At 40.5% G+C, this 72,089-nt stretch overlaps 1 protein-coding gene and 1 pseudogene across 1 annotated transcript; one reads left to right on the top strand and one right to left on the bottom strand.

Annotated features, from left to right (window-relative positions):
• The first annotated feature begins 15,340 nt into the window (after positions 1-15,340).
• On the top strand, positions 15,341-31,716 carry DBX2 (developing brain homeobox 2). Its single transcript, XM_006086779.3, has 3 exons — positions 15,341-15,464; positions 29,877-30,064; positions 31,390-31,716. The coding sequence occupies exons 1-3, from the start codon at positions 15,341-15,343 to the stop codon at positions 31,714-31,716; spliced, it is 639 nt and encodes a 212-aa protein (XP_006086841.1).
• Positions 31,717-42,889: 11,173 nt separating this feature from the next.
• On the bottom strand, positions 42,890-43,302 carry LOC102429880 (annotated as a pseudogene).
• Between the last annotated feature and the right edge of the window lie 28,787 nt (positions 43,303-72,089).

Below are 72,089 nucleotides of genomic sequence, written 5' to 3' on the forward strand. Positions count from 1 at the left end.
CACATCGTGTAAAAACCTAAATTCTAGGAGGCCTTTTTGCACTCTGGGAGAGGAACAAGTACAGTTAAGGCAAAGTTTATAAGCCTTGGAAATTTGGGCCACTCTGTTCTTTTTGAAGTGGTAGGAAAATTAGAAGCATATAAAGCATGTTCAGGTAGACAAAGTCAGTAAATGTCTCATAAAAAGAACATTTTCACGAAAATGTAGTGATTGCATAACTTGGTGGTTTGGCATTATGTTCATAAAAGTTATTTTCCAAGGACCCTTATATTGCTCCTGATCATGATTTGCTACTCAGCAATGGAAAATTACTTAATTTTGACCTTTGTAGATTTTACAGATTAAATTTAAATAGACCAAATGCTAATCAAATGCAGGTATGTCAATAACTCTGAAAAATAATTTTATATACCTTTTTGTTTCATTCAAAATATTGCAATTTATTGGGAAAAGGGTTTCCTAGCTACATTCTTTTAATTTTCAAGAACATATTCACTCTTGTATGCTTTTTAAAGTGTCAAAATGCAAAAATAATTTTTGGAATAATTATGAGTATAAGAATTTATATTTTCCTTTGAAGTATTCTAATATAGTTTAAGCATATCTTTTTTCTAATATTTTATCTAATCCTCATTGAAGATTTTATGTTCTCTTAGTTAATTTTCATTTGGACGAGTAACCTTTTATTTCAAAAAATTATTCTTGTAAAAAGTGCATTTAATTTTTGAAACTAGAAAAAATATCTCAAGAAGAAAATTAAAGCCCTGTAAATGTGTGCCCACAAATATATTGCTTAAAGGGAGCATTTGTGTTCATTTATTTTCATAATTTGACAAAGGATGTAGTTTTTTGAACATTGCCCAGTTTTATTTAAATGACAGATTCTTGCCTTATCAAATATTATAGGAATTATTTTATACTGTGTGGAATTACGGAGTCCTAATGAGCACCGACAATATTACTTTTCACCTGAAAATTAGATGAGGATGAAAGTGATTATGTTCTATGGAGAGTAGAGAGCACATAGAAAAGCTACTGTTTTCAGAAAGAACAGTCTTTCTGCAAAGGCAGCGAACAACCAGTTATGATCTATTAGACACTAACTTGGGAGTGGATTGCAAATTGTGATTTTTAATCATTTCAGCCTATTGACTACTCATTTTTTTCTCAACCTTAATTTGTGGAGTGCACCCATATGAATATTGAGTAAGAAAACCACAGAATTCTTTTTAAATGCATTGGTGAAATGCAACACTGTTTACCTAGGGGATTCATTTCTGCTTCATTATTTTTGTTACCCACTATTAATTATACTATTAATTATATATTTCATTCATTCAGCAAATACTGTCTTCCATGTGTCAGGCTCCGTTCTAGGCCATTGGGATAATCAGTGAACAAAACAGGTAACTGCCTGCCCTGTGGAGCTTATACTCCATGTTCTTACTGCTTTATTCACCAAGCATTTTTTAAAATTGTTAGCTGCTTTAATCCTCGCAAGAAGCCAATTATTTTCTACAATGATTACTTCATTTCCTAGTATTGTTTTGGTCTGAAGTATCAATTTAAACATCTGTGAACATGTGAAAAGAAAAAAAAGAAATTGCACATTCCCTAGATTAGTCTTTCACTGAACATGAGAAACTAATGAGGGATAATGGGGTAAGCAATTACATGTATCACAATAATAAATCAGTTGTGATTTTGTATCTGAGCCTATAAAAGAAATGGGTTTAGGTTAAACAGTAAAGCTGATTTATTTACAGTCATGGACAGAGGTGTAGCTGTCAGTGCCTTGTTCCTAAAAATCTGCAAGTCTGAGTATTTAGTGCAAGAAAAGGAACACTCGATAGCTATATGTTGCCAAGTTGTTCATATAGAGTAGTTTAAAAACTTTACTTTAAAAATCAAAGGACAGTCCTCAGGGGTTGAGAAGGGCATATTTAGTACACTGGTAGGTAGTAAGAAGGCTCACCTCCAGGGGTTGGATCTGGGAAAAAAAAAAAAGTTTGGATCTGTTATAGTTCATCAGTGGACACCAGGAGGGTTTGCAAGTAAATCCTAATCGTCAGAGACCCTTCCCCAGAAATTTATTCATGTTATTATTTGGTGAATCTTGTGCTAGATGAAAATATTCATCTTTTTGTGTATAAAAGACAGTCTTGAAATGTAAAAAGCTGAAAGATTTAAATTTATGTTGGTTATGCCACCAGTTATCTTCAAAAGGGAACAAATGGCCTTGCTTTTTAATAACATTTGTTATTTTAAGCATTTTAGAAAATGTTTGACATAAAGATAATTCATTGAATATAATTTATTCTTTATTAAATCTACTCCTTATGCTGTATATAAAAAGAGTTAAAAAACAAATGTTTATTCTGGATAGGTGAACTGAATGGTTCTTTTTTTTTCTTCCCCCAAGCAACTTTGTTAAGTATATTGTACTGTATAGTACAGAAATGGAGCCAGGTGCCTAGTATTTTTTTCTGGCACCATTAGGATTGTTTCTTACCATTAGTACTTTATGTGCACTCTAGTTTTTTTTGTCCACCCCCCACGCTCAGTTACTATTTATTTATTAATCCTTGATTCTGTCTTAAACCTATGTTTTGTACTCCAATTGGTAGTTTTTCCACTTTCATTGAGATTCACTGAAAGTGTGAAATAAAATAGCTTCTCTTACATTTTAGGCACTTGGGAGAGGGAGAAGATGGACTTGTGCTCCAGGTGGGGATTCCAGTTCAAAGGAAGACTGATGATCTGATTATTTTAAGCCAGAGTATGTCACTTATTTTTTTGATAACACTGTTCTATAGATTTGTTTTGACAAATTAAAATCATAGCATCTTGAATGTTGATAATGCTGACCCAGGACAAAGAGAATGAGGAACCCAACTAATGATGGGACCCATTGGAGTGGTTCCTTGCTCAGGTTATCATCCCAACCATTTTTTGTTGGAATTTGTAGATAATATTGAACCATTACTTACTAAATCTGAATATTCTTATAATCTGGTTAACAGATATTTGGAGTTATAGTAACATATTAATCGTTTCTACATGGATCATGAAGTCAACTCCTTCAGGTTCAAGCAGGAGTTCTTGCAGTGAAGAGAATCAAGAGGGCTATAGTCCGTCTGTTTCTGGCACTGATTGAGTAAGCCACAGCCCTTACAGAATAGTGTCTGAGCTGAAACTACAACAGGGGAATTTATGAGCATTTAATTTGCCTCTGACTTTCCCAACCCCTAACCTATGCTTCTCTACTTCACCTGAACAACAAGGGATCTCAGTTTGTTAACATATATTGAAGCTATTGAGGTTTAATAATGAAACAGGAGTGAATCCAGAAGGCAAGTTTAAGAATGGTTTCAATGCCTAGAAAATTGCATATGGAATTATGCAGAAATAAACTTAGGATTCAGAGAGTTCAAGGTGATGTGCAGGAGGCCAAAGGGTGCCGCATGTTGTGGGCAGTTTAAAAGGCTATGTCAACAGTGATTTTATCTACATTTGTTTGCTATAAATGTAGCTCAGATGTTGGAAGCAGAGCTGTCTATTGGACTCTGTTAAATTCCTCTATGAGCATGTCACCTCCTTCCTGTTCTTATTCCCAAGAAAAAGTTCTCTTTTTTTGCTCCAAGAAGACATTTTATGGTTAGGTTTGCTGCTGAACAACGATAGAAATGGTAGCAACTTGAAAGTAAGAGGGTAACATAGATGTGTTCATATAATACTTTGAGATTCTTTGCTATGAAAGTTTTAATAGAGGTGAAGGTTATCTTTAAAATATATAAACAAATGTGTCCTTATGTTAGGGTGAGAAGGATGTAAATGTTCATTAACTCCCCACTCAACCTACTTTCCACCACCTGTTCCTGTTGTTGATATTGTCCATAATTTTGGAATCCTTCTTATTTTGTCTTTTGAGGGGACTTGATTTGTAGCTCTTAATATAGTGTTTGTCCACTTAATCTTGGATTAACAAAGACTCTCAAAGTTTTTTCTTAATTAATAGTGATTTTTTTTGGTAGTGAATGTACACAATTTTAAAATTAGTAAATAATATCAAGTTTTTATTCATATACACCTGGAGTTTGTCAGGAATAAAAATGCAACTTGTAAAAGAAACAATATTATTTTTATCTAGGACTACTTGTTAGCATCCCTATTTAAGACTTCATTAGATCATGCTTCTATTTTATACTCTCTTAGTGAAAAAATTGGATTTTTGCCTTAATGTATAATATGCTTACCAGACCCTTGTATATTTTATTCCAAAATATTTTATTTTACTATCAGTAATGTTTTCACTTTTAATGAAATCTCTCTCTTTCATTCTTTTTAGCCTCCAGTCACTACTTGATTTGGCAATGCTGAGCGGTTCATCACTTTACTGATTTTATATTTAATAGCATTATTCATTTTGTCAACCAGCTATTAGTTGGGAATATTTCAGGGGCACATTTTTTGTGAGTTACGTGAACAGTAAACTTACGGCATTAAAATTCTCTCTGAAGTCAAAGATCAAAAAGCTTCTATAAGTTTTTAGACTTTTGTTTCAGAAACAAAGCATCTATGAAAAGGAAAGAAAAAATATTCAAATCTTTTTCTGTATGTTGCTGAATATTGAATTGCCTTCTTGTTTATAAATATTCTAAAGATGAACTATATATTTCACTTTTCTTTTACATGTTCAGGCACTGTGCGATAGCAAAATTAATTTTGTTAAAGCTGGTTCTTTAAAACTTTAAATCTCAGACACTTTTTACAAAATCCTCATCTAAGGATATGCTTCTCTGAGAAGGAGAGAGAGAGACAAAAGAAACACATCAATTGGTTGCCTCCATACATGCCCTGACCAGGGATTGAACCCAAAACCAGGGTATGTGTCCTGACTGGGAATCAAACCCGTGACCCTTTGGTGCACAGGACAATGCTCCAACCAACTGAGCCATACCAGTCAGGGTTAATCTCTGACACTTTAGATACAGATATGTGAAGGAGCTAGTAAGCTATTCTTTGATAGGACTTATGTACATTAAAAGAGAATAAAGATCATGACTGCTGGCAAGATTTTTAATAGACTAACCTCAAGCTGGATTGAGTTTAGGTGTGTTGAACCAATTCTACAGTTACTGGTATATTGGGTGTGAAGCCAAAAGACAGTCTGATTCTTCAAAGCAGGAACAATAACTCCTATTTGCCTATATATTTTCTATAGGTGCTTTTGCACTACACATTGATCGTTGCAACAAACACTGTCTGGCCTGCAGAGCCTAATGTATTTGCTATCTGACCCTTTATGGTAAAAGTTTGCCAGTACTTTCTCCAAAGCATAAATGGCAAATTTCAATATACTATATATTTTCTTCTTTTTTAAAAACATTGTACAAGTATACTTTTTACTACATGGAGGTGGAATAATACATTTGTGTTTTTTCAAATATATTTTTATTGATTTCAGAGAGGAAGGAAGAGGGAGAGAGAGAAACATCCATGATGAGAGAGAATCATGGATCAGCTGCCTCCTGCAAGTACCCCACTGGGGATCGAGCTCATAACCCGGGTATATGCCCTTGACCGGAATCAAACCAGTTCATAGGCCGACGCTCTATCCACGGAGCCAAACCAGCTAGGGCTACTATACTATATTTTCTAAACCGGTTTTAGCAGCACTTCTTTAATTTTATAGCCTAGATTCACATCTAAGGTCTTTATATTACTGATTATGCAATCCCAAGCAATTCATGTAATCTCCTTGAACCTCTGCTTCTTCATTTCAAAATGAGAACCGATGTTAGGGTCAACATTTGACTTTCAAATACACATCTAAAAAAAATACACATAGCAAAAGCCCATATATAACATGCAGGGGAAGATGTGGAAGACTCCTTTCCATCATTTCACCATAAGTAAAACATTGGTAAAGGGGTATTGCTGTGTAAGAAACCATCTCCAAACTTAGAGGTTTAAAGGAACAATGTATCATTTTCTCTCTCATTTTTGTGGGTTGTGCTCAGCTGGATGGTTCTCCCTTTGATTCTCATTGCAGTTAGATGTCAGCTGGGGCTGCAGTCATCTGAAGGTTCAACTGGCTGGATGTCTGAGATGGCTACTCAGGTGGCTGACAGAGTTGCTGGCTGTTGACTGGGTGCTCACCTGGAGCTTTTCCAACACCCACACTTGGACTTTCCAAGTGTTTTGAGCTTCTTATAGCGTGGCACCTGGATTCTGAAAGGGAGATTTATAAGAGCACATTGCAAGAAACCCAGGCTGTAACTCAAGGCTTCTTATGACTGAGCCTTAGAAGTTGAATGTCACTTCTTTTATATCCTTTGGTCAAGCAAGGCAGCAAGACCACCTCAAATATAAGAGAATGGGAAATAGACCCCACCTCTCAGTGGGAGGAGTGCCAAATGATTAGTGGCCCTTTAAAACCTGCTACAGGGTGAAATCAGGATAACCACTTTCAAACATAATTCCTTCTGGGACTGGGATAGCTGGGAGCTCAAGGAGTCTTCATTAAGGCGTTTAGAGTTTTGAGAGCTACAGACACTATTCTGTTATGGCATTTTCTTCTGTGACATCAACTTTATAATAAAAAGAGCAAAGGAGCCCTAACTGGTTTGGCTCAGTGGATAGAGCGTCGGCCTGTGGACTGAAAGGTCCCAGGTTCAATTCCGGTCAAGGGCATGTACCTTGGTTGCGGGCACATCCCCAGTGGGGGGTGTGCAGGAGGCAGCTGATCGATGTTTCTCTCTCATCGGTGTTTCTAACTCTCTATCCCTCTCCCTTCCTCTCTGTAAAAAATCAATAAAATATATTTTTTTAAAAAGAGCAAAGGATTTTCTCAAATTTAGTTCATTTAAAAAATATGTTTTTATTGATCTTTAGAGAGAGAGGAAGTGAAAGGGATAGAGAGATGGAAACATCAATGGTAGAGAAACATCATCAATAGGCTGCCTCCTGCACTCCCCCTACTGGGGATCAAGCCCTCAACCCCAACATGTGCCCTGACCAGGAATCGAACCAGTGACTTCTTGGTTCATGGGTCATGCTCAACCACTGAGCCACACCAGCCTGGCTAGCTAATTTTTTCAAGAGGTCTCATGGGGATTCCTTGAAGGTAGTGACCATCTTGGATTACTGCAATGAGCTAGGGCTCCACAGGTTGAGGAGAAGCCAGACCCAGCCCACCTGTTGGTGTTATAAGGATATAGGAGAAGATGATAGTGGGTGTGTCATTGCCTATTGCTACAGCAAATTGTTAGGGCAGTAGGAGGGAAACTATCCTCCCATTTAGTTCCTCCTTATTCCACCACATCCCATTCACTACTGCCAGGTGAAATATTCTAAAATACAGCTTTCATCATATTACCAAGCTCCTCACAAAAACTTAACCATCCCCATCTAACTATCAGATCAAATAAAAATATTCAATCTGCTCTTTAAGACCTTAATTCCAACATCTGCATTTAGCTCCTCCAACCATATTGCTTAATGTTCACGCCTTTGAGGTCTCCTTAACCGGCCCCATGTGGCACCACCATCCTTGCCCTCTTTCCTCTTGTCCATGCCACCTTTCCTTCCTGGAATGCATTCTTTTTTTCTTTTGCTATTCTAAATACCTTCCAAATCAAGGTCCAGATTAAGATGTTTTTCCTGCCTAAAGCCTTCTTTGACAAAGCCTTCCTAAAAATATTCTTAAAAACAACAACAAAAAACAAAAAACTTGCTGCTGTATTTCAATGGAAGTCTGGACCATGCTGCTTTTTTTTTAAATATGTTCTCTCTCTCTTTTTTTTAAGAGTTGATCTCATATTATATAATAAGGAGTAAAGGCATTTTTTTCCCTGTGTTCTTTTCAGTGGTCTCATCCTGGCTATCCATTATAATCACTTGTGCAGCTTTTGAAAAAATGCTATGCTAGGGATCCACTCCTGGCCAGCTTGTTTAATCCAATTGGTCTGGGGTGTGGGCATCTGTGTCTCTGGAAAGTACTCCAGATAATTCTAATGTGTGTTAGGGTCGAAAACCACTGGTTAGGAAAGCACACAGTATGAATTTCACTCCTTGGGGAATGCCTCATAGTTGACAAAACAACATTAAATTTGGAGTATGGAGAAATGTAAATGTTATTTATTTGACCAGTGGATTTAAAATCTGCAAGTGAAAGAACATTAAACAATATAAATTCTTTCAGGGAGGGAAACTATCCTTCATCTTTTTAGTCCCAACACACAGTGAATTATGTGGCACTTGATAGATTTGCAATAAATATTATTTGCACGGAATTAAAAGTCCGAATCAAACAAGTAGACACTGCATGTGATTTAACTTCTCATGACCTTTGTTTTTCTATTTCTGTTGTTTTCTGATAAGCCGAAAGTCAAAGATGAATTTAATTAACTTGCTTTCCCTTGTGATTAAAGGCAAGTTTGCATGTTGATCACATAAATGAATTATTTACAGGTTGTGTGATAAAATAAATAACACATCATTGGATAACTGATATTTCTTAGGTCTTACTACTCAAGACAGATGGTTGCCGTTCATCAGTCTCAATTTTGGATTCATTTTACTCCAGATAGTTTGTTCAATTATGTATTATTTTTTAGGTCAGAAGTTTAGATTTTTTACTTCTAGTGCCCATGTACCCAGTACTTGAAGGAGATCATTAAAACCATCCTTTTGAAATTATTTAATTCCCTATTCCTTCCCAGAGGTATTTTTGACCCTTTGGTTGCCTTAGACATCTCAGGAATTTTGCTCATTTTTCCTCATCCTTTTTAAAATGTCTGCCCAAATGGCATAGCATTGCAGTGGGCTCCTGAAATTTATTTTAAGGTTTTGTTAGTGGTCTTTAGTATTTTTTCTTTGCAATGTCAGCTCAAGTCAGTACCACGGTTTGCTTTGACAATAAATGGTACCCCCATTTAGATACCTGTTGTTCCTCTTCATCAGAAAAGAAGAATGAAAATTACAAAAACAATTTATTGCTTTCTCGTCAACTGAATTTTGAAAATAATTTCTCTGTAGCTAGGATTGTAACCCGTCTTGGCTGTGGGATACTTAGATCACAGAACCATCTAGTTGGTTAAGTTAAAAAACAAACAGGCCAGTTTATCATTAAGTTGGCTCTAAGTTCCAATCCTAATTAAACATTCAAAATCATTGCTAGAGATTTGGATTCTTTGTCTTCAGAAAAGTCAGAACATCTGATTAAGAAGTGAAAAGTTCATGAAGTTTTCTGTGAATAAGTGGTTTAGTCACTTGGCTTTAGACAATTTAGTTCCAAAATTTTTAAGTCACTTGTCTGTAAGTAACAGTTTCCTACAGTTAGATTTGTTGGCAGTATCCTGAAAATGTGGAGTATCCTGAAGTGTTGTACTAAGAGAACCTGATACCATGCTGTAGAACCTGGCAGTGCACATCGTTTCCATAGGAAAAGCCATGTGTTTTTCTCCTATGGCAAGCTTGGGAGATGTGTCCATTTTCTGGGCTCCAGCTCTTATTGAGTAACTGGCAGTCTCTGTGTATGAAATCGTTACCCCTCATGGCTAGTAGCTAACTATTATGCTAAAATATGGATGTTTCTATCATACTTAAAAATTTTTGCTGAGAACAGTCAGCATTACATTCCAGATGCAGGTCCATTTGAGGTTGAATATTAATGAATACATGAGATAGAATGTGTTAAATTCATAGCCAGTTCAGTGCCTAGTGAATGGTAGGTACTTCTTAAATATTATTATCATAAATATTGTTCAGTAAGCCGATGATAAATTTTCCTAACATGATAAATGATACAGTGACTGCATCTAGAATGCATTGATGGGCTTCGAAATGCATATCATCCAGGATGAAATTGCCTTGTTTTCTGCCCATTTCAGAGCATCTTCAAAGCAGTTCCTCATGGCTTACAAAAGTTTTAACACATCTGTCAACTTGTCACTTGGTTTTTATCACACTGAGTTTCCTTTTTTTGCTCATTGCTTTAAAAAATATGTGGCTTGCGACTATTTTAAATTATAATATGTATTTTCCAATGCATTGCATTGCTTTAAATGGTTATTTCCTAACACCATTCAACACGCCTGCAATGACATGCTCTGCTGGATTGGCAATGTCAAAGTAGGAGCATGTAAAAAAAATGGAGCACTTAATTGGAATTTCACAGCGATTTCCGAATAAACCAGCTTAAACAAGGTGTATTGATGTATAGAAACCAGGAATTGACTAATCTCCTGTGTAAACATATGTGTTAAAGAGGTGATTTAAAATGGTGAAGAAATTCTACACAATAGGACTTTAAGCCTGGTCACGTCACAGGTGGTTCTTAAGCCACTAGAGTTGTTACTGTAGATAGCATGTCATGCTGATTACAGCTTTACTAGTACTTTACAAAGAGGGTAATATACCGCAATATAACAAACTGCTCAATTACAACTTTATTCCTGGCTAAATTTAACACTAAGAAATAGATCTTAGAATCTCATTGATCACAAATGAATTTAATTGATCATTTGTCTAAAATGAACCATTCATTTTTTTTACCCTTTATTTTTTTCATTTTTAGGGCTCTAGGGTTAGCCTGAGAAAGGTGTTGGCTAGAGTAGTAAAATTTGTAATTTGTACATATCCCACGTCATTATTTCAATGGTATCAGTAGTACTTTATATTGAGCAAGAATATTTTTATGTATTTCTAGCTGTCATGATAAATGTTAATTATATATATATATATATATATATATATATATATATATATATATATGTAAGTGCAACATTACTGAGTCTTTTTCTTTCATCTCAGTTTTTAAAATGGCAAATAACACAATAGCCATAACTTAATTATCTATAGAATGTTTACTTTGGAGATGGAATAACTTAGCTAACAGATTAAATAACTTAGCTAACAGAAATGCTTGGGAATAAACACGATGAGGCAAGTTTTATGCACAGAATATATTTCTATTTTTCTAAGTACTTCATATATTCATAGAAATAATGGAAAATGTAACTCTGCCTAAATAATGTCATGCTCTTGTAATATAATTTAAGATGTTAAATTTAAATAAAATGACATCATTACTATGATGGTGTTATAATCAATATTAGAACAACTTTTTTTGTTTTGTTTTGTTGTGTTTTTTTTGTTTTGTTAATTCTCACATGAAGACATTTTTTCCATTCCTTTTTAGAAGTAGTTGGAGGGAAAGAGGGAGGGAGGAAGGGGGAGGAGAAAGAGAAAAAAACATTGATGTGAGAGAGACACATTGACTGGTTGCCTCTTGCACGTGACCCCGACTGGGGACGGGGAACGGACCAGCAACCCAGGTACGTGCACTTAACTGGGAATTGAACCTGAGACCCTGTGGTGTGAAGACACTCTAACCACTGAGTGCACTGGCCAGGGCTGAACAACTTTTGATAATAATGAAATTTAAAGATGCTTTCTGGTGTGGCTCAGTAAGCATGTCCTCAAGTGAGGATTACAAAAAAAATTTTTAAAGTTTCATTGAACTTTTTGCACACGCAAAATAGGTACTTTTCTTAGCTGCCATATTTTCAAATATGCATTAAGATATTTTCTTATTTGAAAATCCAGATATTGAAAAAATAAAAATATTAATATTGACTGATTTCCATTATATTATTAAAAATACCTGAATTTGTGATTAAGTTGCAAGTTGAAGGCATTAAGGAACCTGAGACTAAAATTCTTACTGGGAAAGAGACTTATTCTGATACTAGTGGCCCGGAAATTAATTAGAAGAAATATTTTAATATCGCTATTCACCCTTTCTCTATAATAGAAGTGTCAACCAAATTCATGATCGACAATGACAGATCAAAACATATGCGTGTGATTGGTGCCAGAGAGAACTTTATATGTATCATGCATGCGCAAGTCAACTTAGTTTTTGATATTTATATACAGAATAAACTTGCTTAATTAGACCTGCTTTCTGATTTAGCTAAACTTTTTCCAGCCCAGTGAAGCACCCCAACTTCTCTTTCAGGTAATTGTCAGCAACACAGCAGTAAATATCAACACGAAGCAGATTATTATTGTAGATCACACAGGGAGAACAAAGGGTAAAATATTTAACTGCAGCAGTGTTTGACTATATTCTGCACAGTGAGAAAGCCTGAAGTCATTTTCAAGGGGCACCATTTCTTACTTCTTTTCAGTCGGGTCAAGTTTCTAAGCTTTCAAAATCTCCGTTTTCTGGCTAATGAAAAGAAAATAGGATTCCATCGAGTCTCCTATCTACCTACTCTAGGGCTTCTGTGAGGATCAAATGAGGTAAGGCATGGGAAAATGCTTCACAGACATTTGGTTAAACTGTGAAATGTTTGTACCTGGCTATAAAGCAAGTCATGTTCCTGGGCTGAAGAAACTCCAAGGAGGCTAGTTGCTAGGGAGAGGAAGCTGGGCGTTGCTATATGATGTCATTACCCGGCACCCACAGCAACAGTTTCTGGACTGGGCTGGGTTGTGGGCTGCATTTTGCACCATGGGGTCTTGGCAGTGTTGGCTGCGATTTGGTGGGCTGTTGCTTTGTTGGTGCCAGGTCCATGGGGCTGTTTCTCTATAAATGGCCAGTGTGCGTCACGGCAGCTCCTGCATTGAGCGTCTGCCCCCTGGTGGTCAGTGCACATCATAGTGACCGGTTGGATGGTCGGACACTTAGCATATTAGCCTTTTATATATATATATATAGATATCCTTCAAATGCATTGGTGAAAATAAACACATACTCATCAATTGATTAAAATACAAGTCTGAAATTACTGTGTTCTTAAAAGAAGGTATGTATTTGTATCAAAATAATTTTTACTATAATTGAGAAAAGAGGTGCCTGTGGAGAGCAGCTACAGTGTTTGGACAGGTTCAAGCCTCGGACTAATGAGAGGGCATGGTCTTCTCGCGGCAAAGCCATGTGCAGGTCCCAGCTCGGAGGACAAAGCCCTCCCAGCACAATTCTAGCCAAAGGCTATGGCTGTAGGCTTGACCTTATGGTCCAAACCTGTGGTTCCAGGTGGCTGAGTTATGTGGGCTGTGGGAGGTGCAGCAAATGCTGCCAAAACAAAGGTTGATAGAGTTCTCAGGTGCATGTAATTAAGTAGATTCGGAACTCGGGAGAACATTGTAAACATCTTGACCACACCCTTGCTTTGCCTCGTGGGATCTGACTATAAAATAAAGACTTGGCTTACAGGCTGGGGCACTGTCTCCCCATCTGAGAACATTTCCAGTGTCCCAGCTGGCCCCAACTGTATTCTTTTGTCTGTCTTCTTTAATCCTTCACCGCCCCTCCTCAGGTTCACCCCTGGCCGTGCTGGATGCGGTTCAGGTGCCATTGGGTATGAAGGGAAAGTAATAAAAACATTTATTTTGAAGTCATGTGTTAGATTTCAAGGTCATCTGTTATAGAAAATACTGTATTTCAGGTAGTGTCAGGGGAACAGGGATGGGGTCAATTCCTGATCCTCTTTTTTTAAGGCCCCAACACCCCAGTGTCCATGTCCATTGGTTATGCTAATATGCATGCATACAAGTCCTTTGGTTGATCTGTTACATCTCCTCCCCCACCCTCCCCTGCCTTCTCTCTGAGGTTTGACAGTCCATTCAGTGCTTCTCTGTCTCTGGATCCATTTTTGTTCATCAGTCTATGTTGTTCATCATATTCCACAAACGAGTGAGATCATGTGATATTTATCTTTCTCCAACTGGCTTATTTCACTTAACATAATGCTCTCCAGGTCCATCCATGCTGTTGCAAATAGTAAGAGAGTTCTTTCTATTTTACAACAGCATAGTATTCCATTGTGTAGATGTACCACAGTTTTTTAATCCACTCATCTGCTGATGGGCACTTAGGCTATTTCCAAATCTTAGCTATGGTAAACTGTGCTGCTAGGAACATAGGGGTGCATCTGATCCTCATTCTTTATGTAAGACGATAGGAAGTTTCCAATTTCTTAGATTTGCAGATCATTTATTCAGTTAATGAAAATGTATTGACTCTTTAGAGTGTGCCAGGTATTCTGCTGGGTGTGCCCTAGTAAAAGGAAATTTCCCACCTTCAGGAAATCCCATCCATATTTATATTTAAGGTACTTAACCAAAAGCTGGCATATAGTAAGTGCTCACCAAAAAAGAGCTATTAATGTTCTATGACATCCTCTATAGGTATTTTTCATCTACTGAGAAACAGAATTTAAAATTTCTTTATTTATAAGTATAATGACAACTAGCCCATGTATATGTATTGAATATATTAGGAACAGCACAGTTTAATAAAATGAGCAGAACAGAATTATATGGCAACTCCCTATACTATAAACATGAATGCTTTCAAGTTAACTAGATTTCTCTTGTGATAAAATGTTATTATTCTTCTCAAACACTTTTAAACACGAAAAAGCGATCAGAAAAAAAACATTTTTTGTTGTGGAATTGCTCAGATTCTGTAATTTATTATTTATAAATTAACTATTATAAAGTTTGGAATCCAACTACGTATTTCATAGAACCTTCTGAAAGTAGGTTAAAGTAGTATAATCTCTTTTAGAAATTAAACTCAACATTCAGATTGTTTCTTGGCAAGTATTATATCTAGAGTTGTGCTACTCAATATGATAGCCCTTAGACGAGGCTACTTAAACCTAACATGATTTAGTGAAGAATTCCCAGGCATACTAGCTACATTTCCAGTGCTCAGTAGCCCTCTGTGGCAAGTGCATATTGGACAGTGATGCTATAGAACATTTCCATCACCACAGATAGTTCTCTTGGATAGTGTTGCTCTAGGACAGTGATGGCGAACCTTTTGAGCTCGGCGTGTCAGCATTTTGAAAAACCCTAACTTAACTCTGGTGCCGTGTCACATATAGAAATTTTTTGATATTTGCAACCATAGTAAAACAAAGACTTATATTTTTGATATTCATTTTATATATTTAAATGCCATTTAACAAAGAAAAATCAACCAAAAAAATGAGTTCGCGTGTCACCTCTGACACGTGTGTCATAGGTTCGCCATCACTGCTCTAGGATCATTTAAGTAAGGGAATATTTGCTGCCTGATATATACTACTTACAATTAGGACTACATGGAAATAAACTGTTACATTTGGTTTTGCTCATTCCAGTCTTTTCACCACATCTTCCAAATCTTGATTAAATTATTTGGCAAGGACTTTGACAGATAAGGGCTACTTTCAATTCATTAAAAGGAATAACTAAAGGCTCGGGAAATGAAGGGCTTTTACTCAGTGACTTTTGGGAAACTGGGATTTTGAATATTGTCTAAAAGAAATGGCTAATGAGTGCTATCAATGCTTTCTCTGCAGCGCCTTCCAAGCCTTTTTTCCTGACTGCTCCGCCATTCTACTCAGCCTGCTGCGGTGGGTCCTGTCGGCGCCCCGCATCCCCCACTGTTTTTCCAAGTAAGTTTTTATGCCTCATCAGCAATGCCTCAGTTATTCTGTAAACCGAAGCAGCAGGATTTAATGTGCTCTGGAAAACCAATTGGTAATGCAATGGCAAGGAGCTAATTCCTCACTAAAAATCACAGCGATCCTATTCAGGAGGCTCCCAGAGATTTATCAAACCTCAGCACACTGAGCAATTGTGAGCAGTTTCTAATGGCATTGAAACCCAGGGCCGACACTCCAAGGAAAGGGACTTGTTTTCCATTGGATATAAAAGATCTCAGAGGAACCACTTTGGCTCATTCTGAAATGTGTAGCAATACCCATTTAAAGAAGAAAAAAAGGAAGGCTAAGAAATTGTGCTGTGCAAAATTTCCATTCAGCTTAAAATGTGACACAGAAAGCCACTAGGTGTCCATAGAAAAGAATTTAAAATCGTTAAGATTGTACAAAGAAAGAAATTCCTCCTCTTCGTAATCTTGAAGAAAACCAACCAGCCTCATAGGACATATTTGCAAGAGAACTTGTCCTCAAACATTACAAAATTTCAATCAATTTCAGGGGTGGAGCGAGAATGACAGCTTCCAAAAACTTAAAGAGTGTGTACACACACGCAAAGGAAAAATGGCTCCCTGAAAGTCAATCGAGTTCACCTTGGTCTTAGATTTCTAAACTAGATAGGAATCTGGAGGCAGAGAATTCGAGTTTATGATAAAGAAGTCCAGGGGAGGAGTGCGTTTATTGCAGCTGCCCAAGGTAAACATTTATGCAGGTTCACCACTCTGTCGGGTGAAAAGTGAAATAAGAGTTGAGTCGGGCCAAAGTCAGAGCTCCATCATGGCTGAATTCAGATCCCTGCCGCCTCTCTGCGTGTGTTTTATGAATGTTTCAGCAGAGCCGTTGCTCAACAGAATGATTCCTGACAAGTGAGGCAGCAAATGCTGGCCGTTTAATGAGCTGCAAGCTTCTGAGCAGCTCTTTAGGGGGCCGACACTTTCCCACAGAGCCCTCCACAGGGCTGGGACCCAGCCACAATGGGCGACAGACCCGTGACCAATCGTCACTTTCACTTGACTCATCCACACGCGACCTCACCACGATTTTTCACTGTGCGGATGAACTTTAGGAACCATTTCACACGGAAAAGGCTTGGGCAAGGGTCAGTTGCCCTTTTGTATGGTCATAAAGCCAGGCTCTGTGTGCCAGTCTTTTCTCCTGTCTCACATTCCAAGTGAATTTCTGGACACCATTTAAGGCACTTGACTGAAAAAATAAAGCAGTGAATGAAACTGACTTTTATAGACTCATTCTAGCTCATCTTCCCATATAACCCTGTCCACCTGAAAGGGGATTTAGTGGATGAGCTGAGTGCATGCAGGACTTGCTGAATACATAGGGCCCATTATCAACTGTGGGGATTGTTTATTAACCAGGACTGATGCACTACTATTTTGAAAGTGACCTATTAATTGTCCATTTAACTAGAGTGTATTGATTCAAATAGAAAAATAGAAACCATGACTAAACCTTTTACTCGCTCCTTCAAGGTGGTCTCCCATGAGGGCAATTGAAAACTGTTGTGCAAATTAAGGAGACATTTATCACCATATATTTGAGTATCAGGAAAAGACCAGTGGAGCAGAGACTAAAAACCCAAATACCTGATACCCTAGCACAGTGGCATCTCCGTGGAATTAAATCTTTGGTGTTGCATTCCAGGGGTGGAGATTAAAAAAGGTCCCATGCCTAGTTTCAGTTACTTCACCTTGATGGAACACTGGTCTTCTGCTTTAGAAAACCTCTGTCAAAGGAGTTTAACTAAGTGGAAATGGACCAAAAAATTCTGTGCAACAGGTGGACATTCGTGTATGTGTCAGTGGATGTTTGTATTCATTCTCTAGGAGTGTTTTATTAATAAGAGTCTTTATTTTTTAAAAATATATTTTATTGATTTTTTACAGAGAGGAAGGGAGAGGGATAGAGAGTTAGAAACATCGATGAGAGAGAAACATTGATCAGCTGCCTCCTGCACACCCCCTACTGGGGACATGCCCGCAACCAAGGTACATGCCCTTGACCGGAATCAAACCTGGGACCTTTCAGTCTGCAGGCCGACGCTCTATCCACTGAGCCAAACCGGTGAGCGCTAATAAGAGTCTTTAAATCATGAAAGTACTCTAGTGCCCAGGCCTGTTTAATAAAAAGAGCACATAGAAACTGTTCTAAAGACAGTTCCTAGATAACTTCATCTTCTCAATGGCTTGAACATTTACTTCAAGCAAGTTTGATTTTCTTCCATCTGCTTCTCAGTTCTCCCCACTTTATGCTTTCGGTGTCACTGTTGTAAATTGTGTTGATCTCTGGGGGCTTATAAGTCTCTTGTTTATCTTTTTTTTATTTAATAAAGCAGCTGAGATTGAGGATAGAGAATGCTGCACTGGGTTTGTTTTTATTTCTAAAGTTGCATTTTAAAGCAGTTTAGAGATGCCACAACTGTTTTTAAATAACCTTTGGTGTCTCATTAGTTATAAATCTGAAATGAATTCCTTATTTTCTTGCTTATAATGTTCATTGTATTGGCAGCAAATAATAATGAAATGGTGGATTTATGTTGTCAATAAAGACTTTTACATAAATAACCATGATGCCAAGGAGCAGTTAATAAGGCTTATGTCTGCACAGTAATCATTTTTATTTAAGGCATTTACTAGATCCCCCCGATTTTTTTCTCTTTTTAATAATAAGAACGCTTTTTATGCCCAAGCATTTAAATTTTTCCATTGTACAAAAGGAGGAAAATGAACTGTCCAAATAATCTCATATTGTGTTTCAGGTTGGACAGCCAAATTTAAGGTTTATACTAAAATGTTTAGTAAGCGATGAAATCAACAGCCCTCATTATTGTTTCACAGTATTAACTTCACTATTTCCCAAAGTGTAGGATCAGATCAACACACCCATAACTAGCAAGTGAAATATCATTTTGACTCTTTTAACATGACTCGGTTGTTTATAGTTGATTTAGTTTTTCTTGTTAACTTTTAGATTTATGATCGACTCGTAGCAATGTGGAAACAATCATTCATCCAGCGCCCTTCCCACATATAATAAATAGTTTAATAGGCTATTTAAGCACAACCCTTACAGTGGGGGAAAATTAAAAGGCAGCAGTAAAAGTTCTCCCCTCCCTCAAAGCAGTGTAAGGAAAATCTTTGATATTACATCCATAAGGTTCTTTTAAAAAATAACACATTTCTCAGCTAAAAGGAAATGGAAAGTTTTGGAAATTATGCAGAGAATGACCTTCAGAAAAACTACCTGAAAAAAGTTCAGGGAGTCTTAATTATGTAGGATAGCTAATTGAATTCATCAGATAATTATTTCGTTTTGTCTTTGAGTACCCAACTTGAACTTGACCTTTTTAGAATTTTTTGCATTAGAAGACAAAGTTTAAATGTGGAGCAGCAGTGTAAAAATATGCGCAGGGAAAAATATTCTGGGACAAGCTGCTCTGCCTTTCTTATTGGGAGATGACCTTCATTGTCTCTCTTTGAGATCATTTTACTCCCTTCCCTTCTTTGTTAAAACTTAAAAGAACATAATACACTCTCCAAGTTTGAATTTAGGACTTTGTGGAAGGCAGCAGGGAAGGGACATTGCTGTTATTGTGCATGTAGCTTGGTCCTGTGAGTGCTGCTGTCAATGAGGGTTAATGCTCTGGTTAGTATTCTTTAATTTTTAAATCCTCATCTGAGGATATGTTTTTTATTGATTTTAGAGAGAGGCAGGGAGAGAGAGAGAGAGAGAGAGAGAGAGAAAGAGAAACATTGATGTGAGAGAGAAACATCCATAAGCTGCCTCCCTTATTCACTCTGACCGGGGATCCAACCCACAACCTAGGTATGTACCCAGACTGGGAATCGAACCACAAGCTTTTGGTGTATGAGACCACGCTTCAGCCAATTGAGCCACCTGGCCAGGCTCTGGTTAGTATCCTTGCCACCTGACTTGGCTGTGCTCAAAGCTGGAGTGGCTGCAGAAACCGACAAGGCCTGTGGAAGTCCATTCAAGGCTGCATAAAAATTTCTTTTGTAAAGATTTCTCTTTAGCACTCTGATATCTTCAGAGGGATGCAGCATTGTGTTCAAATAGGGAAGGAAGCCTAATTATTTTGTTGAGAACATAATTGAGTTTGTGCAATAAGTTGAATGTAGGTTTTGACTTCTTGGTAGTGACGGGACGGGTGCTCCATGGATAAATGACACTCGGTCAACCAGGAGGAATGTTTAAAGGAGACAGAGACTCAAAGACAATAGATTTTCCAAGTTGATGGCTCTATTCAGCGTTTCTACAGAGGCAGTGAAAGCATATGAGTAATGTTCCTGAAATGGAGTTCTCTTCTCCCTAAATGTTCATAAGTATTGGGGGGGGGGTATGTGGGAGGGGAACTAGTTAGTAGTATAGTATGCTTGTTCTTGACCTTGTCTATAGCCCTTGCCTGAACATAAAATCTAACAGGGCAGTGAATAAAAGTCCCGATTTTAGATTTCCCCAACTAATGCACAAATACAGAACAGGGGAGCGAGATAATTGGGCGGATAGAACAAAGTAGGGGAGGGTTGTACTTATAGCTAGGTGTGTGTCTACAGAATGATGTGGGGATGTTGGATTGTGCTTTTGGAAGTAGACTATCCAGAACAAAGGGAGATAATAGTCCTGTTGGACTCCGTAATGGTCAGATTGCTTACATCTATTCAGTTCTGCAGGTCCACGTTAAAAGGCACATGGAACAGATTTGCATATAAAAACCAGGTCAGGAGGTAGTCAGCAACTAAAATGGTGAAAGAGCTATATGCCTGGTCAGGAATTTTTTAAAGCAATTGAATATGTTTGGCCTGGAGAAGAGAAATAATAGAATATGAAGTTATCTTTAAGTTAGATATATTGTATTTATTACAGATATCAAGGAAAGCTTTGGGACTGAGTAGAATTTAATGGAAATTGAATTTGGGCTGAATATAAGGGAACATTTTTTAGAAAATCAAACTGTGTGATAATGAAATATTATTATACTAGAGGCCCGGTGCACAAAAATTTGTGCACTCGGGGGGGGGGGGTCCCCCCAGCCTGGCCTGTGCCCTCTCGCAGTCTGGGACCCCTCAGGAGATAATGACCTGCTGGCTAAGGCCTGCTCCCGGGTGGCAGAGGGCAGGCCCAATCCCTAGGTGCAGCCCCTGGTCAGGCTCAGAGCAGGGCCAATTGGGGAGTTGGGGCGCCGCCCTGTCATGCACAGAGCAGGGAGGATCGGGAGGTTGTGATGCCACCCTCAGTCACGCTCAGGGTAGAGCCGATTGGGGGGTTGGGGCACTGCCCCCTGTCACACTCAAGGCAGGGTCGATGGGGAGGTTGCGGCGCCACCCCCTGTCACTCACAGAGCAGGGCCCATCAGGGGGGTTGGTGCGCCGCACCCTGTCAAACACAGAACCACAGGGCAATCAGGGGATTGGGGAGCTCCCCCCTATCAGGCACAGAGCAGGGCTGATCAGGGGGTTTGGGCACTGCCCCCTGTCATGCTGATCCCGGTGCCGGGAGCCTCGCTGCTCCGCTGATCCCGGTGCCAGGAGGCATATTACCCTTTTACTATATAGGATGAGAGGCCTGGTGCATGGGTGGGGGCCGGCTGGTTTGCCCTGAAGGGTGTCCTGGATCAGGGTGGGGGTCCCCACTGGGATGCCTGGCCAGTCTGGCTGAGGGGCTGAGGGCTGTTTTCCGAAAGCGGGTGACTGAAGCTCCCAACCGCTCCTTTTTTTCTTTTTTCTTTTTTTTTATTCTGGGCCAGCTTTAGCTCTGAGGCCTCGCTGCTGAAAACATCGATACAATGTTGCGGCTGGCTGGCTGAACCTGGCTGACTGACAGACGGTTTCTGGGGTTTTGTTTAGCTTCTTATTTGCCACATAGTACATAATTGCTTAGAGTTGCCCCTGAGAGGCCGGCAGCGGCAGGTGGGGAACGCTGGAGTCCGCAGTCACTGGAGAAAGCAAGCCTCCCTGCTCGCTTCAGTGCATGGCTGCCAGATGCCATCTTGGCTGACAGTTAATTTGCATAAGGATATGCTGATTAGCCAATGGGAAGGGTAGCGGTCGTATGCTAATTACCATGTTTCTCTTTTATTAGTGTAGATAGTATTCCCAAATACTAGGTATATAGAGATTGGAAGATAACTTCCAGTTTAAATAGAGTGGGCTAGGAAAATGCTGTATCTTTTCTCTCTAGACCTCAAATCCATGAGATTTACATAAAATGCACATGCATACTCCACAGTTGAAAATAAGAAGGGCCAGGAAGCTCTTCACGGGAGAGAAAATGAGGAAACCCTGACAGGCAGGTGAACGGGACTACAACTGTTCAAGTGTTGCAGAAAAAGATGAGTCCACAGAGAAGCACCACTCTATGTTGGAGTTGGAGGAAAGCAACTCTAGGAAGGAGACATGCAGACTCATGGTTCAAAATAACTTACGTTTGAAGAAATAGTCATTGGGCCATTGGCATCCTAGCTGCCCTGGTGGAGAGGCCTGCATTAAACAAATGGTCTGTCTCTTTGAGCTCTGAGAAGCTACTATTGAATCTGTATAGAAGGATGAAGGGATGTGCTTCTGAAACGTTGGTTGGTAATCTCTGATGAGCTATCCTGAAATAATCATCATCATCACCACCATCATGACACACACACACATTTAATCCTCACTGGAGGATATTTTTTCCATTGATTTTTAGAGAGAGTGGAAGGGAGGAAGGAAGGGGGGGGGGGAGAGAGAGAGAGAGAGAGAGAGAGAGAGAGAGAGAGAGAGAGAGAGAAACATTGACATGAGAATCAAACCCACGACCCCTTGATCCGCAGGCTGATGCTCTTAATCACTGAGGCAAACAGGCCAGGGTTTTTATATTTTTTTTTACTAAAAGCCTCAAGTGATGTAGATTCATTGTTGCTTCATAGATGTGTGCTATAACTTTCCTTAAAGTCACAAGGATATTGGGTCATCACTGAGTCTTTAATACAAAAAGCCTGTGTAAACTCAGAAAGAAAACCTGAAACAGTATAGCTTACGAGGAGTGGCCATCATACAGCACTTTTTGGGTTGTTGTGATCCCAAGGTAGCTCAGACTGGGGGTAGAGGAGAACAGGAAACAAGGCCAGTGCCATGGCAGGGCCCAGGTACTTAGAATGGAGCAAAGACATGAACGGTCCAAAACCCTTCACGGGGCTTCCGGAAGCAATAAGGTGAAAGGATATAGGACAAAGGAAGTTGCCCCACATGGGATCAATAATCCAGAGATGCCAGTGAGTCAAGTAAGTCTAAACAGCACACGAAGTCCTGGAACTCTGTTCCTGGGAGGGGCTCTGTTAGGTTGCAGGGGTAAGAGCCAGGGCAGAGCTACACTTCTGTGCCCTTGGGCTGATGTCTAGAAAGCAACCTACCGGGTGCCCTCTTGTTCCCTAAGCTTGTTGGCTGTTATAAATAGCAATGCCTGACTTCAGAGTTCAGACATGTTTTTTGGAGGTTAAAGCAAAGGGAGAGGCAGAGGTTTCCACTAGTTTATCTAATGCTGTGTCTCTCTATTGCTCTCCTTCCCCCCACTCCACCCCCAAACAATATCACTCACCACAGTGCACCTCCATTTGCAGTGCCCTTCACTAGGCACATTACACACGGGGGTTCCGGGGGATGATGTTGTGTGGAGGTCATCTCAGGATCTAGGGAATCATGTCTTTTTAAAAAATATATATATTTTATTAATTTTTTACAGAGAGGAAGGGAGAGGGATAGAGTGTTAGAAACATCGATGAGAGAGAAACATCGATCAGCTGCCTCCTGCACACCCCCTGCTGGGGATGTGCCTGCAACTAAGGTACATGCCCTTGACCGGAATCGAACCTGGGACCTTTCAGACCACAGGCCGACGCTCTATCCACTGAGCCAAACCCGTTAGGGCAGGGAATCATGTCTTTGAAAACTTTTCCAACAGGTCATTCTGCCATTTTAATTTGACTCTTCCCCACCTCCTGACTTCCTTCCATGCCCACCCATAATGTCCACAGTCTTCGGTATAATTTTAAGGAGCAATGATTGGCCTCACTCTGCCTTGATGTGTGACCTCAATTGCCCGAGTTTTTTCCTGTGGAAAATGGGTGATAATATATAACCCTGGTGATTGTTGTAAAGATTACATGACATGCTGCGTGTAGTTAGCACATATATTAGCACATGTTGAGCCCCAGATATATATGGAAGCTGCATTAGAATATAATCATCATAATGATATCCCAGAGTCTGTATGTAGCACCTTGAATTGGTGGCCCTGGTTTTTAATGCCTCTTTTCTACTCCATGCCTTAAACTCTGCATTTGTTTATTTTTATACGAGAGGCCTGGTGCACGAAATTCGTGCACAGGAGGGGGGGTGTCTCTCAGCCCGGCCTGCACCCTCTCCAATCTGGGACCCCTGCAGGATCAGGCCTAAACCAGCAGTCGGACATCCCTCTCACAATCTGGGACTGCTGGCTTCTAACTGCTTGCCTGCCTTTCTGCCTGATTGCCCCTAACTGCTTCTGCCTGCCAGCCTGATTGCCCCCTAACCGCTCCCCTGCCGGCCTGATTGATACCTAACTGCTCCCCTGCCGGCCTGATCGCCCTCAACTGCCCTCTCCTTCTGGCCTGATCACCCACAACTGCCCTCTCCTGCTGGCCTGATCGCCCCCAACTGCCTCCCCCTGCCATGACCTGCCTCCTTCACCAGGACCTGCCTCCTCCGTGTAAGGTGGTGGAGACGCTGGGACCGGCCTCCTCCATGCAGCGTGGAGCCATGGGACTCCCAGGCCTCACCACGTGGAGTGGCCGCTGGGCCCCACCTTCGCTGTGTGCACAGCCATCTTGTGATGGCCATCTTGTGACGGCCATCTTGTGAAGACGTTAGGGCATGATGCGTGAGGGCATGACACCACCTAGGCTATTTTTAGTATAGATTATTCATTTGTATATTTATTTTTTGTCACCTGGAAGTTTCCATACCAGTCAGACATTTGTCATGAACTCAGGAATAGTCGGAGGTATTTGTTGCTTGTAAGTTTTCAGTAGCTTCTGAGAGATTTTTGAGTCACCAAGTTCTTGAAGCCCATGTTTGTTTTGCACGAATAAATGTGAGCACATATTCATAGTTTTAGAAAGTTTGAAAACACTGTAGGTGCATCAGTGTGGTCAATGCTTAGATCCAGAGAGAGCTGTTAAAATCCTCATGGGTCCATCAGGGGAAGGAGCATTGGTGGTAGTGCAGCTTCTTGTGGGACCCGAGGCACATCGCTGTGTGAACACAGGCATGATGTGTGCATTAAGCAGGCAACTAGCAATGAAAGGAAGAATGTGATATTCTTTATCTTTACCATAGTTTTTGCGTGTTCATTGGCTGTATTCGTGTTTGTTATGGACACTGAAAGCTAAGGGCTGGACCCAGGAGTTAGCCCTTTGGCCCTCAAACCACTCCAGGTCTTTTTTTCCAGAGAATGAGGTCTGGTTTGGGTCCATGACCCCCAAAATGTTAGTACGTGTAACTTATTTGTAGATTCCCTTGATGGGGATTTCCTTTCTCTTGGCTTAAAAGTAATTCATTAAGAAAAACCTATGGGTTTCTATTTTAGGGGCATTTAAATGTGTTACTCCATTATTTTATTTAAACAGATAGATCTTGGTGAAGAAGGGGCTAAATGAGTAGAATAATGACTTCTACTTATAAAAACCTCTACTTAGAAAAATATATATAGATTTTTTAAAAAACTAGCCATATAGGTCCATACATTTGTTTTGCATTTCTACATAGATATAAAAAGTTTTATAAACTCAGAAAATATTGGCCTTTTTAAAATGCTAAATTGGTCAGGTCCTCCTTGAAAGGCTCTCCCTGTGTAAGTTATAACCTGGCCCTAAGCTACCTTCCCAGTTTATCCCCTGTGTCTCCCCAATCATACCCTGCAATCTGGAGACACCGGGCTGGGCGAGCTTCCTAGATCCACCATGTTTCACACTTGTCCTCGCCCCACTCACGTGTCTGCGCTGCCTGCTTTGTCTAGATGGCCAGCAAGGGGAGGTGCTGTTCTGGCTGCTCTTCTCACAGGACTTACTCCATTGGCCTCCGAGACTCAGTGGCTTCTTATCTGGCGGTCTGAATGCTGTCGCTGCTGTGGTCTGTGGGTGTTTATCTCGAGGTGCTGTGGCTGCCTGTGTTCTCCTTGGACCTCTTCTTATCAACTGTGAGCACCCGAAGGATGGATTGGATTCATCTTCAGTTGCCACTCAGCAGCAACTCAACCACTCTGCCAGATTATTCCCCCGAAGATTGCTTGATCATTTGCTGTTTTCTTTAGAAAATATAACCAGACTTCAAATGTAGAGTGGAGATGAATTATTTGTCCACAACTCTCCAACCGTAGCCTGTCTTAGTGTTTATTTTTGCCTTTTCAGTATTTTTCCTCTGCGTTTTGCTTAGTTGTAAGCATAGTATATATCTTTGCTGCTGTCTGATCTTCAAAGTCCTCATCTTTAATGATTCTTTAACATTTCACCGAGTGGATATAGCATAATGTACTTTCCCTTTGAATATTTCGGTTTCTGTCTCTAAGTTTTAATATATACGGCTCTCATAATGATAGATTGGATATATTTACAAGCTAAGAATGCCAGAATCAAAAATCACGTGAGCAGGGCGCACAGTGAGCAGGCTGCACAGGACATGCCCTGTAGTCAGGCTCGCAGTCCGATCATCAGGACAGGGTGCAGGGCCTGTGGCCACAGACAGGAGCGCTGGCTGTGTTTACACATGTTCCTTCCAAGTTTTGACCCATCACTCCTGAGGAGAGAAGCTCTGTGGGCAGAGGAAGGATCCGAGCATTGGGATTCTGAAAACCTTGTTACCAGCTGAGCTCTGTGTCCTCTGGGCAGCATTGCACCTTAACTGCTCTGAACACTTCATCTGTACAGAGGATGTCTGTGGCATGTGATTCTTATAAAAATAAAAATATATCCAACAAGGGGAACAAATAGATTTGTGGGATTTTTGCTGTGGGGTTGGCACTGAAATTTTCTTGTGCTGTTTCATCAAATCCTTAGAGCAACCCTATAAGAGGAGCTGAAAGAGACTAACTTGCTCCAAATCACACTGCTAAGTGCTGAGATCCAAACCCAGTTTGGAGTTCAGACCTCCCAAGTCCTTTGTCCTGAGGCTTCCTAGAGAGACATCTTCCCACCAGATACCTGTGTGCTCTGAAATCATGCACAAGGGCCAACCCCAAGGTCTCTGTACCGAGGCAAGTTCAGGGAAGAAAAGCACTTAGAAAAAGATGGACATACTGAGCTGTTTAGAATATTTTTTATTATTGACCAATATTTTGTAAAACTCATTAAATCTCTGATAAATAGTGAATACAGTTGTTAAAACCTGGCTTCAAGATGTGACATTGGCATGAGACAGGCCAAAATAGGTGGTTCTATAAATGGAGAGTTGACTAAGACCCTATGAGAGGATGCATGGATGGGGTGGGTATCAATAAAAGGAGACTTTGTAAGGAATTGGGTGTGTTCTATCCCAGGGCTGTGGCATTCCTAAGGAGATGTGAATGTTACAGAACTCGAAGGAAAGAGGGAGAGGCCAGTGGTTCTTCTGGCAACATGAGGATGAACCAGAATGAGGGGTAACCCAGGACTGAGGGACTTGCTGGGAGATGTTTGCAGCCTTTTAGACAAATAGGAAAGGAAGCTATCTTATTACAGATGTAGAATTAACCAGATTTATTTATTTATTGGCATTCTCTTTCTAAAATATATGTCAGAATGTGTGAGTATCGTGTAGGGTTAGGGGCCTTTGTTTTGGAATTGGTCTTTCTGGGTTTGAAGCCCCAGCCCATGTGATCTCGGATAAAGTTACTTAAGTTACCTAAACTTCATTTTATTTATCTATAAAATGGGGAGAATGATAGTAGCATTCATAGCATTGATTGGTTGGGAGGTATCCTATATAATAAAAGGCTAATATGCAAATTGTCCCCTTGGGAGTTCGACCGACCGGGAGTTCGACTGCTCGCTGTGATGTGCGCTGACCACCGGGGGGCGGCGTGGAACTAAGGAAGGTCTCAGCCAGCAGCTGGAAGGCCCCGATGGTCCCTGATGGCCGGCCAGGCCTAGGGACCCTACCCATGCACCAGGGCTCTAGTAAATGAAATAATGCATGTCAGTGGCTTCAAACAGAGTAAGTATTAGATCTTCACTGCCTATTGGATAATGTCCCAGACTCTTGTAGTCCTCTATGATCTGGCCCAATTCCACTCCATAATCCCTATGCCAGAGGTCCAAATGCCTTCCAGAGCCTGGCAGGTAAAATGCAAGCTAGGTGAGGCTATGGCAAACCGAGGGCCTTTAGATGGAGCACCTGCTGCTCACTCTGGCAGCCATTAGCTTTGTGGGAGAGAAAGCCCAGTGTGGCCCTTTGAAGGGATGCTGGAAACCTGGAATTTACATGAAACCTCCCGGTTATTACATGTGGACAATTAAATCAGAAACCTTAACACTGTAACACCAAGCAACGCCCACCTGCAGGCTGGATATGGTTGTCAGCTTGCACTCCCTGCTTCAGGCCCCTCCCCAGCCTTGCAGCCTGCTTCCTCGTCCTTGGACAGACTTGATTCCCTTGGGCATAGTGCTTTTAGATGTGCCAGCCACTCTGCCTGGATTGGCCTTGGTGCTTTCTCTTTTGAACTGGTTTGTTCTTTTAGACTTGGCTCAACCTAACTATTTTCTCTGAACTCGCCATTTCCTCCTTTGTGATGCCATAGCTCTTACAGATCATTCTATTCTAGTACTTAAGTCTATATGCAGTGTCTACTCATTCGCTTGTTTATTTAGAAAAAAATAATTATGAAGCACCAAAATGTGTACCAGCTACAGCTGAAAACTAGAGTCCTCCTTCCCTGGTGCCTGTTTCTGGAGTGATGGTCATGTGTCAGTCCTCCCTCAAGAGGGTGAGTGAGCTCCTTGAGGGTTGAGACCATGTGGTAGTTGTCTGGTTTCCTTAGCAATTAGCCCAGGGAGTCTGATACCCAGTGTATTAGTAGTGTCTTCTTGCTACTGTAACACATTTTCACAAACCTAGCATCTTAAAGCAATACAAACATATTACCTTACAGGTTTGGAAGTTTGGAGCCTGAAATGGTCTCACTGGACTAAAATCACGGGGCTGGCAGGACGACATTCCTCCTGGAGGCTCTAGGGGAGAAAGAACCTGTTCCCTTGCCTTTCCCAGTTCCCAGCGGCTGCCTGCATTTCTTGGCCGCATCCTCCTCCATCTTCAAAGCAAGAAGTGTAGCACCTTCAAATCTGTCTCTATTTTTTTTTTTTGCCTTCCTCTTCTTGTAATTATCTTGGGATCACCTGGATATTCCAGGATACTCTCCCAATCTCAAGGTCATCTGATTAGCAACTTACATAATTCTATCTGTAACATTCATTTCCCCTTGCCATGTCATGTGACATATTCACAAGTTATGGGGATTAGAACATGGGCACTTTGGGGGAGACCATTATTCTGCCTACCACAGCTGGGAAGATGAATGAATGAATGAATGAATGAATGAATGAATGATGAATGAGACTCTTATAGGGTGGGAACTAGTGTTATGCTAGCCACAGGAAGGCAGAAAAGGTAGTAAAAGTCTCAGACCTGAAGGAGTTGGTGATCAACTGAATTGCAGCTTGTGGTGGTGGCTGTGATTGGGGGTTTTCCAAACCTCCCTTCTCAGATGAACCGTTCTCTGACTTTTACAATCTTTCTCTGACATCCCGGAGTAAGATCAGACCCCTTGTTTTGTGCTCTTAAGGTACCCTCCTTCCGCGTATTTTATACTTGTGCTGCTAGTTCAATCAATGCCTTTCACTAGATTTCACAGGTAATGAGTGGGATAAGACATATCTGTCTTCTCTCTCAGGGTATAGCATTGAACAGAGTGCCTGGCATATGGTCGGTGTTGAAAAGTTTCTGGAAAGAATAAATGAATGAGTGAATGAAGAAGTAGAGAAGCATGAAGTGTTTAAACCACCTGCTTCTTGTTCTGCATGGGGGCTTTGTTACCTGGGACCGGGGACTTTCTGACGTGGCACACAAAGTCGGGAGGGAAAGCATAGGTTCTTTTTCCCCAGAGGCGGGCAAAGAGCCTTGATCAGAGTCTCAACAGAGTCCATGACCAACACTTGGGAAGGAGCTCTGCTCTAAGCGTGCAGAGCGCAGAGACAAGGGAACCTGGCCACCGTACTGACAAGGAGCACAGTGACTGGGAAAGACGCAGGCTTCTCTGATAACGCTAACTGGGCTTTGCATCTTTTTCCATCTCCAGATGAGGAGAGTGTGCTGCCTCTCCTGGCACAGGACTCGAACTCCAAAGCTCGGAGGGGCATTTTAAGAAGAGCCGTCTTTTCTGAGGACCAGAGAAAGGCTCTGGAGAAAATGTTTCAGAAGCAGAAATATATCAGCAAAATAGACCGGAAGAAACTTGCCATCAACTTGGGACTAAAGGAATCACAGGTACTGAGGAGCAGGAAGATGGCCACCGCTCCTGATTTCTGAGTGAATATGATGGGAGCCATCCATTTGGCAAATACTTGTGGTACCAGGCTGGACCCTGAAGCATTATTAAAATGATTTTCATAAGTTTTTTAGTGGGTGCAGATATAGGTCACAATTCCTATTTGGAAATGGGTCCATTTGCCGAGAGGTCTAGGTTTTTGCCTCATTAATTCTTGTAAATGTAATGTAAATGCTAAGGATGTGGCATTTACTTCATTAAACTGTTTGCTCTGCTTTTATTTTAGAAAAGCAGGCTACTTAATTCCCTACAAAAACAGGAACCAAGTTTCCTGTCTTTTTCTTAATTTTTAATCCAAAACCAAGGTTTGAATGAGTGAGTCATAAGTAACTCTTAATAGATTTCATTATTTTGTACTTTGGGTTTATGTCAAGTATAGCTATAGTTTATACCTCTTATTCCCCTTCACCATCTTCACTTATTCCCCAATCTTGATCTTTTTTGCTCAGGCACAGTTGGCTACCCTATAGGTAAAGAGGGAGGTTCATAGAAAAAAGAGACTCCCATAGGGTGGTGGGAAGGTATGGCTCAAATTAGAAACCACTCATAAGTACTTTGGGGTTAATTACAATCAATTGTTATCTATTGAGCCTAATTATTCCAGTTTGATAAATTCTGGGAGTAATCAAATTTGGAAACTGTATAACACCTGAAGTTTATCAAAACATTGTAAAATATATTCTTAATTTAGTCTCCAAAAGTTCCTGTTGAGATCCAAATGCTTATGAGTCTGGGCACTAGAACGGGACAGTCGTGTATTCTAGTCTAAGCACCGTGCGACCTGGAACTATTTATCGCTCTGAGCCTCAGTGTTCTTGCATGCTAATGAGGACTTCTTGAAGACATTCTGAGGATCAAATTCCGTAACCCATGTAGAGTGCATGGCCTGACCCTGGTACAAAATAAACACTCAGATGCTATTACCAGTAGATAACATTTCCTTTGAATAAATAATGTAGCACAAACTAAATGATTTAAAATATTGAAGAGAGTTAAATCAGTCTTGGAAGGTATTGGACTCATATGATGTAACCGATTTACCACAGTTGTCTTGGTTTTTAAGTATATGTGGGGATATTGTACTAAAGTACTTTCTCAGTTATTTTTGGAGAAGCCCAAGTCAAAAGCCACAAGGATTTTGCTAGGCTGGCTGTCATGATAAGGTAGTCTGTAGAAGGCCCAATAGGAGAAATGAATAGTGTCAAATGCTGAAGCGAATGAATGTCGAATAAGTGAACATTTTATTCAATTATCTTATCAATAGGTGAAAATTTGGTTTCAGAACAGAAGGATGAAGTGGCGGAATTCCAAAGAAAAGGAAGTGCTTTCCAACAGGTGTGCCCAAGAAGTAGGCCTTCAGGAGGACGCCCTCTCGCGCTCCGCTCTGGGCTTCGCTTCTCCGTGTCCTTCCCTCTGGGACAGCTCCCAACAGCACTCGAGTCCCAGGTGGAGGGAGAATTTCCCAGAACCTCCAGAAAGACTAATCCAGGAGAGTTCGGGGGCACAGCCCCCAGAAGCCAATTCACTGCGAGGTGCCTTATATTTGTGTTCTGAAGAAGAAGCTGGAGACAAGGGCGTACTTACCGTCTGAATGGAAGCGTTCCTTCACGTTAATTTAAAAGAACACTTAACTCATAATGTTTGGACTCTAAAGCCAACTAGCTTGTGCCTCATCAGTGCCTAAAACCTAACACCGTTGGAGTGATGCAGGAATTAATGCTTTAGGAAACTTTTTCCAGTGTTCTGTTATTTGGGTCTTAAGACTCAGACTTAATTTGTAAGTGGAATAGAATCTCCCAGAAAGTATGATGGAAGTGAAAAATGAGAGTGGTAGTTGGCTCAGTCTAAATATGTGTATATATATGATGTGTCTCTATGTGTATATGTATATAAATAGTCATTAAAATATATTAGTAGAAACACCAGTTCCTTTTTAAATACCGCATTGAGCAAATTCATCTCCTTTTACATGAAGAAAAACCAACCATTGACCAAATGCTATTAATTTTTTAAAAATACTATAAAAGTTGGATTTTAGTCCAAATTTGTATATCATCAGAACATGTTTTTAAAATTTTTCTATTTTCTGGTTTCATTCAGGAACCAGCTGTAAATGAGTTTTAACAACTCAGCACTCCCAATCAAATGAGCCACTGCTGGATACATACATTGAAAGTGTATGTTTAAAATTAATCCAACAAGCAAACTAGAAGAACTTCTGAATGTACCTATTAGTATTCTTAATTTCCAAGTCTCTGGATTTTATCAGGCCATCAGTGAGGGAGGTACCCATTTAACCAATGATTATCTTTTGAGCTCTTTTCTCTAAGGATGGGCCTTAATCAGGGTTTGCAAAGTAAAATGCCTCTCAGGGCCTGTCAGATTAAAAAAAAGGGGGGGTCATGACCCACCTAAAGATATTTGAGTTTTTTAAAAAAGTGTGTTGGCAAACAAACCATCTGTGCCAAGCTATTTGTGACCTCCAGCCAAGACTTCGAGAAGTGTCACAGTTTTTTAAATGTTCCAATTGGACTTCAGAACACAATATTGAAGGAATCTATAGTGATTTCTCTTTGCACTTCTACGTATAGACTTGATTTTTCCACTTAGGTGGTATAGACTATATATATTAGGTTATTTTTATGTATTAACAAACACCATACAGATGTTTTATGTTTCTGAAGTACCCTGAAATAGTATTATTATAAAATTGCCTTTCTGGTAACGATTTGCTTAGTTAATCTAGAATTTTTATTCCAGGTCCAAGAAAAAATTATGTTTTACTTTGAAGGAAATGAGGCAGAGAAAAGGAAATGATATGGTTTGAACTAGGTTATTATTAATCTGCAGACAAGAAACAGTATTAGAAGTTCGTGATGTGGCATCTTGTTAGTGAGAAAGCTGCATAAAGAGAGTGGCTTCTAATTTGCTTACGTTTTTAACTATAGACTTGGAAGGTTTAGAAAAGAGTATTTCACTATGCTGTACACCTGAAACTAATATAATGTTGAATACAGCTGTAATTGAAAAATAAAACAGTACAAGAAAAGAAAAGGTAATATTTCAGAAGATAATAGCTTTAGTCAGCATCAGGAAATTATTTTCTATGAATGGAATTTGAATTGGTGTATGCTAGCTTGTGTCTTTATCACAAGATCTTTTATTTAAAACTCATCTCAGAAGAAGCTTCTCAGTGCCTCTTTGCGGGAAGTAGAGGCAGCGATCTTCTGACAACAAAGTACATTTTTAAATTAAAATGCTCTTCATTTTTAAGTTATTAGTTTCAGGTGTACAACATAGTGATCAGACATTTATATAACTTATGAAGCAATCACCCTGAAAATGATTTATAGTGTGGTTTCTTTTCTTTATTTGATGTTAACCTCATTTACATTTAATGGGTCCTTTCTATGTGCTATGCCTTTAGGGTGGGTTAACTCATGACAATAACCGTATGAGTAGGCACTGTTACTATCAGGATTCCTATTACCCAGACAGAGGCCTGAGGCAATGTGGTTAGGGTGATTGCCCATGGTCATGAGGTTAATAATTGAAATTTGGACCCTGAAGTTTCAAATCTTGAAATCTTACCAACTACGTGGGGGTGCATACCACTGTGGGATGCATTGTAAGACGTAACATTTTGAGGATTGTAGTGAAATTTATTTTAAAAATTCAGAACCACATTGTACTTTACAAGCTCTTATTTGAGGAATGGTTTTCCTTCAGTATTCTCTTCTCTATTCATTTTAAAGCAGTGGTTCTCAACCTTCCTAATGCTGCGACCCTTTAATACAGTTCCTCATGTTGTGGTGACCCCCAATTTCATTGTTACAAATTGAACATAATTAAAGCATAGTGATTAATCACAAAAACAATATGCAATTATATATGTGTTTTCCGATGGTCTTAGGCGACCCCTGTGAAAGGGTCGTTCGACCCCCAAAGGGGTCGCGACCCACAGGTTGAGAACCACTGCTCTATAGAGATTAACTCCATAGGAGCATAAAATGGAAATTTTTTAAATCACTCATTGCTAATAAGTACTTACCTACAGTCCATTTCTATTGAGAATACTGGGAAAATCAAGTGAGAGAAACTGTCATGGCCATTGATTACCCATATTTTAGAAGGAGGCTAATGGTACTTAAGTGATCTTCCCCCAGGTTTTACCCCATGCTCAGACTCAGCAGAGGTTTCTTTTTGTAAGATTGGCTTGATATTTGAATATACAAATAAATCTTCTAATTGGTTTCCACTTTGGAATGTGTTAGGCTTAGGAAAAGTACTCTTTGGATGTATATATTAGGAATACCTAGGAAACACAAGCACATACACACGGTACACATACATATGCCCACTATACCTTTAACTTGGCCTTCACTTACCTGAGTTGTGGGAAAGAACTTCAGAGCTTGATATTCTAATTGACAAGGGTCTCCCTTCTCTCTTACCTTGTGCTCTGCTAGCCCTCCATTCGCCTACAGTGTACTTACAGGTGTATTTTCCTCTCTTATCTACATACTGTCCTTTTCTCCATGTGATCACACATTAGTGTATTTGTTGCTTCCCAGACAAATACTGCTCTAGTGAGCACCAGGACCATAGAAGCCTGGAGGCAAAAGTATTTAAAATTTTTTTAAGGAAATTGTCAAATGGATCTTAAGCAGATGAGAAGGACAAAATGGTGAGCACCATCCTCTAGCATCTATCAAGGTGACTACTTTATAAAGCTAAATATAAAGGGCTGGAAGTCTGTAAGCAGGTACGGAATGAACACTGGATGTGAAGACAGAGAACACCACAATTACTGATGTTTAAAAGGCAATTCTTTTCTCAGTAATGAGGTGGTTTGAGTGGGGAACCTAGTTATTTAGGCCAATGATTCTTAAACTTTAAAAATCCAGACGCATGAACAGGCCACACCTTCCAATCAATTTTGAGTATGTGCTCAGATTTGGACATATATTTCATACGTACTCTTCAACATCCATACCTCCCTCTCTACCCCTGAGGATCATTATGCATATAATTTTTTTCCACTTTTAAAATATAAAATCACAACTAAATATGCTTGTCCAAACCATACATGTTCCTTCTGGCTCCCCTCATTCCCCATTCTGATGCATCCTTTGATTTTCTTTTTAAATTAAATTTATTAGGGATAATATTGGCTAATAACACTATAAAAGTTTTAGGTATACAATTCTGTAATACATCATGTGTATGTTGATGCATTCTTTTAAACTGTATATACTTTCCAGAGTGCTCCACCACTCATCCCTGATGAGCAGTGATTTTATCAAGGTCTGCTAGCCTTTTTTTTCTTTTTTATTGAATTTATTGGAGTGACATTGGTTAATAACATATAGGTTTCAGGTATTCAATTCTATAATACATCATCTGTATCTTCTGGCCTTTTAATGCAACAAAGCTCATTACATTTTGTTCATAAGCTTTGTGTTAGATATTGCCTCTGCAGTCATCTGAAATCCACAAATATATTTTTTCTTTCTGGACTTCAACACTTACTGGGCATTGTCCTAGGCTCTCTGTAACCAAATGAGGGACAGCATGGTTCTTCCACTCAAGAAACTTATAATCTAGTCTTCTTGTCAAACAACATTTGAACTGTTCCATTCCACGGGTGACTGGAACCAGTAAATTTGGGGCAAAATATAATATAACATCCTCCAAAACACCCATTTCTTCATTTACAGTGGTGGTGGTGGTCGTGATAGGGTTAAGTACTCCACTATTCAGAAAAATACAAGCTACTTTGCATTGCTGGAGTTCTATGCTATCCCTCCTCCATTCAGCTACATTGGTCAAAAGAGGAGTCAGGAAGAGTCTGAGGGAAGAATTCAATAACTTTGTTTGTTCATAGTGCACTCTACTGTCTATTTCTTTCTCTCTTCTCAGCCTCAGATCAACCTGTACTCGTGGTGGGTGGGAAGAGTGAAGTAAAGGTAAATAACACAAGTAGGGGGATATAAGGATGATGAGTATTCTTGAATATACAGGGAAATTTCTGCAGAATTAATTTATATATTTTATAAACCATTTCTGAAATAAACAACCTTGTTTAAGACCACAGTTAACTACCTTAAGGACATAGCACTAGCCCCACAAAGATGGTTGTTAGCTTCCAGGGTTAGTTGGGTTCCATTACATTATTATTTTGGTTATAAAAATTATACATGCCCATTATAAAGAAACACACCTGAACATAGCTAACAAAGAAAAATGTATGTGTAATTCTGCCATTTGGAGATAATCAATTTAGCGCTATTGTGAAAAATTTTCACTTTTGAATGTATGCATATGTAAATATGTGTGTCTAAACAAATTGTCCTGCTTTTTTAAACTTAACTTTATAAAGAGAACATTTTCCCATGCCATTAAAAATTCTTTGAAACTGTTTATAATGGTTGCGTAATATTCCATTGTTACTCCTTTACTTCTTGAGGTGGATGAGGGGATGAGGTCAGGAAGTGGGAGGTCATGGAAAGAATGATCATGGGCTCCTGTACCATAAAATGTACTGAAGAATAACAATCCAATGCTTATTATTTCTTTTAACTCAATAAAATCTCAGCAAACATAAAACTATGAAAATTGAGGGAACTTGGGCTTATACCAGGGGTGGGCAAACTTTTTGACTCGAGGGCCACAATGGGTTCTTAAACTGGACCGGAGGGCCGGAACAAAAGCATGGATGGAGTGTTTGTGTGAACTAATATAAATTCAAAGTCAACATCGTTACATAAAAGGGTATGGTCTTTTTTTTTTTTTTTTTTTAGTTTTATTCATTTCAAATGGGCCGGATCCGGCCTGCGGGCCATAGTTTGCCCACGGCTGGCTTATACTCTCAGTGGCGTTGAATATCAAGGAGTACCAAAAATACCAAATGGAGAGCCTCTTCCAAAAGATCACTGTAAAGTTGATCAAAACAGCCCATTAATTCAAAATCCAAGGGAGCGGACACACTTGGATTTCAGTACATAGCCAGCAGCAAACATACTAATGTAGGGTAATATTCTACCTCTCTTTAATTGTGCTTTACAGTCATTTTTAAAAATTTATCTTTATTGTTGACCCCATTCACCAGGCTCCCACTCTCCACCCCCCCACGCCTTCACTGCACTTTAGTCTGTGTCCATGGATGATGCATGTCCTATATAATAAAGAACTAATATGCAAATGGTCATCACGCCCTCGTGCCCTTGTGCCAGAACTGCTCAGACACTCAACACTGGGGAGAGAGGAATGGGGAGCAGCCAGGCTGTGGCCTGGGAGAGGGATAAGCCGCCTGCCCCACGGTCCTGGGCGCCAGTGGCTGCACTTGCACCTGTGGCCCGGGAGAGGGACAAGCCGCCCGCCTCTCAGTCCTGGGCACCTGCGGCTGCAGTCCGGGCGAAGCCACCTGCCCACAGTCCCATGTGTCTGCGGTCGGCCCAGGCGAAGTTGGCCTGGATCCTGGGTGCCTGTGGCTGGCCAGAGGGAGGGAATCATGGGTCCTGGGTGTGGGGCGAGGCATAGGCAGTTAGGGGCAATCAGGCTAGCAGGGGAGCAGTTAGGGGCGATCAGGCAGGCAGGCAGAGGGGTTAGGGGTGATCAGGCAGGCAGGCAGGTAAGCAGTTAGGAGCCAGCGGTCCCAGATTATGAGAGGCAGTTGGACATCCTCCGAGGGGTCCCAGATTGAAGAGGGTGCAGGCTGGGCTGAGGGACCCCCCCTGCACAAATTTAGTGCACCAGGCCTCTAGTATGTATATAAGTGCTTTGATTATTCTCTGCCTGCCCCCTTGATTTAGCTTTTCCAAGTATGTATTCTTGTCCACAACATGTACAGAAGTCAAGCAAACTAATGGGCATGCCACCGTTTGAAGATGGAGATGGTATGGCTGCTTTGCCTTTTTAGTCTAGACTCCCTCAGATGTCACATCTCTATGGATATTCTCTCAAAGTTGCTTGAACAACTTTTGAAATTATAGGGAGAGTTTTGGGGATCAGAACATTCCAACATTAAAAGGGGCCTTTAATGTTATTTAAACACAAAGCAGAACCAACAAGTGCTTGATTCTAATCAAAAGCAGAAAAATCAGCCATGTCAAAGTCTAATAAAACATAGTGATATAATTAATTCATGATATATATCTAATTCTATTAGTATGAGTTTTCATTGTAGTTTCCTAGGGCTGACATAACAGATTACCACAAACTGTGTGGCTGAAAACGACAGAAATGTATTTTTTCATATTTGTGGAGGTCAAAAGTCCAAATTCAAAATATTAGCCCAGCCATGGCCCCTCTGCAGACTTTAAGAAAGTGCCTCTTCCAGGTTTTGGTGGCTCTACAAGTTCTTTGGCTTGGGCTGTGTGACTCCAATCTCTACCTTTGACTTTATATGGTCTTCTTTCCTATGTATCTTGTCACAAATTTCCCTTTGCCTTTCTCTAAGATCACCTGTCATTGGATTTAAAGCTGACTCTAAGTCCAGGATGATCACACTCAAAATCCTTAACTTACTTGCATCTGCAAAGGCCCTTTTTTTCAAATAAGGTCACAATCAGAGGTTCTGGGAGTTAGGATATGCACATACTTTTTTGGGAACTACTATTCAACCCACTATAACTGTATTCTACAATATCATAGCAAAACATCTAGAATAAACAAAAACAAAACACTTCTGTTTGCATTCCCTGTAATGGAATTTGACTTATATTGCTTCGGCTTAAGCTTTTGAACAACCAAGCGATGTACTACTTGCAAGACTATTTGGAGCAGAGGAAGTTTTGTAAAAACTGCCTACTTTTAGGATTTCTTTCTACACCGGGAAAATTTAAGAAAATAAAGGACTAATTTTTTAAAGCTTTCACATGGATTCCAGATGTTGAACATTTAATCCAAGAAGGTGTTTCCTTATTATACAAATGTGGTGCACATCAAGAAATTGGCATTGTTTAATTTATGACTCACACGTGAGCCATTGTTTTTTGTGATATAGTTATTTTAACTGATTCATAAACTAAACAATGTCAATATTTTGGACACATACCATATTTGTATAATGAGGAAACACCTTCTTACATCAAATGGTCGACATCTGGGATCCATGTGGGAATTTCTTTGAAATTTTAAATAAAGACAAATTAGCATGGTATACATTTTCTCAGAGATGCAGTTAGTTGGTAATCAAAAGACCCAATGGACTTGGTACTACATTGTGGTTAAGCAAATAGGGATGTTGTTGATAGAAACATTTAATAATGCTTTTACAGCACGATTTTGGGGATGGGGTAAATGGAGGTGTGTAGTGAAACACAATATGAGCAATTTTGAATCAGGGATAAAAAATAACTCAATTAATTGGAGTGTAAGTTATCAAAAACTTTCTGGAGGAAAATTGATAGCACACACAAGGTGGTAAATGAGCCTACTCCTTAACCAGACAATTCTGTTTACTGGAATTACCTTAAGGAAATAGAAATGTGCCAATAGTTTTATATAATAGGATGGTCATCATAACCTATTAGGCTTTACTTTTTTAAAGCAGTTTTAGGTTCACAGCAAAATTTATATGCTCTCTGCTCCACATACACACAGCCTCCCCCTCTAGCAACATCCAGCACCAAAGTTATATCTTTGTTAGAATTGAAGAACTTACATGGATACATCATTGTCACCTAAAGTTCATAGTTTACATTAGGGTTCACTTTTGCTGTTGTACATTCTATGGACTTTGAAAAATGTATAATGGCATGTATCCACCATTATAGTATCAGACAGAGTAATTTCACTGCCCTAAAAGATCTCTCATAATTTGTTTTTGATAACAAGAGGAGATTGGTTAAATCAATTTTAGTAAATTTATATAATGAAGTCTTATGCAGCTATTGAAAATAATTTTGTAGGTGAATGGTGAACTATAAAAATGGCCATGATTCATTGTTAAAGGTAAAATTAGATGATTAAACAATATGTTAATAGCCAAAAATTGTGTATTTGTGTGTGTGTGTGTGTGTGTGTGTGTGTGTGTACAGGTTTAGAGGCAAGGCTATACACCCCTATATTAACTGTAGCTGTCTTTGAGTTGGGGTTAAAGATGATGTTTGCTTTCTTTTCCTTGTTCTTTATTTTGCAAATAATCTGTAAATCATATTACTTTTAAAATTAAAAGCCAGACATTTTGACATGGCTGTCTCATAGGCATCTCAGATTCAAATGAGCTCTTCTGTCTTTTTTTTTCTTTTCCCCCCAGGCTTATAAATATCACCTCAGAATACAATAACTGTGCTTGGTGGCCTTTTATGTAGCCTCTTAACAACTTGGTTCCTCATATGTGGTATGATTTTTGTTAGATTACTCCTATGATACCTTTCAGAATAAATTCTTAATTATAATGGTGAACTCTCCTAGAGCTTAGTCAGAACAGCTATTCCTATTTCTAGACCACAGGGCCGTTAGAGCTTAACTCCTTAGATGAGCAATTGTGTAGAAGGGGAAGAATGCCTTAACCCCTGGAGCCATTTTGCCTAGAATCTAGGACCATGTGGTTCCAAGACCCATTGCAGGTAGGTGGGACTCGTGTTTAAATCGCTATCAGTTTAGGTATTGTTTTTCTTGATGCCAATTCACACTGTATTTTGAATTCTTCCTGAATTTATTATGTCTGTTCTTCCTTTTTAATGTACACTTCAAATCCCTTCCATTTTTCTGTTTTCCTTTTAATAAACAGTTCATATACAACACAATATTCAGATGCTGTATTATAGAATTGTACAACTGAAACCTGTATAATTGTATTAACGAATGTTACCCTAATAAATTCAATAAAAATTTTGCATTAGAAATTGGGTGCAAGAAGTTAAGTATGAGCTCTTCTTTCACCTCAAATATTCTCAAGTAGTTCCTTCTTTCAATAAATAGCAAAATAAGACAACCAGTTGCAGCAACGTGGGAGTCAGCTGGACACTTTCCTCCTCGCTCCCCTCTTGTATAATTACAGCAGGTCCTTGAATAACTCATTTCATTCAATATCCTTTGTGTTGTAACATTGAAAAGAAAAAAAAATGCTTCCTGGACAGTCCCAGGGCCACTGTTTGTGTGGAATTTACAGGTTCCCCCACATCTGTGGGTTTCCTCCGGGGACTCCAGGTTCCTCCCACATCCCCAAAATGCGCTCGATTAGGTGAATTGAGGTGTCTACACTGTCCCATTCTGAGTGCGTGGGGGCAATGAAGGGGTCATGAAGATTCTGAGACTCCTGGGTTAAGCAATAAGATGAACAATGAAGGCATCACTAACATGGTGAAGTGTGAGGAAGGAGTTTGAATTAGAAATATAATTTTGGACTCGTTAAACTGATCAGTCACTCAGCTGCACGTTGGTGAAAAATGGGTAAGGGTATCTGGGCTTGAGAGAAGACATCCATATTGAAGGTATTGATTTGGGAGTCACCTCAAACTATTTTAAAATTATTGAGCTGGATTGAATAATAAAAAGTGTAGAGAGGAAAGAGGAGAAGAGGGCCCTGGGGTGACTCTGAGGAACACCAACAAACTGAGTTTGCAAAAGAGAGTGGGAAGCATTTCAGGTGGTGGGGACAGGAAGTGCAAGGATTCTAAGTGGGAAGACAGACTACAGAGACAGAGATGCTGGTAACTGGGAGCTTGTGTGCTATGTTCAAAGGACAGCAAGGAGGAAGTGGGACTGGAGGGGTGCAGACAACAAAGAAAATAATAAGAGGTGAAGTCAGATAGTAAGAGGTGCACTTCATTATAAGGTTTTTGGCTTTTACTTTGAATGAGATGAGAGTGGGAACAGGGAAGTGACATGATGTGATTTACATTTTCAAAGGGTTACTGTGGCTGTGGGTTGAGAACACACTAAAAGGGAAAAGATAGGAACAGGAAAGTCAGAAGACTAGTATAACAATCCTCAGGGGAAGTAATGATGGCTTGGACAATGGTAGTGGTATGGTAGTGCAGAGAAGTGATTGAATTCTGGATATAGTTTGAAGATAGAGCCAAATTAATTTTTTGACAGAATAAAAGTGGTAAGAGACAGAGGGGATAAAGACAACTCCACGTTTTTAGGCCTGGGCTCATAAAGGAATGAAATTAAGAAAGGGAAGTCTGTGGGTAAGTTAGGTTCTTGGGAGGGAGATCAGAAATCTTAAACATATTGAGTTTGTAGGGTTTTTTTAAATTAAAACATTATTTATTTCTGTTTTTTCCATATACCTTATTGTTTAGAAAACAGTGTTACATACATATCTGAAATAATACACAGTTACACTCTGCTTAAAGGCAAAGCAGCACAGGTAAAGCTGATCAGCTGTCCAGAGTTCTCAACCTTTGGGATCTTGGTTTTTAATTTTACATCAATTCTTAAAAGTCAGGAATGTCATCTCCAAAAAATGTTAAGCGGTTTGCAAATAATAATCACTCTGTTAAGTATTATATTTGTATAAATGGAATCTATTTTCTTTAATACATGAAAAACTGAGAAGAGAATGCCATTTAACATCATTGGTATGACAGTATAGGACCAGGAAAAAATACTGTGATAAGCTTGTCTCTATGATACCAAGAAGATATTCTAGTCTGAGCTTAATATGCTTCCCATGTTTTCTACTAGATGCTTCTTTTCTGCTACTTTTCATCCTTTTACATATTTTATATCAGAGGTTTGGTATAACTTTTAAAACTTTATTAACAGGTGCAAATCTAGTATCCACAGATTTCTTCTCAAAAGGCACTCTAATTCATCAGATAGCCCAGCAGTTTCATTCTCATGAACATTCTAGCCATGAGAAGACATAATAGGGCACAGATGAATCCAGTGAATAGAAGAAGAAATCTACTGAGTTTTGGAATGTTTAGTGCATTGGATCAGTCTAGGATTATGAAACCTAAACTCCCATTGTGAACAGAAAGTTGGATGTGAGTCCTTCCATAATATATTGTCTATTTACTCTCTAGGCCAAAAAAGCCACTGGTCTCTGGAGGTTCAATAATAACATCATAAATTATTCCTCCAGTGATCAGAAAGTAAGACACCACCAATAGAGCATACACCGTCATGGCAGAGGGCATGTGCCCTAGAGTGGCTTCTTCAGCTTCAGGTTGGGGCATTTGAGCACTAAGAATGGGACTTGGTACAAAGTCTCCATATTGGTGGTGGCAAGGCGAGTTCATGTTGTTAATGCATTCTTCAAGTGAAGATGTTCAGTAGGTAATTGGATATACAAACTTAGACTTCAGGAGAGATACCTGGCTAGAGACATACATTTAGGAGTCATTTTCATATAGACAGTGTTTAAGCCCTGAGACTGGATGAGGATGTCAAGGGAGTGAGTATGGGAAGAGAGAGAAGAGAAGAGGAGAGGAGGGGAGGGGAAGGGAGGGGAAAGGAGAGGAGGGGAGGAGAGGGGAGGGGAGGAGAGGAGAGGAGAGGAGAGGAGAGGAGAGGAGAGGAGAGGAGAGGAGAGGACCAAGGGCTAAGCCCTGAGGTTTGAGAGAAGATGAGTAACCAGGAAGAAACTGAAAAGGACCAAACATTGGGGTAGGAGGAAAACCAAGTGCATGGGTGTCCTAGAGGCTAATGAAGAAGGAGAAAGTGATAAACTGGATCGGTGCTAACACCAGCATAGTAAGATGGGAAATCATAAAAGACCATTGGATTTAGCCATGGAAATCTCGACAAGAACAGTTTCAGTGGAATGATGGGTGTGAAAGCTGGACTAGAATAGGTTGAGAGTGCCAGATTAGAGGTGTTGGGAGACTGTAGTTACAAGCATGGAGGAGTATTTGCAGGAGAGGAGGGGTCATGCTAATGGGAATGTGAATAGGAATGATGCATTAGAATGAAACAGGAGAGAAAGGACTGTTAACAAAAAGAGGCAAGGGGAGGATGGGGTCCAGGGCACAAGGGCACAGACTGGCTTTATATTGAAGCACAGACAGTCCATCAATAATAAACATGAGAATGCAGAGTATGGGTGCAGAGGTCAAGTGGGTAGATGTGGTAGAGGGAGTCTGGAGAAATTCATACTGCTTACAATTTTTCAGTGAAGTAGGAAGGAAATCAATTGAGAGAGCAGATAGGAAGAAGTTAGAAGTCTACATAGGGGAGTTTGTGTAAAATATTTTATTAGAGAGTGTATTGGATGGACAGAGTTTGAAATATATACTATGTACGTTAGATAGAGCTTGATACATTATTACCAAATCTTTGTGTACTTATTAATTTAGGGTTTGTTTGATCCAATTACTGAGAATGTTATGACAAAAATCTCACTGCAACAGGATTTGTCAAGTTGCTATATAGTTCTGTCAAATTTTGCTTCACATATTTTGAAGTTATTTTATTAGTACATGTAAATTTAGATTTTATTCCCAGTGAATCAAACCTTTTGTCATGTAGCAAACCTCTTTAGCTCTGGTGTTGTGATTGTACTTGGAGTCCCTTTTGTTATATCAACTCTTCGTAGAGTAGTATTTCAGACTTATATTTTTAACCTTTTTATGTCCTTATGTTTTAGGGGTCTCCTGAAATAGCATGTAGCTAAAAGTTTGTTTTAATACAGTCTGCATGGGGTAGGCATAGGCAAGAAAGGTGTGTGTGTGTGGGGGGGGGGTAGGGACACAAGAGAGATTGTATTTCATCAGAATTAGATTTGGAGAAGAAAAAGAAAAAAGGAAAAGATGTGGAAAAGAATATCAAGGACAGTCGGTGGTGGGTTTTGAAAGGAAGAGGAAAGTAGGTTAAAGCCATGGATTAGTTGGCTAAAGGAAAGCAGAGCATAAGAACTATCTCACAGCCCACAAGGGTTCCAGTGGAGGTGATGAGGATACTTGAGATGTTATATGCCTTCAGGATCACCTGTGACTTTCACATGGGGCCGAACCTACAGGGAGCAAAGAATGAACCGACTGCCAATGAGTCCAAATTAATGGTGTGGAATAGACTTACTGGGCTCTGTTCTTCTTGGGCTGGATCTCAGAGGCAACAGGCTTCCAGCAGACAGGCAGAGAAAATCAGAACTTTGGGAGGGAGTGATTGCAGGAATATTTCACACTGTGGGTCTTTTAATTAAGAATAAGCCCTCACAGATGCTGTTGGTTTCACAGTGCAGTTATCCAATCATCAACCAAGTATGTATGGATTACACAAGTCAGGCACTGGTTGTTTGGTGGGGAATCAAAACAAGATGAGCGACAAACCTTAACAAACCTAGAAGGCTTATAACTCCCTGACTTTAAACACAATCCTTAGACTTTCTGAAGCCATCAACAATTGGGAGATCTGAGTCAAAGATTTTTAGAAAAACAGATCTTTAGGTTATTGCAATTCTCAGAGGGGAGGATGGGATAGGGACACCCATGGATCTGCCTGCGCAAGAATAACAGCAATGTGTTTCATTTTGGGGGGAATCCCAAAGGCCAGACCAGCGTGCTTATCTATGGGGTACACTGGGGAGGTGATTAGGACTCTTGTTCTACACACTAAAGCAGTAGCTCTTAAGCTGTTTGGGAATCTGATAAAAACAGTGGAGCCTCTCTCTACATGAGTGGTTTTCCAGGGACATTTGTAATATTTGGAGACATTTTTGATAGTCATGGTTGGGGCTATGCTAGTGGTATCTCATGGGTAGAGGTCAGAGATAATGCCAAATACCCTACATTACATAGGACAGCTCCCACAATGAAGAATTATCTGGCCCGAAATGTCAATACTGTCAAGATTGAGACACTGTTTTCTGGAAAAATACATGTCTGCACATACAAAACTTTGAGCACAATTCCAGGGACTTTCTGAATCTCATTAATAGACCTACTCTGAGTCAGTTGACCTCAGGACAAAACTATCCACTGGAAAGTTCTATGGACAGTTGACCCTTGAGGAACATGGGTTTGAACTGTGTTGGTCCACTTATATGCAGATTTTTTTCAACAAATACGTACAGTACTACAAATGTATTTTTTCTCTCTCTTATAATGTTCTTAACTACATTTTATTTTCTCTGGCTTACTTTATTGTAAGGATACAGTATATATAACATGCAAAATATGTGTTAATTGACTGTTCATGTTATCAGTAAGCGTCTGGTCAGCAGTAGTCTGTAAGTAGCTAGGTTTTTGTGGAGTCAAAAGTTACATGCACATTTTCGAGGGTCAACTGCAGCCCCATATCACGAAGAAAGATAGACTTCTCAGAGCTTTATTTCAGACAACTGAATTAAATTTTAGAACAGTATCAAAATGTGTCTTATGGTTTACATTCTTTGAAATAAAACACACATTTTTACAAAAACTTTCCACTTTATTTTCAAATCAATGTATATTTTAACTCAAACGATGCAGATGTTTTTTATTCATATACTAGTACATCAAGATGTTATTTTGTATGGTTAGCAACGTTGGGCAACCCTTCTTTTTAGTAAGTCTCCAAAGGGTCATTTAATTTTTAAAGGTGGGAGGTCATTTTTTTCCATTAGTAAATTGGCTAACAGGGTTCAAATCTTGTTCAAGTACACAGTCCCATTAGGATCTGGAGAAAACAAGTAATCTCTTACTTATTTAATCATTTTTATCCAATATGTAAGTGCTTGGGGGATGACTTAAGTGATGGCTAAATGGATTTTTGTTCTATATATTGCCAATAAAGTTTAGGCTTTAAGCTTCTTTGTAATTTTTGCCTCATTACAACAGTTAAAAATCCCAGAAAATGGTGTAAAGTTCTTTGGTGAACAAGTATGCTAATAATTTTCATAAAAATCTCACTATTTGAGATTTATAAAACTTTCTGTTGCAGTCTAGGGATTCATTAAAAAGCTGATTATATCAGCCTGCATGTAAGTTAAAAAGCACATTTTATTGATCATTCAATAATATGCTCTGACTTCAGAAATGTTTTATTAAATACATGCTTTACTTTCATTGTATGGTATTGAAAAGCAGACAAGTTTAAGAAAAAAGCACTCCAAATCATTGAGCAACCTTTAAATTTTTAATGCCATTGAACAACATAAAAGCCACTCCTTGTGCTTTTAACTTTAATTTGTATGTGTTTTTGGTTGAACATGAAGGCATATTATTTGTTGCATTTTCCCTTCTGAATATGGAGCTTAAAATGCTGGGAATGATGATTATGAATGCAGTTAAAATGTTCATTGACTATATTAGTGCTTGAGAAGTGAAAATGGAATACTTGAGAAGGCAATTGTTTGGGTTTTCATTCATTTAGTCATTCATTCAACAAATATTTATTTACTCTAGGTGCTAATCTAAGAATCTGGGGTAATATAAAATGAATTGAACAGGGATCCTCTCCTCAGTCAATGAACTACTCGAGCTGGGAGATAAGATAGGCAATTAATTTATTCATTAATTTGATAAATGCTTATTGAGCACTTACTATGGTACAGTTCTAAGTTCCAGGAAGCTCTCAGTGAATAAAACAGCCAGGATCCCTGCCTTTTTCCAAACTTACACTTAGTGAGGACAATATTGGGAAGATCAGACAAGAGAATACTGTGAAGAAGGCTGTGAAGGAATATGAGCAATACTACTAAGAACAGCTCTTGTTGAGCATCTGCTATGCGCCAGATGCTGTGATAGGCTCATTTAATTCTCCAACATCCACTAAAGCAGGCGTTATACTTAATTTTACAAGTGAGTGAACTGAAGCGTAAAGGGACTAGGGTTGTAAGCTATATGTATTATTGACTGAATCGAAGAGAATTCTATCTGATTATCTTCAGACTAAGATGCCTCTGCCTTATCACATAACAATTGAGGAGCTACCCGGCAGTGCTTTAGGAAGTCCAGTTTGGCAGTATATATAATATAAATAGCAAAAAGGGATGCAAGACAGTTGCAACCTCACTGCCTCCAAATGTTTTTCTTGATAGTCCTCTAAAAGACAGTGTCTGATATCTATGGCACAAATACAATTTGCCTTCTGCATGTTGGCACATGAGTATAAATTTAACTTTACACTTTTAAAAAATAATATCTTATAAATACTTCTTTGAGAACATTGTCATCTTGAAAATTATAGAAAAGATCTGTGATATTATCTGCCTATCATTTCTCATCATATCTGTTAACAAATCCCATCCGTTCCTGGGGAGAACTCATTCCATGTGATTTGAGCGTAGACTCTGTCTTCCGGATGCGGAAGAGGACGCATGCCCCAGGCCTGACTAATTAGAGCACCCCTGTCCCTTGGCCATAGTTCTTAGTTCAGGAAGAGTTGCCCCTGGTAATTATCTGCCAGAACTACTTACTGGGAAAGTTGCTTTATTTTCTGTGGGTGTTTTAGACAGCGTGACGTGGCTCTTGTGGGCTACTACTTCTAGTAATAGTAGAAAAGCTGTCCAACATAGGACGAGTGAGAGCCGTATTTGAGCACTGATATTCTGCCTGAAGATAGAAACCTTCAAACATTTCATTTATGGAAGCTCATGAAATCTCTATTTTGTTGGACTTAGTTTGAGATAGGGTTTTATTACTAGAAATTGAAAGAGTCCCGACAAACAGAATGACATGACATTCATTTCCTTTCTATCATTTACTGTGCCCTTGACTATAAAATACTTTTAAATTGGTGAGGTTGAAACTTACTGAACTCAAACAGTTAAGAAATCATAGAAATAAATGGAAAATACTTGAATAGCTTGAACAACTAACTGTCTTAGTTAAGTACTTACTTCATATTTCAGGGGGAGATATTATAGCTGAAAGTTCCCAAGTAATGCAGGACATGCTGGTAGAATGTTGTTGCTTCTAAATAAAATGCTGGTTTTGGGTTATTGAGGCTACTCTAATACAGTTTTCCCAGGGAAATCCAACAATTCAGCTACAATAGAATCTTGATAGAAACAGTAGAACTTAGGTTTATTATAAGCAGCTTAGGGTGTTCAGATTTTGAATCACAGAACATTTTCATTCAAGGCAAAGCAAAAAATAATATCTAAAGAACCAGAAATCATGTTGAACTACAGAAATCATAACACCTGATGAGGGATCAAGCTGTGATACTGTATTAACACACTGATGATACTCTGGGATGAAGCAACAGAGGAATACTGCTTTGGGAACCAAACATGTTTACATAAAGCCATTGCCTTTTAACAAGCACAGCAGGGTAAGCATTGGGTAAAACCTATTAGAGAACCCAGGAGAAACTGAACAAATAGCCTAGGGCAGGGGTGGGCAACCCCTGGCATGCGTGCCAAACATGGCATGCCAGTAACTTTTGCTGGCACGCGAAACCCTCTCTTATAATCTTCCATTTACAATTTTTTTTCTTAATATCGACTTTTTTATTTTTCAGATAAATTCAGTGTAGGTGCATCTTAGATAAATAAATAATTTTACATAACAAGTTATCTTAAAGACCATAGACATGGATTGATGAGAGAGGGGAAGAGCAATTTCTATGCCTCTGCCTTAACTCTCCCTGCCTTCCTAGACCCTACCAGTGTTTTGGTTTCATCCACATATGCTTGTGAATCTTTGTTCTCAGTGATGAATTTTGTTAAGTCTCGTAATAGGAGTAGCCTGACGGATGAAAATAGTACCTCGTGCATATCTCTGAAGGTCACGAAATATAAACCTGATGTAAAATCTCTGTCATCAGTGATTCAGCAGCAAAAGTCCCACTGATAATATCAAATGTAGTCATAAAGTTTTCTGTCTGACTATCAGTGTACATGTATACATTAAAAAAATAAATGTATTTTTCATCATCATATATTGTGTTTTTGTCGCTCGAATGAATTTTATTATTTCTTCAAGGTTCTTCACATACGTATACCTTAAGAGATATCAAGTAGGCATAACATGTTCTCAAAAAATTAGGGTTGGCACGCAGAAGAATTTTGAGTCAGAGATTTTGCTGGTTTTGGCACGCACTCACAAAAAGGTTGCCCACCCCTGACCTAGGGTCTTAGTAGGTCTGAGTGAACTCCACCAAGAAGTTCAAGAATGTTTCCATGAACTCAGAGACCAGGGCTTTGTAATTAAGAGTGAAATGCCACCAATAGAAGGTTCTTCATTTTCCTGGAAAAAGAGCAGAAGTTTCCTCCACTTATTATAGTAGTTAAGGAGTTGGCAATATTTTCATGTAATTTATTTTTCTCTCATCTATTCTATTCCCAAACTATGCTATATGTCAATGACATATTATTCTTTAAAAACTCATGATAGCTATTGCTGTTCTATACTTTAAACACCTTAAAATTATTCCCTACCCCAAGTTTATATCCAATAGATCCATTAGAAAGTTTTCTCCCATAACGGCCTTTCCATTATATTTATTTCATATTTCAATTGATAGACTATCCATCTTTGTCCTGTAGTTCCCTAATTTAACCAGACCTTACAATTGCTCTTCAGATGTTTCAGAGTTTGGGCTACATTTAGGGAGTTTCTGGTGGTGGGGTTATACAATAGAGTTGATATTCTGTATCTACTTCCAGACAGATAATTCTAGACCTGAGTTTATTCATTGTTTGCAGTGTTTTTAAAAATTTATTTTTAAGTTTTATTGAGGTATAATTGACATATAAACTACTAAAATGATGTTTTGAAATATTTATATACTCATGAAAACATAACCACAATCAAGATAATTAAAATATCTACCACCTCCACCAGAGGTTCCTGAAGACTTTGATGAAATAAACATACAAATAAATTGAAAGGTATTTCATGTTCATGGATCAGAATTAATATTGTTCAAAATGTCAACACTACCCAAAGCCATCTATAGATTCAATCCAATCCCTGTAAAAATTCCAATGGCATTTTTTTTTACAGAAAATAGATACAACAATCCTAAAATGTGCATGGGCCCCACAAGACTCTATATAGCCAAAGCAATCCCAAGAAAGAAGATGAAAGCTGGTAGCATCATGCTTCCTGATTTCAAACTATATTACAAAGTTATAGTAATCAAAACAGTATGGTACTGGCATGAAAACAGATACATAGACCAATGAAACAGAATTGAGAACCCAGAAATACACACACACACACACACACACACACACACAGTCAACTAATTTTGACAAGGGACCCAATAATACTCAGTGGGAGAAAAGTAATATCTTAAATAAATGATATTGGAAAACTGGATATTCATATGCAAAAAACAAATCTGGACCATATCTTACAACACTCACAAAAATTAAAAATGGATTAAAGGCTTAAACATAATAAATGAAATCACAAAATTCCTAGGAGAAAACATCCAAATGGCCAACAGGCATATGAAAACAGGCTCAACATCACTAATTATCATGGAAATGCAGATTAAAACCACAATGAGATATCATCTCACCTGTTAGAATGGATATTATGAAAAAAAGACAAGAGATAAATGCTAGGAAGGATGTGAAGAAAAGAGAACCCCTGAGCACTGTTGGTGGCCTCTATGGAAGCCAGTATGGAAGTTCTTCAAAAAACTAAAAATATAATTACCATATGATCCAGCATTTTGTTTCTGGGTATATTTGTGAGGGAAAGGAAATCACTATCTCAAAGAGTATCTGCAGCCTCATGTTGACAAAGCTTTCTTAGGTACATCAAAAACACAGTCCAACCTGGAGAGCATTATGCTAAGCGAAATAAGTCAGTTGGAGAAAGATAAATATCACATGATCTCACTCATTTGTGGAATATAATGAACAACATAAACTGATGAACAAAAACAGATCCAGAGATAGAGAATCATTGATCAGGCCATCAAACCTCAGAGGGAAGGCAGGGAAGGATGGGGGGAAGGAGGAGAGATCAACCAAAGGACTTGTATGTATGCATATAAGCATAACCAATGGACACAGACAGTAGGGGAGTGAGGGCATGAGTCGGGGTGGGGGGTGGGGGAAAAATGGGGGGATAAGGACACATATGTAATACCTTAATCAATAAAGAAAAATAAATAAAAACACAATCCATTTTTAAAATCCATAAATTAGACTCCATCAAAATAAAAAGTGTCTGCTCTTCAACAGACACTGTTAAGAAAATGAAAGATAAACCACAGGCTGAGATAAAAGAATTGAAAAGCATATATCTGATGAAAAATACTTGTATCTAGAATATATAAAGAAACTCTATGCCCTGGCTGGTTTGGCTCAGTGGATGGAGCGTCGGACTGAGGACTGAGGGGTCCCAGGTTCGATTCCAGTCAAGGCCACATTGCCGGGTTGTGGGCTCGATCCCCAGTTGGGGGCGTGCAGGAGGCAGCCAATCAATGATTCTCTCTCATCATTGATGTTTCTATCTCTCTATCCCTTTCCCTTCCTATCTGAAATCAATAAAAATATATTTTAAAAAAGAAAGAAAAAAGAAACTCTAAGCTTTAAAACACAAATTGTTTGTAAAGGTGAAAAGATGCTTGTCCAAGGAAGATACGTGGGTGAAATAAGCACATATAAGAAGATGCTCAACATCATTAGTCATTAGTCACTAAAACCACAATGAGATACCACCACATATACACCTTCCTTATGACCCGGCCATTTCACTCTTAGGCATTTACCCAGAGAAATTAAAGTAAATGTCTATACAAAGACTTGGAGCCGTAGCCGGTTTGGCTCAGTGGATGGGTCCCTGGTTCGATTCCGGTCAAGGGCATGTACCTTGGTTGCAGGCACATCCCCGGTGGGGGTGTGTAGGAGGCAGCTGATCGATGTTTCTCTCTCATCGATGTTTCTAACTCTCTATCCCTCTCCCTTCCTCTCTGTAAAAAATCAATAAAATATATTTTAAAAAAAAGACTTGGAAATACACATTTATAGCAACTTTATTTATAACAGCCCCAAACAGGAAACGACTGAGAAGTTCACCAATAGATGATAGATAAACCAATTATATTATATCCTTTCAATGGAATACCACTCAACAATAATAAGGAATGAACTATTGATTTTCTACAACATGGATGAATATGAAAGTAATTATGCCGAGTACAAGAAATCAGCTCCCCCAAAATATATGCGGTATACAATGTAACTAATGGTTAGTGGTGGAAGCAAAACATGATATTTTTGGAGATTGAAGCAGGGAGGGATAGGCAGAATGCGTTATAAAGCCATGTGAGGAAACTTTTGGAGGATGGGTATTTCTACTCTTGATTGTATTGATACATATCTCAAAACTCATCATCAAGTTGTGTATTTCAAAATTGTGCTGCCACCCGGCCAGTGTGTCTCAGTGGTTGAGTGTCGATCTATGAACCAGGAGGTCAATTCCAGGTCAGGGCACATGCCCAGGTTTCAGGATCGATTTCCAGGGGGTGTGTTGGAGGCAGCCGATCAATGATTCTCTCTCACCATTGATGTTTCTCTCTCTCTCTCTCTCTCTCTCTCTCTCTCTCTCGCTCTCTCTCTCTCTCTTAAATCAGTTAAAAAATATAAAAAAAATTTGTGCTACCTTGTATCCTGTATCCATAGGCTTGGTCCATAACTACTAGGACTGTTTTCTCTAACTCCTTACTTTATTCTATATATACTAAAAGGATAAACACCCATCAGCCAAGTAACAAGAGATTATCTCTATATTCTTTGTTTCAAGACTCTAACACAGTCGTCATTAACAAAATATGGGAGGTGTATTCGCTAGGTTAGGCCTGTTATGCTGTAATAACTAATGTACAACTCCCAAACCTTAGTGGCCTAACACTACAGCTTATTTCTGGTGGCATGCCTTTCATGGGCAATTTGAGGGTTTGCACCTGCTGCAGGGTCGTCTCTCAGGACTCAGGCTGAAGAAGCTGCTCCAGCTGAGGTTGCTGGTCACTGTGGCAGAAAGACAGACAGTTGGACACTCTTTATTACTATGAACTGGCTCTTGAAGTATCTGCTTGGCTCTTATGCCCACATTTCACTGGCCAAAGCAAGTCACACGGTCAATGTAACTTCAAACACGCCCCAAAGCATATCCTCTTAGGTGCCCAAATATTTTGTGGACATCACCAATAGTGGCCACAAAAGGAAGGGGACATCTGGATGAAACCAGATTATTGTGATTTTTGAAGCCATGGGTTATTACCATCTTGAGTATTCATCCAAAACTGGACCATGGCTGGGAGTGATGTAGAGATATTATTTTTCTCGAAACAGTGCTTGTAGGTTAATATTTTGTAAGGAAGTTTATGATTAAGCTTTCTTGGATAACATATTCTAGGGGACCAAGGAACTTTTGCTGTGATAAATTAGAAAAACTGTGACCATGTGGAAATGTTCTATTTTCCTAGTTCAATGAGCTGTATAATAAATTTTAAGTTAATCCTTGATGATCTTTAGGTTTTGAAAACTCAGCAGAGTGGCTACTACTCTGAGTTATGTTGAAAAAAAAAGAAATACAAATTCAAAGGGGATTTGATCAAATAACCATTTTCTTCCTTAAAAAAGTCTAGCATTCATTTAGCACTATATAAATTACATCATGAAGAATTATTGGGACATTCTAGATTTAAGTAGGTACTTCATAGAAGTATCATATATTTAAACATTTTGGAAAATGTCTATCATGTGAAGATCTATGGAAATTATTATAAGATCATATACAGCAATAGAGTAAAACTAGCTGTCAGACATATTTAAAGTCACACAATAAAACAGAAATTCAATAATGATTATGAGAATTCCAGTGTGGGGAAAAAATAGATCTTGTGTTTTTCCACTGTTCAGAGTTTAAAGAATAAAGGATTGAAATTATATTTTCCTATTTTCAAATGGAATTCATTATCATTAAAAGAAGTCATGACTTAAGTAATAATTGTGCCTTGTATCTTTCGCAGGTCCTTCACTAATAGCAGTCCTCTTTACCGGGTGTGCCAGATGTCGCTGGATGTGGCCACCCTGGCATCATAATGTTTTATACTAAAAAATTCTTGGCACAACCTCAGTCCTTTCTTGTACAGGAGAACTGTAGGGAGAAAATAACAAATCAATTTCTAAAGACTATAAATCTTCAGTATTTTCTGCTTAATGATTTTTATACAAATTACCCCCTCTTACCTAGTTGCTGTAGAGATTACAAAAATTTTTTTTTGGAACTTTAATCCTTATAAAAAGCCACAGGAATATTATGGTTAAGCATTTCAAAGCTCTTCCATTAATACAGGAAACTGTTAGAGTGCTTTGAACATTCACTGTTTAGTTTCCTAATTATTTCAGCTTGAAAATTTGACCAAGGTTTACTTCGGCTTTGAAAGTTCACTCAAAAGTTAAGGACACAATTCGCCTCAAGATTTATGAAAGCCAGTAATGGTGTTAGATATTTCCATACCATTTACAAAAACTTTCAAGTTGATGATAATTCAGCAAGTAGATACTTCTGTTAATGTTAGTCTGGTTATATTTTTAAAGTTACTCAGATAGATCTTTGAGTGGCTTCCTACTTTTATAGGATAATGACAAGCTTTTAAAAAAACTTTTTCATTTTGAAAAATTTCAACGTTGAATGAACACTTGTAGCACATTGCCTAGGTGCATCAGTTGTTAGCGCTGCTACTTTTATTTTCTCCCTCACCTCATATATGTATGTATGTTGGTTTATTTTGCAGAATGGGTTATATCTGCTTGGCCATATAAGAGGGCGAGATTCCTTTCTCTTTGCAATCTCTTAGTGCATTGCCCATTGAACATCAGATTCTGTTTTAATGCTTATTAAAAAATAAAAGTATTTTCTTTCTCAACCATCTGGGTGGAGAGGGTTTTGGGTTGTGAGAAGATTGTGTTTTAAATTATTTTTTCACATCAATATATGTTTGTGCAATTATCTATATATATAAAAGCCTAAGTGACTGGCTGACCGGCCAACCTGCCGGCTGGTAGCTTTGAGGGGCACTGACCACCAGGGGGAAGACGCTTGACACAGGAGTGGAAACCACAAGCATGGAAACATGGAATAAACTGATGAATCTCAGAGGGAAGGGGGGATAGGGGAGGGTGGGAAGAAATAAACCAAAGATGTTATATGCATACTAGAGGCATGCTGTACAGATTCATGTACCTGTGGGGTCCCTTGGCCTGGCCTGCTGGGATTGGGCCGAAACCGGCTCTCTGACATCTCCCGAGGGGTCCCAGATTGCAGGAGGGTGCAGGTCAAGACTCCACTGGTGCACAAATCCTTGCACCAGGCCTCTAGTATATACATCCTATCTAATAAAAGAGAAAAAATGGTAATTAGCCGTATGGCCGCTACCCTTCCCATTGGCTAATCAGTGAGATATGCAAATTAACTGCCAGCCAAGATGGCGGCCGGCAGCCAGGAAGCTTGAAGCGAATAGGGAGGCTTCCTTGCTTCAGTGACGGAGGAAGCCAAGCTTCCCTGCCTGCGCTGCCGGCCTCTGAGCTTGCAGTTTGAAACATTGTAACAAATATAGAAGCTAAACAAAACCCCAGAAACCGGCTTTAGTCAGCCAGCCTTCAGCCAGCAAGACCGAAACATTGTTTCGACAGAAGGTAAACAAAGGCCAGAATCCTGCTTTCAGCAGCCCAGCCTGAGAGAAAGCCGACTCTCAGCTCCAGTGACAGGCATAGAAGGTAAATAAATGCCAGAATAAAAAAAAAAAGAAAAAAAGGAGAGGTTTGGAGCTTCAGTCGCCCGCCAGCCTGAAAACAGCCCTCAGCCCCTCACCCAGACTGGCCAGGCACCCCAGTGGGGACCCCCACCCTGAAGCAACAAGATGGCGGCTAATTTGCATACTGAAGGCAGGCGGCAGCAGGCAAGGCTGTCTGCGGTCTGGGACCCGGATCTGAGACCCTGCCAGGTGGGGGGCACCGCGGGAGGCTGTCCGCAGTCCAGGACTCGGATCTGTGACCCTGCCGGGCGGGGGGGCAGTGCTTGAGGCTGTCCGCGGTCCCAGGACTTGGATCTGTGACCCTGCTGGTGGGGGGCACCGAGGGAGGCTGTCTGCAGTCCAGCACTCGGATCTGTGACCCTGCCGGGCGGGGGGGCAGTGCTTGAGGCTGTCCGTGGTCCCGGGACCGGATCTGTGACCTGGTGGGCAGGGGGGCAGCACGGGAGGCTGTCTGCAGTCCGGGACCCGAATCTGTGACCCTGCCCGGTGGCGGTCAGTGCTTGAGGCTGTCCACGGGACCAAGACACGGATCTGTGACCCTGCCAGGCGGGGGGCAGCGCTTGAGGCTATGCACGGTCCTGGGACTCGGATCCGTGACCCTTCACGGCGGGGAGGCAGCCATCAGCGCCCAGGAGTGACTGCGCAAGAGGCGGCTCCTGGCCCAGAAGGTGCAGGATCGCAGGGACAGCCACCGTGGTGGGCCAGGCTGACGTCCTCCTGGCCGCACCACCGGGGTTTGCGGATCTGCAAAGCCAGAGGCCTCTGGTGTGCACATACCCCCCTGGCGTGCGAACATCCCCCAGCACACTGTCACCCTCCCTCGCCTGCAACAGTTGCAAACCAAGGCGTGCACAAGTTCCCCCCGCCTCTCCACCGCACTTCCATCAACCCGGCATGCCTAACACCCCCACAGGATGTGCACACATCCCCTCTGATGCGCTCACATCCTTTGGAGAGTGTCTGGGTGTTCTGGGTGCTGAGGGTGGGCGCCTGTGAGATGACAGTGAGAGGGCGGAGTGGTGATGCCCTGTTCCCACGGAGGCCAGTGCAGCTACGAGATCACCTCTGGGGGGTTAATGCAGGTGCTGAGGCAGGAGCAGGTGCAGACAGACACACCTGGTGGGCGCGGGCGGCCCTCTCTGAGGTGCCTTCGGTCAGCGTTCAAGATCAAGAACCCAGAGGCGGAGAGGAATTCCGTCCTCTCAGTGAAACAGTGGGATAGTCGGGGAGACTGTAGAGGAGGAATGTGCACTTTGGGTGCCAGCACCCATGAGTGAAGGCTGCCCTGACTGAGCCTTGCTTGCTTGGGGCCTAGCGCACTCCTGCCGGGCAATGGGTGACAGGACGTGCTTTTCCGAATTAATGAGAGAACACGTTGATTCTCCTGCTGCCCACGAAGGTGGAAAGTGAAGTGGGGAGACATGTGGGGAATGAGCAAGGTTCCCTGTCTGGGGGTTCCAAATCTGCTGTTGGTTTCTTTCACCACTGACTAGAGATATACAGGGTGTCCCCCCAAAATGTATACACACTTTGAATACCTACTAATTCCAGTGGTTTTAAGCATAAGAAAGGAACAACAATGGAGCTGTTATCTGTTAAAAGTGTGGGCACAAACAGATATTTGGACATTCCCTGAGGGGTCTCAGATTGGAGAGGGTGAAGGCCAGACTGAGGGGCCCCTTCTTCCCCACTACCCCAGTGCACCGGGCTACTAGTAAAAGATAATAGCATACGAATATTCTCAGATGAATGATAAGTGCTGAAAAACGTCTTAGATGAAAGATAATATGAAGAGGGGCTTGGTGAGATATTAACTTCCTTATATTTCTTAATAATATTTCCTAATAAAAAATACTCAGATTATCCAATTTAGGAATTAAAGATACACAAAATAATTCATTGTTTTCCTTGACATCTAAAATAATAATTACATTATCTATGCATTTCTAACTTTGTAAAGAGGCTGTCTCTTGATTTAACTGACAATAACAACTTAAACATCAATTAATTTTCTCATAAGAAATAAAGAAAATGAGATTTGTTGTACTAGATTTAAAAAGTGAATTCTAACACCTTTTCTGCCATATTGTCCTATATAATAAAGAGGTAACATGCACATTGACCCTCAAGGTAACATGCACATTGACCCTCACGCCCTTGCATCACAAGATAGCTATCCCATGTCATCACAAGATGGCCGTCCCCACGTTGTCACAAGATGGCCATCAAGGGAGGGCAGTTGGGGGCAACCAGGCCTGCAGTGGGAGGGCAGTTGGGGGCGATCGGGCCAGCAGGGGAGCAGTTAGGTGTCAATCAGGCCAGCAGGGGAGTGGTTAGGGGGTGATCAGGCTGGCAGGCAGAAGCAGTTAGGGGCAATCAGGCAGGCAGGCAGGTGAGCAGTTAGGAGCCACCAGTCCCGGATTGTGAGAGTGATATTCGACTCCCGAGGGCTCCCAGATTGAGACGGGTACAGGCTGGGCTAAGGGACACCCCCTCCAGTGCACGAATTTCGTGCACCAGGCCTCTAGTATTAATATAAAAAGCATTAAAATTAGTTTGGGCTACTATAACAAAATACCACAGACTGAGTGGTATGAACATAAAATATTAATTTCTCACAATTCTGGAGGCTGGAAGTCCAAGATCAGAGTACCAGCATAGTCAGGTTCTTGGTGAGGACCCCCTTCCTGGTTAGACCCACACATGGCCTCTCCTTGGCATATAAACATAGAGATCTTGGGTCTCTTCCTCTTTTTATAAAGGCACTAATCCCATCAACTCCAAAGTCCCTACCTCCAAATATCATCACATTGGTGATTAAGGCTTTAATATATGGATTTTAGTGGAACACAGACATTTAGTTCATAGTACCCATCCGAGGCAAGTAGAGTAAAAAGATCAAGATGTGGATAATAATGTGGATCCATAATAGTGTGGCTCTCATGCTTCTTTCTTCTTCCTTTTAGTATCCTTCCTATCTCTCTCCTCTTCTTCTGTCTCCTCGGTCACCTCTGCTTAGGGATTCGGGCCACATGCTGTGTTGCTTAAAGGAGAATGACTAAGCCATCATCAGCTCTCATTTTTTTCCTGACATGGAATGTGTCTTAGGGACAACCATTGTGAAATTCAGCATGTGGGTTTGAACAATGGCCTTTTGTGAATTGTTTGGACTTTTTTTTTAAAAATACATTTTATTGATTTTTTACAGAGAGGAAGGGAGAGGGATAGAGGGTTAGAAACATCGATGAGAGAGAAACATCGATCAGCTGCCTCCTGCACACTCCCCACTGGGGATGTGCCCGCAACCAACCAAGGTACATGCCCTTGACTGGAATCGAACCTGGGACCCTTGAGTCCGCAGGCCGATGCTCTATCCACTGAGCCAAACCGGTTAGGGCTGTTTGGACTTTTATCCAAAAGGATTATCTGGATTGGCAGATAATCAGGTGAGCCTGAACTGGCTTGGAGATGAACACAGTCATTCAGTAGGTGCACTGAGGAGCATGCATGGGTCTTGAATGTGTTAACAATTTAGAATAATCTAAAAGCAAATCAGACTCTGTCATTCTTTAGCTGCATGATTTTGGACAAAGTGCTGAACCATTCCATGGCTTACTTGACTTATTTGTAAAGTTAGGGGAAGCATACTTACCTAGATAGAAAGCCCTTACAGACTGTTGAACTTTTTCACTATTGATGCTTCAGGCTTCTTCACAGCACAGCCTGCTGTACACTCCAAAGGCTCTCCATGACTCAGCCTCTAACACCATGGTCTCCAAAGACCAAGAAATCCATCACCATGGCCAGTTGCCTCCTGTGCTTTTTTTATGCTTACATTGATTTGGCTGATATATGGCAGGAGGCTAAAAGGTGATACCTTAACTCTGGATCTTCAATTCATAAATAAACAATATATTACTCAATGACATCTCTCCATGTGAGGGTACATGATTAATTCCCTGCTTGAGTCTTCTCAGCTGCAGCCAGACTCAGGAGTATGTGTTTGGCATGCCTGTCATGATGTCTATGTTTTATTACCCTTGTCTTATAGTTTATCAATGGAAGAATGCAAAGAATAAGGCACATAGATTAAGTTCTCCATCCAAAAATATCAACTCTAACCTGTCAACTGCTGATATGCAAAGGCCATCATTGTGACACTTTTATTAGACATTAATATTCCAGCACCACCGTTTACTAGCTTGGAACCATGGGCAACTAATTTTAACCATCTGAGGGAAATGTAAAAAATAAATATATCCTCAGCCCTCCTGTAATAATTTCCTTCAGTCTATTAAGAAAAAATCCTCTGTTAAAATGCTAATATTCTTAGTCTGAAAAAATGCAATAACCTAATTAGGCATTAAACCTTAGGCCAAATTTATCAGAGCCATTCATTGGGAGGCGATGTAGCATAATGGTTAAGAGCAGCAGGCTTTATATGTTTAATTCATTTATTTCTTTTCATTCTATGGCCACTCTCATTGTTACTATTGCAGTAGTTTCCAAACTGGTCTCTTTTCACTTTTTCCTGAGTATTTCCAATGTCTAGTCCTAATAGGAGCCAGGCCAATTTAAAAAAACAACTTTTTAATGACAACCTGATTATGTCTCTCTTTGTTTAATTCTTTTCATAGTATAACTAGAGGCTCAGTGCACGAAATTTGTGCACTTGGGGTGGGGGAGATCCCTCAGCCCGGCCTGTGCCCTCTCGCAGTCAGGAGTCCTTGGGGGATATCCTACTGACAGCTTAGGCCCGCTCCTTAGGGGCAATGGGCCCAAGCTGGCAGTTGGACATCCTTAGTGCTGCCACAGAGGCGGGAGAGATTCCTGCCACCACCACTGCACTTACCAGCCATGAGCCCGGCTTCTGGCTGAGCGGTGCTCCCCCTGCAGGAGTGCATTGACCACCAGGGGGCAGCTCCTGCATTGAGTGTCTGCCCCCTGGTGGTCAGTGTGTGTCATAGCAGCCAGTCGTTCAGATGTTTGGTTGATTTGCATATTAGCCTTTTATTATGTAGGATTTTTTTTTATATCAACCAAGTTTCTTCTCAGTATTTCTTCCTTTACTTTCATCTAATTCAAGCAGATGGTGGTTAGTTTTGTAATCTTTGTCTCAGAGAAAGTATATGACATGAAAGAAAGTAGAATAGTCCCTCCTAGGTTTTTATTTCATGCTTATTAAGGAGAGTATTCTAGATGCCTCCAACAACACAGAGAATGAAGAACTATACAATGGAGAAAGGGTGTTGTCTTTTCCCCATTAGAAATGATTAGGTCAGGAAGGGTGGAGATAAAGAAGACTTACTAAGATTAGAAATATCAGTGTGTTCTGAATAGATGGGTCCTATGCTTTGAGGTTAACATGGCAGAATCTCAGGGAGTGTTTATCAGTTTAGGAAAATATGCCTGTGCCATAGCATAGCCTGTACATATGCCTGTACAAAACCAGCAAAAAATAATTCTTATTTTCTTATACATAGCAGGCAGTTAGCAGAATCCCTAGATCAGGGGTCCTCAAACTACGGCCCGCAGGCCACATGCAAATACAAATATTGTATTTGTTCCCGTTTTGTTTTTTTACTTCAAAATAAGATATGTGCAGTGTGCATAGGAATTTGTTCATAGTTTTTTTTTAAACTATAGTCCGGCCCTCCAACGGTCTGAGGGACAGTGAACTGGCCCCCTGTTTAAAAAGTTTGAGGACCCCTGCCCTAGATCATAAGAATAAGGGAGAGTGTCACAGAAGTAATTTTGTTTAGAAAGAACCATGGGGCAGGGAAAATGAGGGATGGTGATTGAAAAATCAGCTTCATTGAAATTAATTTTCCACCTTTATCTTAAGCCTGGAGAGAGGAGGCTTCAGTAGGACTACTCCAAGAGCTTGAAATCTATCTCCAGCATTTTGGGAGACCCAGAACTGGGGTCTGATTGCCACAGAAGATCTTAGTGCAGGATAGACCAGGCTGTGAGCCACTCTGTGGGAGAGTGAACACAAGCTGCTGGCAGGGAAGCAAGTGCACTCTCTCCTGCTGTGGGTTAGATGAGGTGTGAGTGCTCCTGGTAGACAAGGTGTGTCTACAGAGCAGAGAGAGCTCTCACTAGAGCTATCAGAAATCCTGTCCAAGGGCATTTCCTGGAAGAGACTCAATGGCCAGGGACTGAGGGGAAAGAGGTGAGGGGAAGGAGACGTGCTGTCCCCTTCACTGAATTTACAGCTAGAGTGGCCCAGCAGAGGAGCTTCTGATGAACCTTCAAAAGCACTCAGAAGTGAAATAGTCATCTGTAAACATTTGTCTGTCCAAAGAATTGAAACAATCTCACAACAGAGGTAGTTCAAAATCAAACAACATATCCCTTGTTTCCCTGGGTTCGAAAGTATAGTATTGGCCCAAGCTGGAGGCAGGTGGGCCCAGGACCAGGTTAGGGAAGTCTTGGAAAGTAGGAAAAGTACTCACAAATAGAAGAAAGGTATGGCTAGCGAAGTTACAAAGACAACCAAACAAACTTGACCTACACCCTTATTTAATTAATTATTTATTCAAGATTTATTGAGAGTCTATTTACAGTGACATGGACTGTGTTGAGTGCTGAGAATACAGCAGTGAACGGGGTACTCAGGGAGCCTGCAGCTCAATCTAAAAGATATATATATATATATATATGTATATATATATATATATCACACACACACACACACCACACACCAACATACACACACACATATACAATGATGGACTAGATTATCGTGGCCCACCTGACATTTGTAGGCAAATTAGCTATAATTTCACGCTGAAGTTGCTAGAGGGCCAGACCATTATAAATAGGGAAGCAGGTTGTTTACCATGACAGTAGAAGTGATTTTTTCTGAATATATGGGTAAACAATTTAACTGCCTTTGAACGTAGGATATATATTATTATGAGTGGCCAGATTATTATGACCACCTGACATTTGTAGGCAAATTAGCCATACACTGCATCGTATGGGATATGGAAGCCGAAGGCCTGTTCGAACACCTTTGCTGTCTGCAGTTACCAAGATAAAACATCTCCAATTCGCAAAGGAACACAAGGATTCGACAGTCAAGCATTGGAAAAAAGTCATGTGGTCTGATGAATCACATTTCTAGTTGCATCATGCAGATGGCAGAGTGAGAATTTGGCAGAAACAGCGTGAAAGCATGCACCCCACATGCATGAGTACAACCCTTCAAGCTGGTGGGGCAGTGTTATGGTTTGGGGCATGTTTTCCTGGCATGATTTGGGCCCTTTAATTCATGTGGAACAATGTCTGAATAGCACAACATACCTAAGTATTGTTGCTGATCAAGTTCATCCTATCATGTTGATGGCGTATCCCAGTGGAGATGGCTTCTTCCAATAAGACAATGTGCCATGCCATGGTGCTCGTATTGTGCAGGAGTGCTTTCAAGAACATGAGAGAAACTTTACCTTGCTTAGGTGGCCCCCACAATCACCAGATCTCAATCCAATTGAGCATTTGTGGGATGAAGTTAAAAGAGCCATCAGGCAGCTGGTTCCACAACCAACAAATCTCACAGCATATCACCTTTCAACATCTCATGGAGTCAATGCCAAAAAGAATCGCCACAGTATTGAAGGCAAAAGGTGGCCCAATGAAGTACTGATGGGGTGGTCATAATAATCTTGCCACTTAGTATATATAGTCATAATAATCTTGCCACTTAGTATATATATATACCACATTCAAAGGCTGTTAAATCACATTGTTTACCCATATCTTCAGAAAAAAATCACTTCTACTGTCGTGGTAAACAACCTGCTTCCCTATTTATAATGGTCTGGCCCTCTAGCAACTTCAGCACAAAATTATAGCTAATTTGCCTACAAATGTCAAGTGGTCATAAAAATCTGGCCACTCAGTGTATATACTAGAGGCCCGGTGCATGAAAATTCATGCACTGGAGGGGGCGTCCCTCAGCCTGGCCTGCTCACAGTCCGGGAGCCCTCAGGGGTGGGAAGCGACCCGGACATCAGGGAAGGTGATGCCCCCATCACATCTCTGTTGCTGCCACTGCCGGCAGTGCAAGCCTTGGCTGGCCCTGGTTACCTGAGCCTCGGGCAGCCCTGGGCAGCTGGGCAGCCGCCATCCAAGGCTTGCCTGTGCCTTAGGCAGGCCCTGGGTGGCTGGAGGGCTGAGGGTGGGTCCGGCCGCACCATGCACCTGCTGTCCCCCTGGCTGGGCTGAAAGGACTGTGGGACTCTGGCAGCAGGAGCAAGGAGCAGCTGGACCTGCCTGAGGGCGGATCTGGCTGCACCGCGGGCCTGCCACCCATGGTGGGGCTGAAAGGACTGAGAGACTCTGGTGGGGCTGAGGGGACTGGGCGCCTCCATCTTGTGGCTATGGCACCACCATCTTTTGTGATGGTGTGATAATCAATTTGCACATTCTGTCTTTGTTAGATAGGATATATATATATACTCTAGTTTGATGCCTTCACAGACTAGATAGGATATTCAGTTATTTTATTCATGAACTGGTAGAATCAAAATTCCATCTTTTATAATGATAAGCCAATAATTACCCAAGTGCAGGGTTTTTGGGTGAATCTGGAATGAGGGAATGTCGTTTCAGGCCTGACATTAGGTTAGAACAGATCTTCCCATTTTGGGTTTCTTGTAGTGAAAGGCCAACCTGACTTACCTCCCAGACCCAGGTTGAAAGGCCGACATATCAGTCATGTGCTGAGGCCCCAACTTGGGGAGCTTATTGAATGCAGTCTGGTAGAGCTAGTCTATGTATTTAGGTCTTAATTAACACATTTACAAATCAGCCAGATTTTAATCCATTTTGAGTACATATTTGAGGTCCTACATATTTACCTTTTTGGCTAATATTTATGGTGACATTTCTTCATATAGTTTAATATGTACACATATGCCACTGAGTAAGGGATAGATAAGAGTCTTATTTTTGAAAGCTGCATAAAAGAGGTGATAGTCATTGCTTTAAATGTGTGTGACAGAGCATCAGAGGAAAGGTGGGTGGCACACCCTGGGACAACAAAGGGTGATGATAAGGTGACAGGACAGGGGACCCAGAAGATGAAGCTGAGCAAAAGTTAGAACAAGAACTTATTTCTCTAGAGTTTTAAAATTACATGAGAAGGGATGCATCTTAATTTGCTATGGCTGCTGTAACAAGCAACCACAAACTTGGTGGCTTAAAACCATTTATCTTACAGCTCTGGAGGTCAGAAGTCTGACAGGAATCTCACTGGACAAACATTAAGGGCTCAGCAGGGCTGTCTTCCTTTCTGGAGGCTCTAGGAGAGAATCCATTGCTTCACCTTTTCTAGCTTCTGGGAGGGCACCTGCTTTTCTTGGCTTGTGCCCCCTGCCCCCCATCAATGGCAAGTTGCTTCCTTCTAACACTGCCATCTTTCTGGTTTTCTGACAGCAATCAGGAAAGGTTCACCTTGTGTCAGGACCCCATGCAATTAGATTGGGCCCACCAGGTTATTCAGAATAATCTCCCCATCTCAAGATTCTTAACCTTAATCATATCTGCAAAGTCCCCTTAGCCATGTAAAATATCATAATCACAGGGCCTGCTAATTAGAGCATGATCATCTTTGAGGGCCACTATTGTACCTACCTCCGAAAAATAACATGTGTCATTCAGGGTGTCTGTGAAAATTAAATGAGGTAAACTTGTGAGAGTGCCTAGAAATATGTGCCTGGCATAAAGAAACTGAGTAAATGCAGTTAACAATGAAGCTAGCAATCCAATGATGGGGAGGGGGGGAGAGAGAGAGAGAGAGAGAGAGAGAGAGAGAGAGAGAGAGAGAGAAATTGGCTCTTGCAGTCATGGAGGCTGAGAAGTCTCATGATCTGCTGTCTGCAAGCCGGAGACCCGGGAAGGCCAGTGGTGTATTCAGCTGAGTCAGAGGCCTGAGGTCCAGGAACGCTTTTGGTTACCTTGGGGCTGGAGAAGATAGATGTCCCAGCTCAACCAGAGGTAGCAAATTTGCCTTCCCTCCACCTTTTAGTTCTACTCAGGTTCTCAAGGAATGATGCCCATTGGCATTGGTGAGGGCCCTCTACTTTACTCAGTTACCCACTCAACTGCTAATCCTTTCTGGAAACACCCTCACAGATACACTCAGAAATAATTTTTATTGGCTATCTGGGTATCCCTTAGCCTAGTCAAGTTGACACACAAAGGTGACCATCACCTATAGAAATACACACTTTATTATGAACAATTCCCAAATTCCTCTCTCATTCCCCTGGATATCCAGCTATCAAAGTGTATAGTGCACCTCGGTATCTGATCAGTTCTCACCACCCTGCTGGTGTTGTTCTGATCTGAACGTCACCTCTCCCTGGAGCCCTGAAAGAGCTTCTGACTCCTCTCCCAGCTTCCACCTGTGCCCGCCACTGTCTATTCTGCACACAGCAGCCAGGGCCTCCCCTTTCAAATGTAAGTCAGACCATGGCACTCCTTTTCTTAAAGCCTTTAAGCTGACGGTGTATCAGTGTCTCAAGCTCGCTCTCTGAGCTCACCACCATCTACCACTCTCCTCCTCACTCAGAGCTCCAGCTCTCACCCTCCCTCAAACATGCTAAGCTCCCTTCTGCGTCAGGGGCTTTCTTCTGCCTAGATCCCATGTCCCCTAAATACCGGTGAGATTCCTTCTTTCACTTCCTGCACGTCTCTCCCTCCCTACATGTTGACTCATGAGTAAGGCCTTCCCTGACCATCTGTATAAAATCACACTTCCCCCTTCCCTATATTTCCCCATCTCCTTAACTTGATTTATTATTTTTTTACCTCTATAGCACTCATCACCACCTGACATTCTATTTATTTACACATTTATTTGGTTATTATCTGTTTATTTACACATTTATTTGGTTATTATTCTCCTTTGAAGAATGTAAGCTCTATGAGGGCAGGGATTTACTTTGTTTTGTTTCCTGCTATAAACCCAGTGCCTCGGTCAGAGCCTGGCACATAATAGGTGCTTAATAATTATTTTTACTTTCTGAAAGTAAAATTAATGTTTACTGTAGAGAATGGAAAAATTTAGAAAGATACACAGCAAGAACATGCATCCTCTAAGAGACATCTACTGATAGCATTTTATTGGATTTCTTCCAGGCTTTTGAAAGAATATATATAATTTGAAATCAGAACTACTCTTTAAATAAAGTTTATATCCAGCTTTTCAGTATAATATGTTGTGACAACTTTCACATTATGCGTGATCTTTGGTTTGTTGCTTTTCCTGCTAAATTATAAAAAATTTGGTTCTGTTATGTGTTTATCATATCTTCCCAGTGTATATCACCATTTAAAGAAATTTAACATTAAAATAAAAGTTTTATTCTTATGGTACTAAATACTTGAAGTATAAAAAAAGTTCATGGTGACCAACATAATTTTCTAAAAATATAATTTTCTAGAGGACGCTTACTGTGCTGGCATGTCAATATTTCAGATGCTAGGACTACAAGTTTGAGCTGAAACACTTTAATATTGCTTTATATTCAGTCCGTGGGTCGTTGAAGTAGCAACTTGCTTTTGGTTGCCTAGAAAAATGTATGCCATTAAAACACTCTTTATATGCAACCCTGGAAACATATCCCATGCATTATGTATTCATAAAAAGTTAATTTTATTTACAGCTTGTCACATAATATGGTATAAGGAAGCATAGTTCGGATACACTTCAATTGAATTATGCTTCTCTTTTTGACAGAGTGGGGAAATATGTTTGTAAGAATGAATAAACACACCTTGAACTGCCTACTTTTGGAGAAGGAGGCAGAGGGAAGCACATCGACATTATTCTGTTATTAAAACATCTATGGAAATAGACATTTTGGAAATTTAATAGCTGCTTGTTTTCTAAATTGGGTGCCTGAAATAGTTTATGTCAAAACCTGATGACAGTGACTCTAGGAAGCAGGGAACTCCTAGAAAAATATTTTCCAGAGTTGCAGTTTTATAATGTGAATATGGGGAAAGAAATCTGTTGTTGCCTTTTCTGGCATCTGATCCTTTGATGTTTCATTCAAAGTAATTCAAAGATTAGTTTCCCTAATTGGCTGGTGTTGCTTATTTCACATGCAGATAGAGACAGCGCTTGTATTTGTAGAACAGAATGTACCAGCACAGCATTTGAACATTATCTCATATTAATATTGACAAACATCCACCCAGAAAGATTAATTTCTCCTCCTCAACAAATTCATTAATTAAGAAATCATTAAGAACATAAAATGTGGAATGCTAAACTGAGATAGGAGAGGAAATGAGAGGTCTATAATACTTTAAGATGAATATCTGTGTCCATCTATGAGGATGCATTGAGGTCTAACAAGTCTAAATTGTAGTGTAATATCTGTGTGAACCTTTTATTATCCCTTGCAATCCTTAGGCCACTAATTAATTCCTGTATTACTCACCTCCCATCTTGTTATCCTGGAAATACATGTTCCTGGTCACTAGAGGTTCCAGAGAAGAAAATAGATGGATCAGTGGGAATCCATAATTATTACAGAAAAAAAAACCCCAGCCAGGGACAAAACTCTAAGCACATGCTCTGCCATAAAGGGATTAGACAAAAGCCACCATATTAATTAATAATATGTAGTTATTGTGTTTAAACTATATTCTTGATTAGAGGATGGAGAACGCTTTTAGTAGTCAATTCTGTGTGTTTCTGAATTTTTCTTTGATAAGAATATTAAAAGAAACTAACTAATGAAATCAATTGACCCCATGTGTTTAACCACATCCTCTATCAAGAATCTTATTGCTAGTTTGGTGTCTCCAGACAAAACCCTAGCCCTCATCTTTTCTTATAGAAAATACTGCAGCCATAGCTATCTGGTCTGTAGAGAACTGTTAGGGAGAAGGGAATAATCTGAGATTAAGATGGGGATATTGTGCGGTGAGGGCTGGGGAAAACTGACGCTAATAAAGAGACCTCAAGTTTACAACCCTAAGTTGAGGGTGAAACAGTTTAAACCCAGGCTGAATCAGTGTCCAAGGGTCTAATGTAAAGACAGATGGGAGGGGGGAAACTTCTGGGTAGCAGCAGCAGGGGGATTAGAATCATTAAACAAGGTGCCAGATGTGCCTGATGTTGAGATGTTTAAAAGGTGAAGTCTAGGTACAGACACCAATACCAGGCAAAGGGATAGGCAGAGGTTAGGTAGGTAGGTTGGCCCTTCCCACTTCATTTCCTCCTCGCCCTGCTGACTCTGGTGACTGTAATTCAGGATGAGGCTCTGGAATCAAAGTTCCCAGACATGCAGTTGGAAGTCCCTTTCAACATATTGGCTAGGTGGGGGCTTGGATAGATGCAATTTGATGACTATGAGAACAATTAAAAACCTGTGCCCAGAACAAACTGTTGAACCTCAGAGGGAAGGCAGGGAGGGTGGGTGGGGAGAGATCAACCAATGAACTTGTATGCAAATATGCATGACCCGTGGACACGGACAATCAGGTGGTGGGAGGTGGTGGGAGGAGGAGGGGAGCAGGCTGGAAGAGGGTAATGGGGGAAAAAAGAGAACCTATGCAATATTTTCAACAATAAACAATTAAAAAAAAAACCCACCAAAAACAAAAACCTGTACCCAAAGTACACAACACAGTAGGGTTTGGGAGTAGTAGACTTTCCCGAGACATCTCATGTTTCGCCAGGTCTGGCTCTTATTGGTCTAGTGTCTGGGTAGATTTTATTAAGGTAGCTGGGGACAGCGCTGAGTAAGACATCCCATCCAGAGCCTCGGAGATTCCAACTGTATTGTTAAATAAAACGAACAAAACAAGTAGTACAACTTCCTTTTATTGAATATACTAGAGGCCTGGTGCATGAAATTCATGCATTGGGGGGAGTGTCCCTCAGCCCAGCCTGCACCCTCTCCAATCTGGGACCCCTCGAGGAACCCCTATGGGATCGGCCCTAAATGGGCAGTTGGACACACGTCTCACAATCTGGGACTGCTAGCTCCTAACTGCTCACGTGCCTGCCAGCCTGATCACCCCCTAACCACTCCCCTGCCAGCCTGATCAATGCCTAACTGTTCCCCAGCTGGCCCAATTGCCCCCAAGCCCCCAACTACCATCCCCTGCAGGTCTGATCGCCCCCAACTGCCCTCCCCTGCAGGCCTGGTCGCCCACAACTGCCCTCCCCTGCAGGCCTGCTTGCCCCCAACTGCCCTCCCCTGTAGGCCTCGTCTCCCCCAATGGCCCTCCCCTGCAGGCCTGGTTGCCCCCAACTGCCCTGTCCTGCAGGTCATCTTGTGGTGGCTCTCTTGTGGCCACATGGAGGCGGCCATCTTTGACCACATGGGGGCAGTCATCTTGTGTGTTGGAGTGATGGTCAATTTGCATACTGGCTTGCCTAATTAGCACATCAGGGCTAATTAACATATCCCTCTCTTATTATTGTGTTGGAGTGATGGTCAATTTGCATACTGATCATGACTAATTAGCAAAACCGGTCATGACTGTGAGGGTGTTGTGACCAATTTGCATATTACCCTTTTATTAGTATAGATTCTATTTTTGAAGCACCGTCTATACAAAACATGTCTCATTTTCCAGATAAGGAAAAGTGAAGATTAGAGAGATTTCATATATTATTTACCATATTGTGCTTGTAAACAGCAATGTTTGGATTTGAATACAAGTCTGTCTTATCCCAAAGCCTGCAGATAGTCTGTTATTTTCTAATTGTGACATGTAAGTTTTCTCCTTTAGGGCAACATCTCTGGACATGTGCGAAAGGCTAGAAGCTCTAGGAGGGAAGTTTTCCCTGCTCAGCACGGCAGGCATGGAGCCTCAGGAGGCATATGCATCTCCTCTAGCTCCAAACGGTTCAGCCTCAGTGCCCAGTGCTGGCTGATGTTCAGCATGAAACCTTCCTCACACCCCGAAGCCATTTCCTCCCACAGCCCTAGAGGGCAGCCTGCAGCAACTCGCCCCTGAGCCCTCCAGGGGTCGCCAGGAAACCCCACCCTTCACTAGGGATCCACGTTCCCAAGAACATTTTAAAAGCCCCACTGGTGTTGCTGGGGGAGCAAGGCCGAGTGACACCTCCCAGAGCCCCCCTCAGCTGCCCTTCAGGTGCCCAGTAGCCCTGCCCCTCAGGATGGCGCCTCAGACCTGCCCAGTGTGCACTGTCAGATGCTGCAGGGTAGGTTCCATCCCTACAGCTCAGGAAGAATCAAACACAGGTATCTAGAGGACAAGGCAGAAAGTCCAGCATTTATTTCTGTATGTCCCCCAACATGCACAGGGTGATTTATTTAAATAGACTTTAGAAGCAGCTTGGGATGCTTAGAC

The sequence above is a fragment of the Myotis lucifugus genome, unplaced genomic scaffold (genome assembly GCF_000147115.1).
Source record: "Myotis lucifugus unplaced genomic scaffold, Myoluc2.0 scaffold_30, whole genome shotgun sequence".
Lineage (NCBI taxonomy): Eukaryota > Metazoa > Chordata > Mammalia > Chiroptera > Vespertilionidae > Myotis > Myotis lucifugus.

What these genes read in the sequence shown, in the direction of transcription:
- DBX2 (XM_006086779.3), top strand. Translation starts at nt 15,341, where the DNA reads ATGAGTGCTATCAATGCTTTCTCTGCAGCGCCTTCCAAGCCTTTTTTC. An exon ending in ATCCCCCACTGTTTTTCCAA is followed by an intron (nt 15,465 to 29,876) that starts GTAAGTTTTTAT and finishes TTCCATCTCCAG; the next exon opens with ATGAGGAGAGTGTGCTGCCT. An exon ending in TGGGACTAAAGGAATCACAG is followed by an intron (nt 30,065 to 31,389) that starts GTACTGAGGAGC and finishes TCTTATCAATAG; the next exon opens with GTGAAAATTTGGTTTCAGAA.